The 70,800-nt window shown below is 41.3% G+C and overlaps 5 protein-coding genes across 5 annotated transcripts; 3 read left to right on the top strand and 2 right to left on the bottom strand.

Moving 5' to 3' along the window:
- Nucleotides 1-14,226: 14,226 nt before the first annotated feature.
- kpna6 (karyopherin alpha 6 (importin alpha 7)) lies at nucleotides 14,227-23,770 on the top strand. The gene is made up of 14 exons (XM_073462945.1): nucleotides 14,227-14,345; nucleotides 16,721-16,854; nucleotides 16,974-17,066; nucleotides 17,255-17,354; nucleotides 17,448-17,542; nucleotides 17,892-18,023; nucleotides 18,161-18,249; nucleotides 18,371-18,470; nucleotides 19,697-19,860; nucleotides 19,955-20,033; nucleotides 20,599-20,724; nucleotides 21,822-21,949; nucleotides 22,631-22,815; nucleotides 23,025-23,770. Exons 1-14 carry the CDS (start codon nucleotides 14,342-14,344, stop codon nucleotides 23,210-23,212), a joined length of 1,617 nt encoding a protein of 538 aa, XP_073319046.1. The 5' UTR covers nucleotides 14,227-14,341; the 3' UTR covers nucleotides 23,213-23,770.
- A 5,673-nt stretch (nucleotides 23,771-29,443) lies between these two features.
- On the top strand, nucleotides 29,444-37,407 carry txlna (taxilin alpha). Its single transcript, XM_073463348.1, has 11 exons — nucleotides 29,444-29,516; nucleotides 30,326-30,520; nucleotides 31,134-31,382; nucleotides 31,661-31,752; nucleotides 33,334-33,504; nucleotides 33,826-34,020; nucleotides 34,133-34,252; nucleotides 34,365-34,439; nucleotides 34,539-34,631; nucleotides 34,732-34,827; nucleotides 34,975-37,407. The coding sequence occupies exons 2-11, from the start codon at nucleotides 30,337-30,339 to the stop codon at nucleotides 35,302-35,304; spliced, it is 1,605 nt and encodes a 534-aa protein (XP_073319449.1). The 5' UTR covers nucleotides 29,444-29,516; nucleotides 30,326-30,336; the 3' UTR covers nucleotides 35,305-37,407.
- A 509-nt stretch (nucleotides 37,408-37,916) lies between these two features.
- Nucleotides 37,917-41,656, top strand: eif3i (eukaryotic translation initiation factor 3, subunit I). The gene is made up of 11 exons (XM_073463383.1): nucleotides 37,917-38,027; nucleotides 38,460-38,552; nucleotides 38,670-38,757; nucleotides 38,897-38,962; nucleotides 39,086-39,235; nucleotides 39,683-39,810; nucleotides 40,114-40,224; nucleotides 40,424-40,513; nucleotides 40,658-40,731; nucleotides 40,945-41,037; nucleotides 41,152-41,656. Exons 1-11 carry the CDS (start codon nucleotides 38,025-38,027, stop codon nucleotides 41,231-41,233), a joined length of 978 nt encoding a protein of 325 aa, XP_073319484.1. The 5' UTR covers nucleotides 37,917-38,024; the 3' UTR covers nucleotides 41,234-41,656.
- Nucleotides 41,657-41,969: 313 nt separating this feature from the next.
- LOC140994002 (probable histone deacetylase 1-B) lies at nucleotides 41,970-48,900 on the bottom strand. Its single transcript, XM_073463568.1, has 12 exons — nucleotides 48,799-48,900; nucleotides 47,667-47,779; nucleotides 46,959-47,076; nucleotides 46,792-46,866; nucleotides 46,239-46,377; nucleotides 44,912-45,053; nucleotides 44,726-44,818; nucleotides 44,529-44,637; nucleotides 44,045-44,425; nucleotides 43,777-43,932; nucleotides 43,649-43,694; nucleotides 41,970-42,871 (listed from the first exon to the last, which is right to left on the bottom strand). Exons 1-12 carry the CDS (start codon nucleotides 48,845-48,847, stop codon nucleotides 42,844-42,846), a joined length of 1,449 nt encoding a protein of 482 aa, XP_073319669.1. The 5' UTR covers nucleotides 48,848-48,900; the 3' UTR covers nucleotides 41,970-42,843.
- A 3,004-nt stretch (nucleotides 48,901-51,904) lies between these two features.
- Nucleotides 51,905-54,622, bottom strand: marcksl1b (MARCKS-like 1b). The gene is made up of 2 exons (XM_073463288.1): nucleotides 54,331-54,622; nucleotides 51,905-53,348 (listed from the first exon to the last, which is right to left on the bottom strand). The coding sequence occupies exons 1-2, from the start codon at nucleotides 54,415-54,417 to the stop codon at nucleotides 52,779-52,781; spliced, it is 657 nt and encodes a 218-aa protein (XP_073319389.1). The 5' UTR covers nucleotides 54,418-54,622; the 3' UTR covers nucleotides 51,905-52,778.
- Nucleotides 54,623-70,800: the final 16,178 nt, after the last annotated feature.

Below are 70,800 nucleotides of genomic sequence, written 5' to 3'. Positions count from 1 at the left end.
CCTAATTACGCAACAGCAAAACTCATTAGCTAAATTACTCATTATGTTGCTTATTATACTACACTGTCAAAGGTGCCTTTAAACAACTTTATTCAACGTGTGTAAAATGAGACACCAGCCTATGTTTAATAAATATTCACTGATTATCAACAAGCACCTTCACCGTAGCCCGAGTCTGTGCCTCTCATGTGTCACTACTACATTTAAAGGGGCTCTGTGGAACTAATGTGTTGTGCTGGGAGCCGGTCGTTAGTTTATGTTAGTGGACTAGTAGACTAAGTTATGTTAGCTACTGTTGCTCTCTGTTAGTGGAGGCACTGAGACGAGGCACTCGAGGACGTGCACAAAGTCACATTCTTTGAACCGTCACGGAAAATCTGACCCAAGTCCTTCATAAAGAAATCCACAGTCCAGCAGCATCGAACAACTAAACAAATTATGGACAGGCTTGAAGACGCAACCAAGACAGACGGGGAAGGTCTCATTTTTCACGTCACGATACAATCTGCTCACATATGGCCAATAAAAAAAGTCAATAATACATGTAAATTGCTACAAATTGTTCCATAGTGCCCCTTTATAGAGCCCCACAGGGCCAAATATTGATATACATTAAAAAAAAAAAAAAAAAAAAACACTGTTAGTTTCAAAGGTATTTAACCAATCATCTGACCATCGGGACTAAAAATATGTAGTATGTTGCAAACTTGAAAAACACAACTTTTGGGTTTTTTTAAAAAAAACTACAAACAAAGACGGTAGCAAGAAATAGCCTTACACAATGTGAAGCAAAATCCTGCGAACCAAAATTAAAAGAAATATATATACTATTAGTTGTATTGGAATATATTGATTCGTTTTTTTTTTGTTTTTGTTTTAATTTATATCTTCATACAAAACACATCTTGATATACCTGGATTATGAAATACAGTCACAAAAATACACTTAAAAAAACAAAAGTTGAAATACTTGTTACGCAGAATGGCCCATTTCAGAAATATGAATACATAAATGTATAGTTCATGTTACTGGAATATAATTATTGAGGCATTAACGTGTACATGACTTTACAGTTGGAGCTAGCAAAAAAGGCGCTAGTTCTAATTACTTTGTACACTGCTAGAAAACTTATGAATTTACAATTGGGGTTTAATACTTTTTTTTAAATTAAATTCTATAATATACATCATAACTTACTTGTTGATTACATTTTGTATTATTAATCTGCATTTAATTAATTGTAGTGGAGCAGAAGTATAAAGTGGCAGAAAATGGAAATACTCAAATACAAGTACCGTACACTACAGTATTTGAATAAATGTACTTATGTACTTTGAGTGTGTGCATACATATGTGGACCAGAAACACCGACACGCTGAGCGATTGTATCCATGCACTGACTGAAGCAGCAGCAGTTGTTTTCTGTCGCCTGACTGCTAGACTCTGTCCTGCTGAGACTAACTAGAGGGGAGATTTCTTCCTGCGCTGGTTTATCCAGGTCACAGCTATGCAGTGTGGGCCTGACAGCCTCACTAGTGCTGCCACAGCACCGCCGCGGAACCAGACAGCACAGAGGAACAGACACACGCACGTAAACAAAAGCACTCGCGGTATAAAGTTTATCTCAACTTCCCTTGTTAAGAATTAGGGTGGTTGGGCCTCCCATCACTCTTTCTCTTTTTCTTTCACCTCTTCTCCTCTCTCGGAGGGGATGGCAGCATAGCTCTAAGGCAGATAGTAAATTTAGTTTAACTCTCCGTGGAGCGAGGAGATAGAGTATTTTTCTAATACCTTGCTACCGCTCTGTGAGCTCGGAAAAATACTAAGTCAGCAATTCCATAAATGCACGAGGGCAGGCTTGACGACACTTTCCTGGAATAAGAACAGCATTGAGGGAAAAACACAGTCCTTGAGCATTGAGGAATAAAAGAACATTTTTCCCAGGAAGAAAAAAAGTAATGCAACATCCTGCTCGAGCATTGCTTTAACTTTACCACAAATTACAACATACTTGATTTAAAAATCTGTTCCTAACCTCTAAATCCCCGGGAACCTTTTGTGAGCAGTGCATTACACATGCATATTAAGCTTTGTTCAAACCCACAGAAATGTATTAATCATATTCAGAAATGTGCTGGCCTAATTCTGTGCAAATGTCTAAAAAATGGAGCACAAGACATGAGAAATTTCCTGTCTGAATTTAATGGGGCCACAAAAGAAAAGCCGAATCCATTTCACAGCATGCATGACTTCAATGAAGAGCAGGAACACGCAGCAGACGCAGAAAATACATGGTGCAAAGTGGAGAAAAAAAGTTTTATCTAGCTTTGAAGCTAATGCAGGAAAATTGAAGGGGAACAGTGAGAACATTCGATTTCAGCTGGCTGAAAAAGAAAACACATCGTACCATATGATCTGAAAGATCTAATTCAAACTGATTGGGACAGTTTGTGACTGTCGTATAAATCTTTTACTCAATCACGTCTCCACATTCATTTTGTACTACTCCATGCATCGGATTAGATAACCAACCATGTAAGCAACTACTTTATTACTATGTACAATACACTTACATTAACAGTGGGCGGACTCGGGATGTTTGAGGGGCAGGGGCGGCAAAAAATAAAAAGGGCACCAGCTGTATGCGGTGGGGCACCAGCACGCAGAAGGTCATGTTATAGTGAAGAGAATAAAGTGAAGAGAATTTTACACATCGAGTTCAGTAGTTCCACATTTTGGGAAACACTTATTTTCTTTCCTGCCATAACTTAGATAATAAGATTGACTCTTGTATCTGTTGATGGAATAAGAAGCTGGAGGCAGGGTACAGTTAGCTTAGCTTAGCATAAGAACTGGAACAAGCGCTCAAGCCTGTGAAAACAGGGAAACCAGGGACCAAAAGGCAGGATATCTTGGCTTCTACTGCGTCAGTTTTATCCAAAAAAGTGTTTATTGTAAGTTTGCAACATTAAATTGCTGGAGTACTCCTTTAAATGTCCCGTGTGTAGGATTTAGGGGCAGAAACAGAATATTATTTTCTTATCTGTTATCTTAATTAGTGTCTAATCACCTGAAATCAAGAATCATTTTGTCCCCCGTTAAGATTGATCCTTTTATATCTACAGAGGGAGCGGGTGGGTGCTATTCTACGGAGTCCACCATGTTGCACCACCATGTTTTTACAGTAGCCCACAATGGACAAACAGAGCACTGGCTTTTAAGATCACCTGTCGTGTTTTTACCACTCTAGGGGACAGTGAGGCAAAGGTAAGGCTCTCAATCTCAATCTGCAACCTCACTGCTAGATGCCACTAAATCCTTCCAGAGTAGTTGCAGAGAAAAGAAATGCACATGTAGCCTGAACAAAAATAATACTACTTTGGAACAACAGTAATTGCTATTTGTTACTTCAATCTCCGCTGACAGTGGAACATGTAAACAAGTTTTGTTTATTCCCCCCCAAAAAGATGAAAGGAAATATATCATTATTTTAATCTCATCTCACCAACACTTCATGAAAAATATACAATGTGAAGTCAACGTCTATGGAGAGAGTTGTTTCCTTAGTGTTTTGACAGTGACAAGTATAGACGGGGGAGTTCTTTTCAAAGAAATGTTTGAATGTGATTTCTAAAGGAGGAATATTTTAAATAGGCCTTTGTCATTATTTTCAAGCTTTTCTAATGTTTGTTATAGACATTGTGTCTTTATTTTGACTGCCAGGAACTACTTTCATATTGCTACTATTTACTCTGCAATTTTATTTTGACAAGTCATTTATTTTTATATTGGGTCTTTTTTACCCTGGTATAAATCTGGCATGTGAAACATGGCAGAAATAATTCCACTTATTTCTGATGGATGACAACTTTTTGCTTCTAGTTTGCACTGTGATGACACCCCATACCTCCACTCTCACTAATACAAACATCACATGTGTTCACATATACAGAGATTGTGTGTACTTTGTGTGTGGACTGCAAGTTAGAGGGTAAGTTCCCCCGAAATGAAAATGTATCTACTCAGCCTCATGGAAAGTCAGGTGAAGTTTCATAGTCCTCAAAACATTTATGGACCTATATATATATATATATATATATATATATATATATATATATATATATATAGCTTCACAGCAAAACAGCGTTGCCGCACTCTCATAAAGAAAACTGATGTAAATGGGAACTTGAAAAAACATGAAAAAAACAACCCAAAAAAACAAAAAATGGCCCGGTACAGCTCGTCTGGCATAATCATATACCAGTTGGTCAATATTATCAGCCAATATTGGCCTATCACAGATATATCAGTGTATATGTTGTCCGATATCGGCCGCTATGATGTTTGGGTTTTACAGAAAATAATGCAGAAAAAGACGGTTGGGATGATTTATAATTCTTTAATTTTAGGCAAAGTTTGCTGTTTCAGTGTACCAATTTCATTCTAGACCAAGTTTACTGTTAATCTTTAAAATATCTTGCCTCCATTAAATGTCTTTGTTCAGTGTTTGATAACCATATTTGGGGGATCACAATCATAAAGTGTTTATACAGTATATCGCCCAATTTATCCATATCGGAATATTTTTACTACCTAATATCTGTATCGGCCCCAAAAATCGTCTATCTGTCAGACTCTAGTATGCGCGAATGCTTTTAGCTTAGCGGCTAAAGTGACGATTTCAGCTTCAAAGAAGGTATCAAATAACATTATAATCAACAAGTGTCCATCTACTTTAGCTGTTGAGGAGAATACGGTTTTGCTACAGCCAGAAGCCTGTTCCCAACAAGTAGTACATTATGCAGCCTTGGCACTGTCTCCAGTCATGGTGGCAGCAAAGTAGTGTTTCAGGTGGCAAGGAAAGACGAGGAGAGTCTCTCTGCAGTTTGCTGTTACATCTCTCGACCCAGTATTGGGAAAACAAAGTGAAAAGTTCTGTCGCAAAACTATTTTGTTCAGCATCCTTGCACATTCTTCAGTGTGTATACATCTATCCTAAGGTTTCCTATGCTGTACGGCATATACTTTTATTTCCTGTAAACTACACCACTGGTTTTGGATGTTTCTTGTAGTAGGGCTTTAGCTAAAAAGCTAAAGATAACAGTGAGAGAAAACTGGCAATACAATTTACAGCTTCCACCACAAGTTTTACCTTCTGATTCAATTTTGGAGGAACTTACCAACTAAAGGACCATGTTTCGTTAACAAGTGCATCATTAAAGCAGTTTGAATTTTCTAGTGCTCTGATCAGCTCCTCTCACGGGCTTCTTCTCCATGGTAACGGCAGCTGTTGGGTATTGTAGTATCATTTGAGCCATCCACAGCTGAAATAATTAAAATGATCTCTGCATCTTAGCTGCCCATGCTACCATTTCCCCATCCATCTGTGTGTGCTGATCACCTCCAGCAGTCCATCGGTAACCAGGCAGGTTGTGTTTGATCCAAGTTTCACAGGACTCCAACCATGACTGTCCTTTGCCTCTTCTCTGTCTCTGTCTCTTCAGGATAGTACTTCTACCTCACTTCTAAAGACTTTAGTCCTTGATTGCACACTCTTTGCTTAGAGTCTCTATGGCCCAGACCAACTTTAATACTCACTGACTTCTTCATCTCAAAGGTCACATCAGTTTCAACTTTCTCAATATAATGACTCCACTCATTTCCAGCTAAGTTCATTTTGCAACTATTTGAGGAAACAACCTTGGAGTGAGACCTCATCGCAGACTTTCTGGGTTGAATCTTTACCTAGGGAAGCATGCCATTTGAATTAGTTTTGCATTGTTTGACCTTGCAGACATCGTCAGAGCTTAAGGTTTTATAAACCCACCATGTTGGTCTACGCCTCACCATGCCATATGGCTGCAAATGATCAAAGATCCTATATTTGACTTTGAGATTTCTCCAGAGGAAAGCAGCGCTGCATCGGAGAGGAATTCACATTAAAAAGTCTCCAGCTGAATCTAATTGCTCCCCAGCTCCCCTCATTTCTTTAAGATGGAGCTCCTGCCATGCTGTATGTGTGTGTGTGGGGAGGGGTGGGGTATGTGAGTGTGTGTGTGTGTGTGTGTGTGTGTGTGTGTGTGTGTGTGTGTGTGTGTGTGTGTGTGCGTGTGTGTGTGTGTGTGTGTGCAAAAAAAGGGGATTCGAGGAGGGGCTGAGGAATATTGGTCCTATGGTTTGGTGGATATTACATCCCTTAATAAAAGGCTGATGCCACAGGCACAGAGGGGCTGGTAGGAAAAAAACGGAAAGAGAGGAAACCGATGAGGAGATGGGAAAACGTTCTTCACTTGTAAGATGACTTTGTCTGCTATCATCTGGAAGATAGAGAAAACCTGATGAATAAAATAATGAAATAAAAGCTGACGACGAGATCAGACATCGAAAATGAAGTCTGTGATGGTAAAATGATTAATTAATTGATTACGGAAGAAACCGGTTCATAGATAAGACGGAGAGAAAAGGGATGCTGTTATTTATCCAACCAAGGAGACTCTTAGAGATGATTTTCATCTTCAGAGTTAGACCGACGAGTTGAGATAACTTAATTCAATAATCCTGCAAATGAAATAGTGTTGGCCTCTACTCATTGCAAACTCTGGACCAAGCTGTCTTTTTTTGTGCTTTGACATAACCACTATTTCAAAACAGGGCATAGGAACATAAGAGGCAAAGTGTTTTCATCCGGGAATGACTCATTTAATTTTAGAGGCACACAAAACCACTTCAGTGCGCAGGTAGCTAGTGTTACGGGAGATTGATCAGTCTTTCAAAAGGTTTGCATTTGTGTTTCTCTTTGAACACAAAAGGCTTTTGCAGAGAGCCAGTTTAGCTAGAAAATTACAGGAACGTTGAAAGGAAGTTCCATTTAAGGCATGAACCTGTCTGATCATCTTACGTTGGCAAGTGTGGTTATAACTGTCTTCACACGGAGTACAAACGTCAGTCGGTCAAAATAAATCAGTATTCCTAATGACTCTCATACTGTGTTTACAATCACATTTTCATCCAGCTGGTCTGATCTGTTGTGATGAGAGAAGAGTCATTTAACACCAGGCTGAAAAGCAGTGACCGCACCCAGCATCACTGATGGTGTGATTGGGCGGGTGTAGAGTGGTCAGACTTGGTATTAACAACTGTCCTCAGTGGTCCGATCACAAGTGGACACCTCTAGGCCCGTCAGCTCACAGCTGGAGTTAACATGCATCTCGGGTGACCACTTGTGATCGGATCTCACTTCCCTGCTCTGTGTGCAAATAAAAACATTCATAACTGGGACAAACAGACAAGATGTTTTTTACCCAAAGAAAGAAATATATCCACGTGTAACATTTGCTGAACTGACAAATAGAATTTAGCATAGACAGTGTTTCTTAAAGTTTATAAAGTTTTATCCAAACTCAACAACTCACAACATTGAGCATGGGAGCGAGGGAGTCTGGGGACTTTCTCCACAGACATCAAAGAAGTAGAAGTAAATTGGTTACTGTTTACTGTTTTTGTAAAATTTGCCATGTTTACAGTCAATAAAATGCTGTCTTCTTTTTTAAATTTTGTGTAAATGATGAAATCAGTTGAAACAGTGTGTTCAAACAGCTGCTAAATGTTGCCGGGTAAGACACACTTTAGACACAGGCTGGTACAGCGGTGCCGCACCAAACTGACACTTTCTACAAGGAAATAAACAACTTAATGTATTGCATTTATAATTTACAACAAGGAGGTTTGAATGATTTAGAAGTTTGTGACGTTTCTCTCAAAATCAAGCAGTTTGTAAGGCAGTCTGAGGATATTGCGGCGCCTGATTAAGCTCACCTGTATTTGAGCTGTGCACGTGTGATCGAATCACTCAGGACACATGCTGATACCAGGTTTGAAGAGCCTCTGAGTAGGGTTGTCAGTGTAGCATTATGTAGTCAGAAGTGTCCTCTGTTGAACCCATACTCACTCAGGGTTACCTCCTAGGATCCTGGAGTCCACCTGTGCTTCACCACACCAAGGTGAGCAGTTAAACCACTGGAGTTCAGTAAAGACAAGCTATTTAGGGGGTATTGAGTTACTCTGCAAAGGCTGCTGTAGTAACTTGACAGAGATATATTGGGCATTAGTCATGACTTTTGATCCAGTAGCTGTCTGCATTACTGCTGTAACAGACACATTTTAGCACGGTTTACAACCTGGTAATGTGAATAACAGCAGCATTTTGAATCAGGAATTGAAGTGTAAGCATACATTCAGACCAAATCTGGCGTTGCGGCGAAATGCTGCAGGCTTGCAATTTTCTTTTAGATTCACTTTTAAAGTCTATTTTCTTCTCTTGAATACATGTAAAGGAATTCAAGTGTATGAATTATGCTATATAAATACATTTGACTTTGCTTAAAGGGGCTCTGTGAAACAATTTTTAGCAATTTACATGTATTAATTAAAACGTTAGTATAGCAATGCGAACATAAAACGACCAGCTTCCAGCGCAACACATTAGTTCCACAGAGCCCCTTTAACACGGTGAACATATCTGTTAAAGATCAGGATGTTAATGTTGTCATTGTTAGCATGTTAGCATGCTGTCATTAGCATTTAGCTCAAAGCACGCTGTACCCAAGTACAGTCTCACAGAGCTGCTAGCATGGCTGTAGACTCAAGGCTGCTTGTAACACATTCATTAACTAACAGCGGCTGAACATATTTATAATGAGTCTGTGTAATAAAAAAAATCTTGTCTAGCAATTAATCTGCATTTCCAAATATCTGATATGCATGAGTCAGTTTGAGCTTTTATTATGAAAAGCCCGCTCACGCTTTTCACTGCCCATCCATAGTCATTAGGTGGCCTAATTACATTTTGAGAAAAGATTCTTAACACTAAAACATGTTGCACAAATGTTTTGCTTGCTGTAATCAAATCCTATTGTTAAGAATGTAATGAGGCAGAACCGCAGGTAACAAATGCTCACATTGATGCGCACACAAACAGACGCACACACGGACGCGCCGCAGATAAAAGAAGAAACACACCGATGAGCATCCCGTGTGTCGAGCCTGCCAAGTGCTCACCCGTAATTAGGTGGTGATGTAGTGGCTTTTGTTCTCTCTGATTAATTATCAGCAGCTTTCAAAGTATGTGGAAGCAGCCAATTAACTTTATCCAGGTTCTCATTCAATTACTTAGACGCTACATGCGAAAGGTCGGCAGGGGTTGGGCTGGGTTTGGTCGGAGTCAAAAACAAAGAACAAGAGAGGCACTTTTCAGGCCCGTGAAAGGGCAGGAGGCAATTTGCTAATCCACTTATCATCACGCCGTGCTGTTTTTCCCATTTTCCACTCAATCTGCCTGTAACATCAATAATAGAGTGCTTGAAAAACAAGCAAAGGCGGCGCGGCGTTATGCACACTGCAGGAATACATCCTGTTAAGTGACGCGCTGTCAGGCCTTGTTTTTGAAGTGAACTTAAAAGCCATTTGTCCGCCTCGGACTAAATGGCTTTCTGTGGCCATCAATTCCACACGTCCAACACTTTTGAAAACAACAATTAATACGGCAGAGAAAAAGCAAGAAAAGCCGAGCGAGAAGACTTTTAATTTTATTCAGTTAATTTTGTGTCCTGTCAGAAACTATTAGACTGCAGAGGCGCCTGATTGACTGGAGGAGAGACTCTTCGGTTTCAGCTGCGGAGTTAATTAGATAGATTTACTGGAGGAAGGTGATTGTGGCAGACCGAGATGATCAGACCGCTGTCAGGGTCAGTGGTGGTGTTATTTACGGAGAAATGTGTGTGTGTGTGTGTGCTGTGTGTGGCCGCACAGAGCACAAGGCCCCTCATTACCTCCTCTCTCCAATCACAGGGTGGATTTATGGCCGCCGCGGGGAAGGCTGTGAAAGCGCCGTGCTGAGGTAGTTAGGCGCTCCAACACATCCACAGCCATACACATCACCTTTATGGTCACTCCTGTCCTGTTCTGACATCACAGCCAGCCATAGTGGGGCTCTGAATGCTTGAGAGCAAACATCAAACGGCTTTAATTAAAGCATCCCAGCAGGATTTCGAAGCTGAATAATTTTGAGGACTATTTTTATGGCGATGTTACATTTTCTGCAGAGGAAGCATGACGAGAGGTTGAGTCGAGAGAGCTGGTATTTCAGGGATTATACACGGCAGTAGAGCTGAATGTGCTCTATTGTAAATAGAAGAGGAAGAGCCACGGTGGAATCTCCCTCGATAGTCAAGGACTTTGGAGCACTTTGCCGCCATGTGTTACTAAAAATAAAGACAAACATCCTCCGATAGAGGTGTGCAGGCACATAGCAGGTAAATAAAAGCACTTTGAGTTAACAGACCCTATTGAGCCGCTTCGATTGGGCTGAAATTGGCTTGTGAGGTTTAGTCCAGAGGAAGTCCTCCAGAGCCACGTGTTCATCAATTACAGTGTGTGCACAATAATTGTGCCATATTGATCTCCCTGCCTCATCTACTCTGGTAGCGTCCCTAAGTGTTTTCTGAAGCAAGAATACTCCCCAAGCCCCTCCCCCGCCTCTCCCTCTGCCTGCCTCTGCCTCACTCTTTGGTATCAGACCGGTGAATTACTCAGCCCACGCTGTGACATCGCTGTGCCATTTCACACCGTCGTTTGTCCAGGTTGATGAGCCATGCAGCGACCAGGCACAGCACAAAGACCGGGACACAGAGGAGGACGGGGGTGTAGGTGGAAATTTGTGAGAAATTTCTGAGATGGGGTGTTGGAGTTTAGAAAACTTTGGTTTGGCATGTTCCTAGTTTGTATATCTGCTTTGGGTCCCTAGATTCATCACTATTTCAGCAGGACAGCGCTCAACAGGAGACATTTACATACAGACAGCAGGGAAGAAGTATTCAGATTCTTTACTATGCTCCATTACAACTGAAAGTCATGCATTCCTAATTTGACTGGAACAGCAGTACAGAAGTATTAATCATTTATGACATTTTTAGAAGATGCTTATATGCTTTATATGTAAATACTGGATCTGAAGAGTAACTACTGTCTACTGTATATCTGTAAAATAAATGGTGTGGGGTGAAAAGCACTTTATTTCTGTTTGGATTGCAGTGGAGCAAAATAAAAAAGCATAAAATGGGAATATTTGAGTAAACAAAGAGAAAAGATAAAACAAAGCCCAAAGACACACAGTTACTAATATGAAGCCTGACAAAATAAAAAAGCGTTCAGTTTACTTTTGAATGTGAAGAGAGGAACTGACCTGAAAAGAACCCTCACAAGATGTTTGTCTCATTTCAAACCTTCGCTCAGGTGCACCTCGGGGTTCAGTATGCCTGAGAAGAACCGGTCTGTAGGAAGCATCGTCCGGTCAAAAGGACGAGGGAATGTGTTTATGCCTTTTCCAAACGGCCACTAAAAGGCTTGGCAGAAAGTCTACCACTGAGACATGGTGAGTCGTAAAACTTGTGATATATAAGGGCTCACTTTTGGACAGTCGCTCCTTGGGGAAGTTCAAACCTTGTCTTTGTTTTGTCGTCTCCGCACACCCGGCCAATCCCTCAGTGGAGATTTCAAGATTAATTTAACACACACCAAATGTTTGTCGATCTGAAAAGCACTTTGATTAAAGCATACTGACACCTTTATAAAACCACAATATGGTATCTGAGAAATCTGATTGGCTTGTAATTATAGAAAGATTAGGACACCAGGACACTCCAGTTGAAGAGTCAGTTGTGCGGCGAGATCCCACGCAGCTCTATTCTTCTCGAGTGTAAAGTGGTTGCCATATTTGCTCGGTGACAATGTCATTTTTAGTCTCAGCTTTCAATCCGCCGCCACAGATTTGTCCCTCCTAGTCTTTTTATCCTGCGCGGTGAAAGTTATACATTAGTATTCAAACGGTTCCCACAAATCTCCCTCTTACACGCGAGGAATGATCGAATGATCCGCAAGAATATTCTAAAAATCACCCACTCAGCATCTTACTTATCGGCCCCGCCACCTGGTAGATGTCAGCGAGCCACCAGGAGACAGGAAGAGGGAGAGAGAGGGGACCGGCCGTCAGATAAAAAAGTAAGGAATGGACAGCGCTGAATGGTTTTTCAACACTATATTATGAAGACATATCTCCTCTTCTCCATTCACGTCCCACATGCACTGACACACTGCTCTCTCCACACTATCCTCCCCACGGCGTTATCTCTCTCACCCTTTATTACTCTCACACAAAGCGTTCAGCACAGAGCCCTGCAGATGTTCCCTCTCCCACAGGCGGCCCAGCCACATTCTCACATTTCAGCGAACCAGCCTTATTATCATATTGGGTGTAATTGAATTAACTGAGCAGTTTAAAGGGGGTATATTTCTCGAAATCAAATAAGCACAATCAACACTAAAGTGCTTCCGATGCTTCATATTGAGTTTTTACCCTGCAAACAGGCTCCCTGGTGTGGTCGGCCTCTTTATGTGGTCCATATTATTTTTTTGTGTGGGAAATGGGAAATATGCAAAGTGGATTTTTTTCTTGCTTCGGCGTCCACCTGCAGAGATCTGAGTCCTGCTTGATGTCTTATCAGGGATAGACTGCGAGGAGCATGATGTAAAACAGGGCATATTGTGAAAGCCCTCGGCTGGATAAAGTACAGTGTCCCTGCAAATAAAAAGGGCTCATGTAAACAGTCAAAAATACACTGTAGCTCTTTTAAATGCAGCAAAGTCTGAACAAAAGTTGCAGGAAAATGAGAGAAATGTGATTAACGAGCATTGTACTGTCCTCTCAGAAACAACCAAATACTCATTCTGATGAAATTGCACTTATTCAACATCTAGTTGTTGCTCTCGTCGTGCTCGATGAAAATGCAGCGTGTTTTTTCAATATTGCTGACTCGGCTGGGATGGGCAATGGCCACTAATCAGGTCGGCATTGGGAGGTCTTCCTGTTTGTTAATTTACATCTTTTTTTTCTTTTTAATTTACAGCAGTTTGAATGAGGGTGAAAAGGAGGTATTGATTGTCATGTTTATTATATCTACATTAGCAGCTGATGGTGACTGAGCCCTTTGTGCTTGAGTTTAAAACCCCTTCGGTTATACGCCATGCTCGGCTCTTCTGATTCCATTACAGAGGCAGTCTTTACTCTGTGGCATTGACTAATGGATAGCCTTTGCTGCTCTGCAAAGTGTAGGCTGCTGTATGATGTGCTTCAGCAGGCCCAGAAATGAGAAAGGTAAAGAACTCGCAAAGGAGGGCCGTGTGAAATCTGACTCGACGAGCCCCAGTTACAGCCCTGCAGGCTGGATCTGAGAGCATTTGAATGCTGCCTCTGTGCCACAAATCGGTCCTGTGTTGTTTGTGTTATTTGATACCAAGCGGCGTCTTTTGATTCATCTCCGTGCCAGCACACCTGCTGAAGGCTGTGAATTCTCAGCTCGTGGCTCGGCTGAGTGAAGCTCAATCCGGAGCCTGTGGCTACTCTGCGAGAGCATGGATCTATGAGCGATATTTGTTCTTGTCCACTAAAAAATTGTAATAATAGGAAAGTTACTCAGTGGTGCAACAGTTGACCTGCCCTCTCACACCCATTCTAATAGGGGGAAAGAGGCAGCCTGACAGCAGTGAATACCCTATCACTTCCTCTTTATTTGTACAACATTGCCCCCTAAAGTTTTTCTCTGGTGCGTCTCCCCAGGCCCCCTCAGGGGCTGTGTCAGAGGACAGTGCTGTGTCGCAATATAGTGCAGTAATTTACCACTACATGCTCCCAGCAAATTGACCATGGGTGCAGCTCACCTGTATTACTCTGTCATAGTCACTTTGAGAAAAACACAGGGGAGCCATAGCTACACACACACACACACACACACACAGTGAGAGAGAGAGAGCATTTCAAAACCAAAGGGAGATATGCAGATCCAAGACAGAGGAATGTCTGAACCATGTCAGAGGGTTTGAATAATGGTGAGAGTGAGACACAGCTGATGTAAAATAATTTGTCACCTCCCCCCCACCATACTAATAACTGGTACAGTACTTTACTGATTAATGAATGATTCAGCATTACAGTTTTAGCCAATATATACATCTGATGATTAAATGAATCCAGTCCTAAACCGATTGTTAATTTCTAGGGTTGGGTTGGAGGCTGCACTGTCTCCCTGACTGAAGGAGGCTGCATGTGACAAGTGTTTTGTGAGGCTCGCGCGCCCCCTGGTGGCAGGAAGTCTCCGTTATATTTTGACGTTTCCGTCTCCGGCAGACATATTGCTTACAGGAGCAAATTCTGGAAAGCTAGAAGACAGAAAGGATTTCAAATTGATTTATATCTTCGCGACTTGACACACTCAAACCACATAGGACACAATGGGTAAGCTCTTCGGCAAAACGAGAGTACGGATGTGCGTTCAGGTGGTACATTTTTCGGCGGTGTCATCGGGAATAACGATTATGAAATCCTCACCCTGTCACTGTTGTTCAGCTAGTTGGCTAACTCATTAGCTAGATAGCTAGTTAGCGATGCTACGTAGTAAGGCAAGATGACTTGCTGTTTTACGCCAGTAAACAAACAACCTTGTCTCGGGGCAGTGTTTCTTCTATTATAAGATGTCGTACAACGTGTATTAACATAATTCCAACTCGAACAAACCAGTGGCATTTGTTAGCCAACTTGGGGGAACTTAGCTAATGGCTAACTACGTTAGCACCGCGCTGTACCGTGGTTTGTTAGGTGGGAAGACACACGTATAGTCTAGGTCTAAAGTTAGTATTAGTGTCATATCAATGTTTTTATGACAAGATATTGGCTTGTTTATTGGTAATTGCACATGAACATTCGCCAGTCTTTCCTGCTCCCGTGTTTCTTTAAAATACATATGATGATAATGGTAACGTTAAGCAGCCGTTGGGGTTCAAATACAACGCTAGTGCTGCTTAGTGGAGATTTCAAACGATTGGTTCTGTTTGGTTCTGTTTGTCGTTTGTAACTTTACAAGAGATTTCCGACGACTCTCAAAAGTTCAAGTCATCACCTGTAAAATGACATAGTAAGCCATATATTCAGGCACAGATTTGTGTGTGCGCAGTGGCTAGCGCTAACGTTAGCTTAGCTATGCTAGCTCTGTCAGTCAGTCTTATACTTCAAACCCATCGAACTACACTGTAGTATTGATACAATTTAAATCATCGTTGTTCTTTGGGGGGAAAAAATATGTGAAGATCAATGAGCTAGTAGATTTCACGAGAAATGAACATGTGGATCATGGAACATTTTTGAGCGCTTGCTAACGCCAGTGAGTAATAATTTTGGTATATGTGACGGCACCGTATACATGTGACACCAGGGGGTCCCCATGTTTTCCAGACCCTTCCCGCAGAGTACTATGCTCGCTTTGTTTGTCTTATTATGCGTGTCTCACTTGTCATTTACAGTGTCATTACTGGAGGATACATGTCTAAAAATACTAATGAAAGAGGGGCTTTTGTGTCATGGAAATATTACACTCATAAATCACGCTGGACCAAAGATCTGTGGTCATTAAATTGTATTATTGTAACAGGGGCTACTGTTCCTCCCTCTGTCAGGCTCCATTAGTTGATTTGTCAGGCTGTTGTGCTTCACTTAATCAGACTTAATTAAAGGGTCAGCTTAGTTCACCAGCATTGGCACACACAAGAAATGATACAATAAAGCTGTACTGACAGTTTCAGATTTATTTGCAGAGGCTGTGATGTGTTTGCTGTTGAGATTTCTGCCACCACTCTACAACCGTTACAACAGTTTCCAATCCACGCCTTAATCCAAAACCTTTAACAAATGAACTACATCTATTGACGTGGCTAGATATCACAAAGTGTATGTTGGAATGTGATATAAGTCAACAAACACTGCCCACTGTCTTTCCTTACTGTAGGTAGGCTGTCCTCTGAAATGCCGATGAAGACATGTGCTCTCAGCAGGGCTATTTCTGTGCCATCCTGCCCAAACAGCACAGTCAGTGCGGTTCACATACAGCAGCTAATCTAACTACCACAGTACAGAAATGAGAGCATCCAGCCGCAACCTGTGCTCGTGTGTCATCCACGCCTGTGGCTTTACCATCTGGGCACATTACACACATGCGTAAGCTTTTTATGAGGCACGTTGTGCTAATGGCCCCCAAACCATAACATGACCTCAATTTGCGCCACTTGTTCCGATATTTAACCTCGGAAACCCCCGCTGTTACGACGGGGGGCTTTTGGCACAGAAAGTTGGCACCGTCCTGCGTCGATGGCAGGTTTCAATGATGTCCCACACCTCTCCTTTCTCTCCCCTGTCGCCCCCGGGTGACTCTGGGATCTGCCCAGTGCCCTGTTCTGGTGGCATGACTGCACAAATGCTGAGAATGGGCAGTTTGTCCTGTGTGGGCACCAATTTATGCTAACTCTGCGATTTAACTCCTCTGAATAAATACGTTTGTTCTGCCCGCCAGCTGACTGGTTGATGAAGAGCTTAGCTGTGTTTGTTTGCACGTGTGTGTGTATTTTTAGGTTGTGTTGTCCAGTTTCTATGGGATTGTTTATACTAGGACTTTTATATACCTATATTCATGAAATTTCATCATCATGACCTCTTATTAGAGATGGGAAACAAAAGGAAATATCTTGCGCTCATCAAGTTCAACTTTGATAAAGCAAATGTTGCACAACTTTCTTTCCTGCTGTCTTATGATGTGTTCACCTGCTTTGTCTGTGGCCCATCAGAGCCGTCAGCCAGTCCGGCCAAAGATAACTACAGGATGAACCGCTACAAGAACAAAGCACTGAACCCAGAGGAGATGAGGCGCAGGAGAGAGGAGGAGGGCATCCAACTCAGGAAACAGAAACGAGAACAACAGGTACTACATCAAATCCTTGATCTCCCTGTTTGAGGTGATATCAGCTTGTAGTCTTTATTTAATAAAGATTGTCTGGCTTGACGGTGTATCTGGGCTCTGATATTTTTTTTAAATCACAGCTTTTCAAGAGGAGGAATGTGGATGTCCTCAACGAAGAGGAAGCCATGTTTGAGAGTCCTCTGGTGGACTCGTACCTCAGCTCTCCAGTAACAGTGAGTGTTTATATTCCCTAATCCCACGCACACAACGTTGACAAAGAGGGACTCTGGCAGGACCCACCGGAAAGTTATTATACATTACATTTCTGGTAGCTTAACTGTTGTTGTCCAGTCCTGTTTTCCAGTCTGCCGGCTGTGAATGGAGGAATCTGTGCTAAGTGCCTATGCATGTATTGTTGCAGGAAGGAGTCATCACCCGAGACATGGTTGAGATGCTTTTCTCGGAGGACCCAGAGCTTCAGCTTGCCACAACACAGAAGTTCAGAAAACTACTTTCCAAAGGTATCTCTTGTGTACTGTTAAAGTAACTCTACATAACTGTGGTACAAAACATGATGGCATCACAGTCCAAACAATGAACTCTGTTCATTTCAGAGCCCAACCCGCCAATTGATGAAGTTATAAACACAGCTGGAGTCGTGGAGAGGTTTGTGGAGTTCTTAAAGAAGAGTGTCAACTGCACACTACAGGTCAGTTTGTGAAAACAGTCACTTGCAAATTTCAGAACGCTGCCTTTGCTTGGAACCAGACATGAGGTGTTCATCCCAGTTGACAGATGGCAGTGAAATGTGGTCCTCAGATAATTCAGGAAGTGTCAGACCTTAAAGGTCCAGATTGTCCATTACTCTTCTGCTCTGCACAAATCAATGAAGCGTAAACACATACCTAAATGAAGCACTATTGTAAAATGGACTGAAATTTAAATGATCATGTTGAGGTGACACAAAGTTCCAATGAGGATCCTAAAGTTTCCTTTCATTGAATAAAACATGATGTTTAAAATGACCCTTTTTTCTGTGACGTCTGGTGCCCCTGCAGTTTGAAGCAGCATGGGCACTGACCAACATAGCATCAGGCACATCCCTGCAGACAAAGACAGTCATTGAGGCTGGAGCAGTGCCAATCTTCATAGAACTACTTAACTCTGACTTTGAGGACGTTCAAGAACAGGTAACTCACAGTGTGACTGATGACAAATACATTGTGTCCATCTTGTTGATTGTTGTGCCGGTTTGTCCTCTCTAGTTCCATACATTTGTACCCAGTGTCCACAGGTAACAAAGGTTTTTTTGTTTCATTTTCTACAGGCTGTGTGGGCCTTGGGGAATATTGCAGGGGACAGTGCAGTGTGCAGAGACTACGTGCTGAACTGCAACATCCTTCCACCATTATTAATGTAAGCCCATTTTCTCTGCCTCTGTGAAGGGAATACTTAATCAGGCCTCTGGCTTTCTATAATAACATATTTCCGATGCTATCTTATGTGCTGAGTTTTGCTTTTCTTTATTTCATTTCAGGCTTCTGACCAAATCCACTAGATTGACCATGACTAGGAATGCAGTTTGGGCTCTGTCTAATCTCTGTAGAGGAAAAAACCCACCACCTGCCTTTGAAAAGGTATCACTTTGACTGATGAAGTCAACACCACAAACGCTGTGATAGTTTGAGATCAGGCCAGCTGCATTTTTAAGTTTCAAGTGTGGCTGTCAATACGCTTGCCAAGGTAGTTGGCGTTAACACTGTGTTTGGACATACACCAATTGCATTCTGATATCACTACTTGACCACCATAATTATGTTGGGTTTTTTTTTTATTTTTGCCTGTCGGTGCCAATGTTCATCAAATAAAAAAAAAAGGTTTGACAAGAAGCTCAAATTACAACCAGCTTGTACTGAATGTGAGCATTGTTTTACAGCTCGTCTGGGGCCATCAGCTACAGTTATTGGGTCCAGTGTGGGAGATGTTTGATAGACCTGGCAACTCAAACTTGATAGTGAACCAACCTTCTAAGCATTTGTTCTGGGGAAGATTAATAGATCTAACGTTAACGATAGAAGTAAGCGCTCGACACACATTGAGCATCATCAGTAGATAACTTTTCTTGTTAAATATCCAGTGTAAATGGCAAAACTGGTGTTGTCACAAGTTTATTGGCTGGTGAGAAAATGTCCTCACTGTGGCATACCTAGCTGTCACAGCATGTATAATGATTAATACTGCTTGGACACACAATCAGGTGCAGGATAAAGTCTGTATTTGTCACTGTCATTGGCATTCATGCAAAACCTGGGTCTGCAACTGAAGTTGTATAGTTCTCATTGCTTAACCATAGAAGATATAGATACATTTGTAAAACTCGGTTATCGACTTTCAGCTCAGCTGAGCGGTTACGACATTATTTACTCTGGAGATCGAGTGTTGCAGTGCAGCAAAAGTGTTGTAACTTTATAGCATTTCTTTTCTTAACCAGGACACCTTATGAAAAAGTAATTTAATGACTTACACACAGCAGTCAGGTTAAACACTCCCTGAGGTTAAGAAGAGGTTCCCACAGCACAGTTTTGTTACCTGTATTTATCTAAATTACCTATAAAGGTCACAATTACGTTTATTTGAATACGCCTTCTCTACAGTCTCATCACCCGCACTGTTAAATTTCTAAACAGTGAGCACATGCTTGAGACTTGTGAATTCTTTCAGTTGGCATAATGAATAGTAATGTACCAGGCTTCTTCTTCAACCAACTGCTGAAAACTTTGACTCTATTTCTGTGTGTTTCTTGAGGTGTTGTTGAATTCCTACTGTTTCTCATACACATACGCATTATGTCTGTGTTGTCTAGGTGTCACCCTGTCTGCCAGTGCTGTCCCGGCTTTTATTTAGCAGTGACCCAGACTTGCTGGCAGACGCCTGCTGGGCGCTGTCCTACCTCTCAGACGGCCCCAATGACAAGATCCAGGCTGTCATCGACTCCGGCGTCTGCAGGCGCCTCGTAGAACTACTCATGTAAGTCCAGCTGTAGTCTCTGTTGTCTCTGTCACACTAAGTATGGCCTGTAAGTACCTACAATTCTCTCTCTATTAAACCTCCCTTTCTGCAGGCACACTGACTATAAGGTGGCCTCCCCTGCCTTGAGAGCTGTCGGAAACATTGTCACTGGAGATGACATCCAGACACAGGTGAGAGTGCATCAAACTTAAGTTAGTTTCATAGTTCTGACTGTCGCAGAGAACAGGTTTAAAACTGGTGAGACAAAAACACATGAAAGGAAAGGATGCCGTTTGTGCTGCTGTAGAATTGTATTGCCTTATACAGAGAGGTGAGGTTTCTGTTATTTTGCCCACCCCCATTGAACTAATGGGATGAACAAAATAATCGAAACGCCTGTCAGTATAAAACAATACAATCCAGCAGCACCATAGCCAACAGCCTCCAACTTGATCATGAGGTTGAATCCACACCTCCTATAAAAAATGAAACCTTCATAAAAGTAGGATTCATTGTAGGTCTGTTGTATTAGGCAGCATTAGTTTAAGTTGGGTGTTCCTAATAAACAGGCAACTGAGTGTATTTTATATAAATTCACATGGTGAGTGTAGTTTTTATGCACTTTTCCACTGTCGTCCAAATACATCAAAGTTTTTGGAGGACAGAGGGTAAGTGTAGCTATATTTGGCTGTAAGGATGAATCCGTTGTTATTTTTTAGTTTAAACGGTTTGTACCCACCCTCTCACTGTTTGTAGGTGGTGTTGAACTGTTCAGCCCTCCCCTGTCTGCTGCACCTTCTCAGCAGTGCTAAAGAGTCCATTCGCAAAGAGGCCTGCTGGACCATCTCGAACATCACAGCAGGAAACAGAGCACAGATACAGGTGACGCAAACACACAAAGCTCATAACTACAGTGACCTGCAGAATACCCAGTTCACTCATGAGAAATGAATAAATTAGGTTGGGTCCATTGACAAAAAGTTAAAACAACTCGTACTTTTCTTAATTGTGTCCTACATAAAACAGCTGCTTCTTTCTGGCTCAACATGTCCTACCACAGTTACTGTAATTGTACAGAGACATAGTTCAGTGTTGTTCAGTGAGGGGTTATTACAGACACTACACTTTTATTTCTACTTGTGCATAAACAGACGATAACATAGCCTGTTAACATAGTGACATTTTGCTAACATCAAATTGTAGTCTACGATGATTTATTATATCCGCAGTATAATAAATATTTGTTGCATTTTCAGGCCCTTTGCCCATTTTCATATGTTCATATCTACAAAATATCAGATATATTACTGCAGTAATGGAGAGTGTGCACTGTCAGTAATAAGCTCATTAATTATTCATAGTACCCCACTATCTGACATTTTCCTCCAGTAATCCCCCCCAGCCATGGCAGCACAACTCTTTACTTGGGTACTATATTGTTTTGTAATAACGATATAAATCTCAAAGTTAACGGTATTTTTTAAATAATTTTCTATTTAAGAAGAACATAAATGATGGTTTGATCTCATCTTTAATCATCTAATCTGGGTCAATCAATGCCACAGGCTCCTATCTAAAGGAATTTTGTCACAATAACACAAGCACCGCCTGCTCTAACTTCCAAGGTGATTAACAGACCTTGAAATGCAAGAGTTAAAACTAACAACAGCTCTGTTTAAATTATTCATTTTGTCTGACAGATCCGTAATTAAACATTAATCTAAATACAGGCCACGTAGAGTTTGATTTGAGATCAGTTTCTGAAATAGACACAGAGACTGATGGGTTCATTTATAAATTCGTCACAGTCCTCACAGGCTCATGATACCGTAGCTGAGAGAACAACGGCTTTACCCTTTCTTTTCCCTCTGATCCCCAGGGTTTGGTTTTGTTAAAGTGGCAATGGTAAAAAGTCAAAACTATGCTGTAGCTGCTTTAAAGGACATGCCCCTGATGTTGTATGTTATCCTGCCCCACAGACGGTAATTGATGCCAACATCTTCCCAGTACTCATCGAAATTCTACAGAAAGCCGAGTTCAGGACCAGGAAAGAGGCAGCCTGGGCCATCACTAACGCCACGTCTGGAGGAACACCAGAACAGATCAGGTCAGATTAAGAAAAAAGAAACTACAGTGCACTGCAGTATCCCCTCAACTCTGATTTATTATCTCTTGTTTCAGCTAAATGGGCTGTCAGTTTAATGTTTTGATAGTCTAGCTTTAAGTGATGACTTAAGTTAAGCTGTGTAGTAAAATAAAATCTAATGTCAGTGTGTGAAAAGCCCTTCCTACTATCTGTTAATCTTTGAAACAGGTTGATGGGACATTACAAGCCTTTTAGTTCTGTCAAAAATCAGTATGCAAGCAGCAAGTTTACAGTAATATGTTGCCATGGAGGCAGTTGCTTATCTGTTGGCTAAAATTTTAGCTCCATTTCTTGCGTATATTTGTTTATGTTTTGGCAAACGGGCGCCATTAACAGTCTGCCGAATTAGCCATTAGCAGTTAATATTTTCAGTAAACATATCCTTGCACAGACAACTATTTCTAGATTTTTGGGATATTAAAGAAAACGTTAAAATTTGATGGGTCTCAAAGTTCTGGAGTTAAAAGGTCCGTCCTTTTTCTATGATTTCTAAATGAAATAAAGGACATTTGTTTGCAGCGAACATCAGAAATGTGGAGTAAGAACACTGTATATTTAATTAAATGTATGTTTATTTCATTTAGAATACAAACCAAGGGCCGAATCTGAAAATGTGATGTTTTTATGTCTGTTTGCTAATAGATATCTGGTGAACCTGGGCTGCATTAAGCCCCTGTGCGATCTGCTGACAGTGATGGACTCTAAGATCGTTCAGGTGGCTCTCAACGGGCTGGAGAACATCCTGAGGCTGGGCGAGCAGGAGGCCAAGCAGGAGAACAACGGCAGTGGAGTCAATCCTTACTGCAGCCTCATCGAAGAAGCCTATGGTACTGTACACAAAGTCATCACAAACACAGGCATACTGAAAGTCCGTATTATGTGGGTTTATATACTGTACTGTGTATCACACAACACTGTAAACTAAAGCTGATAATGGTGTTAAAGATATTGGATCTACAAAATTGCTTCAATTTAGGCATAGACCATAGTAGGTCTGGGGAAAAATACATTGGTCTAATGTTACTTGTTGTTTTAGGCCTTGACAAGATAGAGTTCCTCCAGAGCCACGACAACCAGGAGATCTACCAGAAAGCCTTTGACCTGATTGAGCACTACTTCGGAGTGGAGGACGAGGACAACAGTCTCGCCCCTCAGGTGGACCAGGCCAACCAGCAGTTCCTTTTCCCCCAGCAGGAGGCCCCCATGGAGGGCTTCCAGCTATAAGTCGGCACCACTCTCCTCTAAAACACACCACACCCCCTCCATACCTCCCATATCATGGAGGGCCCCAACATGCCTGAGTTATACCTTTTACGCCCTCTCCCCTTATCTGCCACTACCATCAGCACACAAATGCCCCACCCTTTTTGGAGGGAAGCTAAAACTGTCCCGCTCTCCAGCCTAAAAATGCCCGCCCTTCTCCTCAGCCGGTGGACTGACTTGTTGCAGGGCAGACTCGCGTGTTATCTGGCCAAGGGGAGCGCGCCACACAAACTCCATTACACTTAGAAGTGTGAGTCTGCCCTGGCTTAAAACGCACACACAGACATCTTCCTGCCATGCGATAGCCCTTTGATTCTCTCATTGGCAGTAACGGCGGTTTGTTGGTTAATATCTTTATATACACATTAATTTCTTTTCCAATGGGACATTCCTATTTTCAGGATTACCCACGCATCCCCACGCAAAATCCACAGAGTGGGGGTGCTCGAGGTGAAATATGCCTAGTTCTTGATGTCAGTTTGACTGAGTGCAATTCAAAGAAAAAACCTTGTAACATGACCCCTTTTAGTTTTATAATTATTTTCCCCCCAATCCTTATTTATCTGCTCCTTTTTTATTAGTGCTTGTGATTTTTCTCTTCTTTTTGATTGGCTTAGGGATGATCTGCTCATGGAAAAAATAATCTGAGTCTGATGCCCAAGCTAAATCGTGTGATTTATTATTATTTTTTTCCCTTTATCGAGACTTTTTCTTTTAAGCAAGACTCATTTCTGGGGGGAGGGTTTTACAAGAAGTGTAAAAAATATAGAAAACTACCTGAACTAAGGAAAGGCTCTGAATGAGATATTGGAAAAGGGATGGGGTTTTAGAGGAAATGTTTAAGGATCTATGTAAGAAAAAAAAAAATAATCGAGGTTTTGAGGGTGGTATAGTTAGAGATCCAATGTTCGTCGTGTGCTGTGTTATTAATAACAATACATTTGAATTATGAAGTGATCTAACTATTAAACCAGGCCTAGCTTGGGGTTTAGGGGGAGACGAGCCAGCAGCAGCAGCAAACCTAACTTATTTTTATATTGAAATTAATTGAAGGAATATCAGATGTTTAAAGTTGTGTGAAATAGAGACATGTCATGGGACATTTTCTAGTTTGAATTTTCTGATTTCATGGAAGCTGGTTGCTGCTGGTTAGCTTGGCCCTGTGCTCCCCTGTCCCCAGATGTACGTGGTAGGGGTTTTGCATGGTGTTCTATTACCCTGCCTACAGTCACTGAGTATCCCTGGCCAAACACACACACACACACACACGGATAGAGAAGATAAAACTGTGTGACTCAACAGCAGGAAGTGGGCCACAAGTAATTGGTTTGGTGGTGTTAACAGTGGTAGTGTAGTGGCGGTGGTGGTGTTACGTATAGTGGTAGAGTTGATATTTAACCTATGGCATTCTGTATCGCAATTTCTAAGGAATGGGAATAACACCTGTTGATGGTTTTGCATGGGTCCGTTGTGATATGTTTAGGTATTGATGTAAATAGCCGATCCTCTGCCTGGCTAGGAAAGTCTGCGCCGCTTCTTCGTGGATCTGATAACAAGCAGAGTTTGGCTAGGGATACACGTCAAACGAGTGACGAGCCTAACTGCAACAAAAAATTCAAGTATAAATATATATTTGGATTTTGATGTATTTGCATTATATATGATATATATATATATATTTGCGCACACTTCATGCACACTTGCATACAACACCAGCAGACACTGTACACACACCTCACACAGATGAGTGGCTAGAAGCAAGTAAAATAGTTTCCATAGTCTTTGGAGTGAAATTTTATTTTGAAGTTTATCTTTCCTCTAAGTGTGAAAACTGCCACTTTGGCTGTTTTTGTTTTGTTTTAGAGCACTTGGTATATTTTCTTTATTAATGAAAATGTTTCCCTCGGTTCAGTTTTAATCAAGATTGTTTTCTGTTTAATTGAGACAATGAAAAAAGATGTTTCTGGAATTCAGAAGTGATTCAGAGCACATGTAGGTCCTATGGAAACTTTTTTTTGTTGTTCCTAGCCACATGACTTATGATGGTTTAAATTAGCCCTGTAAATCCTGACCTCAGATCAGCTCTGGCTGCGACAGGAGCTGATCCGGGATCAGGGTTTTTAGGCTCTGTGGATGGAGCAGAACTGTGGTCGTGTGATGTTTGACTGACAGGCACTGTGTGAGGAAGAGTTTGATAGACTCTAAGACTATGTCCCCATCAGAGACTGGGAGCGCCTGTTCTGTGGATTACTGAAGCCGCCTGAGCATCCAATCATGGAACTGTCGATAGAAACATGTTACAATAATACAGAAATATTGCAGATCAGTCTGGTGAATATTTTGTATATTTGGAAATACAATTACATATGGACAGGATGGACAGACTCAGAGTTTTCCATTTGGTTTGTTTTAAAGATCCTATGTATTATTCGGTTTCAGATTAATTTATTTTCGGTGGCTACGAGAAAATCTTAATTATCCATTACTGCAGCACCTATATTCACCCTCTGTGTGAACAATCTGTCTTAGTTTGTATCTCTTTAAGAAACGTCCACTCTGCTCTGATTGGCCAGCTCTCACAAGACAGAGCAGACACCACCCACCATGTGTCTGCATCAGCTCTGGTGTTTGGGGGTGTGGCCAAGGGTGGTGACCGTATAGTTGTGACATCACAGCCTTACGTAAGTCCTGACGGCTCATTTAGAGGCACAGTGTCTGAATACAGGCTGTGTGTATTTCTATTTATATAGCACGTAGACCTGCTTTGTCATTAGAAGAAGAAAAGAATCATGAAATCTCACTCTCTACAATTTAATATCACATTTTTACGTTCACCTCTAATTTCCTTCGTCAGTACAGAATATTCTATAACGGGCCAGGCTTTAAGCTGGAATAGACCGAAGAACAAATGTTAGTGAGGCTCTCTATTTTCGAGTTTGTTAGGTTATCCACAGAACACGTGCGCTCCCAGAAGACATAAGAGTTGAAACCATGAATAATTGAGCAACGAGAACTTAACCTCTACATGACCGATGTGTAGAGCAGCATTTATAACTGAAGTCTTCGATTTCATGGCCAATTCTGTGCTTGGCCTACAAATAATGCCAGAATTGCAACGTTTGAAGAAAAAAGAAAAAAAGAATCCGTGCATCAACCAGGAAAAATATTTATATTTCTGACAAATAAAAATGCACTCCTATTCACAAAAGTGCCAATCCGACCAACAAAGACTGGAGGTTTCTTATGTATCTGTCTTTGACTTACAGGTGATTTTTCTTTATATCTTTTATTTACTTGAATGTGCACACATTTTGTGCAGAACATTGCTGCTCTATTTTCCTTATCTTTAAAGTTACATTATTTGCCATTGTTTCTCTGGAAAAGTGGCATTCTTTACTGTGGGCACCTAAATAGGGAAATGAGTTAAGGCAGTGTAATTGTCTGGGGAGGGGGTGGGGGGGTTACTTGATTAATTGCATAAAACTGGGCTTTTCCAGCTACCTGTTGTCCATTGGTGTGATGGTCCCCACTATTGCAGTCTTCTAATGGTTTTCACTGTGCAAAGCTGAGCTGCAAATGTTTTGGAATCGAAGAATTGATTTCAGTAGAGAACAATATTTAGCATATTGTAGAGGAGGCTGCCTGTCGGAAGTCCCTCTGCGAATAGAAACTCTGCTGCACTGAGAGAAATACTGATATGTGGCACATGATGCAAATTGAGGAAACATAAGCGACTATCATAGCAGACAACTGCAGGTACTAACCTTATTGTCATAGTTTACCAAAGTTTAGTCATCCTGAAGGCTGGTAAAAAAGTTTTTACTGGATGTTTTGTTTTCAGTAGTTGATGTAATTGGCTTGTGTTGACCCAGTCAGTCTGACTGAGAGCGCGCGCCAGGCCATTTAAAACTTGCTTCTTTTCATTAGAAGCTGCAATAGCTCAGTCCCTCTCTTCTCAGTTTTGTTTTTTTCCTCAAGTTCAAGTACTGTTTAGGGAGTTAGAAAATCTGCAAAATAATCAAGGAGACTGCAATAACTATTGTCCAAAATCAGGCACCCCGGAGGCAAAGATCCACCTACAAACTGCTCTCACAGGTGACACTCCTTCCACTGGGTGGAGCTAACAGAGGCAACTACTTGACATTTTTTTCTAAGATAAAAATCTGGGATTCAGAAATTGCGCAGTGATTTACATTAAAAAGTATTATAAGTTAAACTATATGTATGTTCTGATACATTGACAGGGATTCAGATGCAATTCTAATCACTTCTGAGAAGTGGAGAAAAAGCCTCACTAGAACACGTCACAGGAGGAAACAAAGACAATAAAATAGGAGATGAGGATACAAGCCTTTTCTGCTTTTCTTGATCTTTTTCCTGATCAGGATATTCTGGGCTATATTTTTGGATAATTGTGTTTAGAGTAAAAGTTTGTCCTAGTCAGGCTGCATGATCAGGAACCTTGTTGTCTAACGGGGAATGAACAGACGTCACTAAATATCTCAAATCTGACTTGTCTTCCGTCCTAGAAGCTGTTCATGTCTATATCAAAATCGAAAGCCATCCTCGGCTTGGTCAAGTAACGTTGTCTACGCTACAAATGTTTACAATGCTACATGTTTGTAAAATACTTTTCATATGCCATCACTGACCAGTCCTGATGTATTCTCTGCTCTGGTCCTCTCTCATTTCTTTTACATGTATTTATTTTCTCTATTCTTGTTTATGATTTTTCATTTGCTCAAAATTACCCATCTTAAACTGTGACTTGACTTGACTTTACCGACGGTATGAATGAGTGACGAGAAACTAAATACACTTCAACTGAACATGACACACAAACATGAACATGAAAAAAAATACATACAGGAAACAGCAACGATATTAAAAATGTAAAGAAAATATATTGAATTTAAAATTGTTCAGTGGAAAAACTGTACAAAACAAATAAAGTTATGTTGCAACCCTTTAATGCAAGTGTGTCTTCTTTCATCACTGTCAAACAAACGGCTTTGAACTAAGTGTGTTTTACATTCGGCTTGAAAACAAATAAGCCAAATATCCACTGTCTAAACCAGCGCTGCCCAAAGTGGGGCCCTTGGACCAAAGTTGGTCCATCATAAGGTTTGACTTGCCCGCCAGATGTTTACAGTGTCAAAGCAAAGAGCAAATAATGTTGGGGATATGTTTAGAGCTTTGCAGTGAGCTATTAATTATAAAGAATACGTAATGTTGCAAGTTTGAGGAGGATTTTGAGGCACAATGTAGAAAATGTTTCCATTTAATAAGCAATTCCTCTTTTTTTTTATGCAACTTTATGTAAAAACTACTACTACTACTCTCTGTGTTCCGTTACTTTCTGGAGGCATTTCTTCATCAGAAATCATACGACGTAGATTCTGCTTTAAAATAAACAATTTCTTAATAAATTGTTTGTGAAGCCTTTTATAGTTTGTTGTTGACAGCGAAATAACTATTAACTAAAGTTTGATTAACTATAACCCATTTCCTAATGAAGGTTATATTAAAGTGTCAGCATGGTTTGTTACTACAGAGCAGCTCTACTGTAATGACAGGAAAACAAACAGCTGCAAACAAATCACTGAAAAAAGCAAACATTTAAATTTAAATATATGAAATAAAAAAATATTAAATATAATGTCTCACTCACGTACATCACCAGTTGTCATGGAAACAGAATGATGGTCTGTATATAAAGGGCTGCAGACCTGTATTCTTCCCCTTTTACACTTGGACTTTGGCACAAGTTGACCTGCTGCAAACCCAAACTGTGGAAGGATTACTCTCTTGAGAACTGAAACACTTGAAATAAATCTGCCGGATAACTGCTGGATCATTGGATTTAACCGCGGATCAACAAGGGACTCCTGCTGTTGGGAGGCGAAGATCTTTCACTTCTAATGAAACATTCTTCCCCAAAACTACATTGAACACCTTTAACTACTTTAATTTATCCAATCTGAGACAGTGGCTTTTTGTAGATTAGTTTTGTGTTCAAATTGAATCATGAATTTTTCATTTATTTTACCGAGTTTGGATTTTCAGTTTCTGAAAAACACAGGTAGTAATTTATGAATCCTGTAGATGGCGGCAAAGCCTCAACCTGGGAAGTAAACCACCGATTAATAAATAATGAAGAAGAAGAATCCAAAGTTATGACCGGAAGTCGTTTTTTTCTGCTTCACGCTGTTGAGGAAACCTGCAGTTCTCAGTCACATCAGCTATTTCCTCATTGAGTCTGAAGGTAAACAACTCCCTAATATGTGATAAGGCGGGATAGCATTTAGAAACGAGTACGTGGGTAGTCTGTCAAGGTTTTTAGATGTTTGTGTCCTTTATACACGAGGTAAAATGGGCTAACTGTTAGTCGTGCGAGCTAATTTAGCTGCCTCTGGCTGCTAGCAGGTGTTAGCATGTGCTAGCAAACGTAATGTAAATGCTCGATAGCAAGTGGTGAAACGAAAGCTAGTGGGGACAGGGCACACTTGATAGAAAATGGTGCTAAAATTTGCTGTGGTTTTTGTCAGTCGACGTGCAACACATCATCTGGTATCATTAACATGTAGGTTAGTGCTTTTGTAACAAGTAGCTGCTGGTTAACTAACTTACAGGAGGGTGTCACAGTTTCTCCTGTCAGTTAGCTGCTCTTCTGGCGGTTAAAAGTTTCCATACGCATTATAAAAAACACGTAGTTATGACCAGAAGTAATATATATTTTGCATATATATAACTTTCAGCTTTCACCAAACGTAAAAAGCAGCATTAGCTCTAACTGTAGCGTTTCATCAGCCTTTCAAAACTGGCTCGTCATAAGCTAATGCGACTTTATGCGACGTCACTCAGCTAGAAACATACATTTAAGATTTTCTTTTTAAGAGTCGGTTAAAGGTCTTATTTAGGATTATGTTGCTGTTTTAGGTGAGAGTCTGTCTCCTTACAGTTGAGTCTCCGTTGGGCTCAGACCATTAAAAAAAAACATGCTCATGATCTTTAATGGTACCCGTGTGTCATTGCCAGTGAGCCAAGTCTTACAGGTTCTTCTCCCCTTTTAAGAGATACCAGAGATGAAAAAACAAGACACAGAAGAGTCCCCGACCCAGGTCAGTGAGGATGCTCCACCTACAGCAGGAGGGACGGAGTCACCTGCAGCTGCTAAAGACAGCTTGGACAGCAACAGCCCCAAAGAGTCTGAACCACAGACGCCACAGACAGACACACCTCCACAGAGCGATGAGGCAGGAAGCGAAGGTAGAGTTTTAATTATTTACAAGGTTAATAATATGTTGATGACATGACTGTCTCAGTGTCTTTGAAACACGAGAACCATTTTATAACAAGGTCAGGATGGAGCAGACTTTGTTGTCCGCCTGTCACTGTTGTTGCAATAATCTGAAGGAATATACTGATTTGTAATTCTGTGAGATGTTTTGTAGTAGATCACTATGTAACAACAGCAATGACGTATGTATATGTCTTTAGTGTCTTGCAATGTTATATATTGAAAACTGTACACCAAATCCCACTTAAATACCTGCCATTTTAGTATGACAGTTATTAGCAACCACTGGCTCTACAAAGACACTGGTACATAATGCCTGTGCTTCTGCTTTCGAACAGTTTGCCACAGTTGGGTTCTTAAATTATTTAATAGCTTACTGTGTCTTAATCATTTCAAGATTGTTACAGAAATGTTAATAAATTATTTCACTACTGTTTAAGGGTTAGGGTTTACTTGTTTGTTTGGAGAAAAAAAAACTCCACTACTAACCTAACTTGTAGGTTATGTTTCTAGAGTTCAACAAGTCACAAAAAATGATTGCCCTCTTCTTAATTTTGTTTTTTTTCCCGCTGTTGTGTTTAGTTGCAGAGGCAGCGCGGTCTCAGTGTGACATGGCTGAGGAGCTGAGCCGACAGCTGGAGGACATCCTCAGCACCTACTGCCGGGAGAGCATTTCAGACGATGCCAGCACCCTGCCCAACGGCCAGTCACACAGCCTAGAGCTTAATGGTCTGACCAGGGAGGATGACAAGCCAGAGGAGGGCAAAGTAAGCGACGGAGTGGCGAAGGAGCAGAAGAAGACTCAGGATAAGAAGAAAGTGAAGGGTCTGGGTGAGGAGTGATTTACTCTTTTTTGTAAGAATCTCTGGAGAGTTGTTGTTTCCAGGTGCTGACAAGAACTCAGAAGAACAATACGCTTCACATTACACACTGCTCACCTGAGAGACTACCTGTACTTTTATAGATTGGTGACACTTTATACAGATGCCAAAAGAATGGCATCTTTTACATATTAAAGTTTAGTTTGCTAAAGAAACTAATCAGCAGTGTGATAGTGTTTTCTAACAGCCTCTCTGATCATCTGCTGTCTGTTTTCATTGTTTATGCAGGCAAAGAGATCACTCTTCTCATGCAGACTCTGAACACATTGAGCACCCCAGAGGAAAAGCTTGCAGGCCTCTGTAAGAAGTATGCTGAATTGGTGAGTGTTTCCCACAGAATTGGATTCTATTGTAAAGTCTGGCGTGTGGACTACACATGATCCTGACCTATTTTAATTTAACTATAAAAAACATTAAGGAAAAGGGCTGGGCAGTAAATCCATATTATATTATTTATATCATTGGGATATGAGACTATATTATGTCTTAGATTTTGAATATCGTGATATCGTTATATGACATAGCTGTTGTCTTTTCCTGGTTTTAAAGGCTGCATTACAGTAAAGTGATGTCTGTTCTGCTTGTTCTAATACTTGCCTTTACCCACTTTCATTATATTCACATTCCTGATGATTATTTGTTAAAAAAATGAATTGTGTTGATATTTTGTTAAAGTAGAAATAGTCATCCCGACAATATTGTCATAATAAAATATTGTACTATATGAGTTTTTTCACTCAGACCTAGCATTTGTGAAGTGCTTTTAACACGATTTCAAAACATTGAAATATATATAGTCTTTTGCAATATAGTCTAAATGATTGATCATGATTTTATCTTAAGGTCATATCGCCCAGCCCTATGTCATTCCCCTCGGATCTATTTTGTTTATTAAGGAAAATTTTTCTCTGTGGAGTAATCTTTACAAAATAACAGATCTTATGTATACTCACAGACATTACTGTGGAAGAATGACCACATGGTGAGGGACTAAGCTCATCAGACTTGACAAGTGAAATATGGTGGTTTCCGCAAAGGGTTGAATTAAACCAGGAAAACAGCCCAGGGAACATGCAGTCTATGATGCCATATGTTTTACAGGTGTATGAATAACCCTTGAAATTACCAAGGCACCATTTTGTTTATTGACATACATTCTGTAAATATTCTCATATATTCTAAAATGGGTGCCCTGAAGACACAGAGTGTCTCGGGTACGTGGATGGATGTGCCTGGTTTGTTTACTGGCTTAATTTCTGGGCCAAAAAGGATTCATGTTTTTCTAGATGTGACACCAGAAGCAAACATTGAGTGTTCGTCAAGGTGATGCAGCGATCGTTGTCAAACAGACACAGACTGGTGCAATGCAGAGCTCTGTCCTATGACCTCAATACAAGCCAGGGTATTTTGTTGCATTTTACAGCACTAATGATGGACTTGGATGACCTACTGGGACTGTGTACGTTATAGGAAGTTTCTATGTGCACTGTGTGAGCTGGAGAGAGCTGGTGTGCGTCATTTGGCAGCGTGTCAGAACTGATAGAGGAAGATTGTTCTGCAGTGTTGTTATTGACTGAAGGAAGAAGCAAAGTCTCTGAAATATCATGGCAGCTGAAAGAAGTTATTACAGTGTCATATCTGCGTGAGCTCTTGTCACATTGCACTACAATTACAATTTTTAACAGATTAACAAAGCAGTTTATTACATACAATATTAATATTGTTTTATAATTAAATAATAGCCTGGATTGACAGTTATTTCTGACCCCCAAAAGATCAGTAAACTTCAACCTTAACACACGCATGTAATCAACAGATCAGTTATCGGCTGCTGCGGTAAGTCTGATCCATCTCACTTTGACAGCAGAACCCCTCAAACAATATGTGTGTGTTTGTGACAGCTGGAGGAGCACCGTAACACCCAGAAGCAGATGCGAGTGCTGCAGAAAAAGCAGAACCAGCTGGTCCAGGAGAAAGACAACCTGAGGAACGAACACAGCAAGGCCATCCTGGCTCGCAGCAAGCTGGAGAGTCTCTGCAGGGAGCTGCAGAGGCACAACCGCACACTCAAGGTACAAAACACGCTCCAATGTCATCAATATAAACACCTAACTTCTGCATTGATTTGATAAATGCCGTCCTGTAACCATAGCTTCTCTGAGGTCCAGCTTCTTCATATTTCTGATTTTATTTAATGTGGTCTTGACTCTCTGACTAGCTGCCCTTATCTCTTCTTTAGAGAGCACTGTGATTTTTGTCAGGATCAATTATAATACAATATGCACAGAGCATTTGCTGTGAATTACTGGCCAGATTGTGGAAGCAAGCAACATCAATAAGAACGCTCCTTTGGTACACGTTACATTATTATGTTCCTTTCTTTCCCTCTGCAGGAAGAAGGGATGCAAAGAACACGTCTGGAGGAGGAGAAAAGGAAGGAAGTGACATCCCATTTCCAGGTGACACTGAACGACATCCAGGCTCAGATGGAGCAGCACAACGAGAGGAATGCCAGTCTGCGACAAGAGAACACAGAGCTGGCTGAGAAACTGAAGAAGCTCTATGAACAGTACAAACTACGTGAAGAGGTATGAGGGCAGTTTTTTCTTTCCATAAGTCACAATCATGTCAATTTACCAGATTTTTTACAGGATGTCTAACAGGTGTTTTATTTCTCTATCCTCTGTGAACCCCCACCAGCACATAGACAAAGTGGTAAAGCACAAAGACCTGCAGCAGCAGCTGGTGGACGCCAAGCTTCACCAGGCTCAGGAGCTGCTGAAGGAGTCAGAGGAGCGCCACGACAGAGAGAAAGAATTTGTAATTATACACTGAAGAGGCACTTGTACATGTACGGAATACAAGCATTGTGTTCGGTTCTGTTGTTCTGCATAAATGTTTAGTTATTTTTCCTTTTCCTTCATCTCCTCAGCTGCTGAAAGAAGCAGTGGAGTCTCAGAGGATGTGTGAGCTGATGAAGCAGCAGGAAGTTCACCTCAAACAGCAGGTCTCCCATCACTCTTTACTCTTCATCTTTTATAACGCAGCTGTGAAAATGTTGTTGCAACAAACACCTTTATATGATCAAACTTGTGTTGTTTTCCAGCTGTCACTGTACACAGAGAAGTTTGAAGAGTTTCAGACTACTTTGTCCAAGAGCAACGAGGTCTTCACCACATTCAAGCAGGAGATGGAGAAGGTGAAGTGTCTGTAACTGTGAGGCTGTAAGATAAAGAGAAGGGGAAGGAATAGATTTACCTTGTGATGGATGTGACAGTCTTGTGTTCTTTGTGTTACAGATGACTAAAAAGATCAAAAAGCTTGAGAAGGAGACGGCCATGTATCGGTCCAGGTGGGAGAGCAGCAACAAGGCGCTTCTGGAGATGGCAGAGGAGGTGAAGCAGATTTATGTTTTTATTGTGGACTGTCCTTACTAACATTAAATTATCTCTGATGGCTAAAGACCAATCAAAAAATTCAAAAACCACTTAAATGTAACACAGAACTAACATTTGTATCATGTGTGTGTGTTTTGTCTCCAGAAATCTGTGCGTGACCGTGACTTTGAGGCACTTCAGGGTAAAGTTCAGCGGCTCGAGAAGCTGCGGCGGGCACTTAAAGTCGAACGCAACGAGCTCAACAAGAAGGTTCAGAACCTCAGTGATCCCCACAGTGGCACCACAGGAGCCCCCACCTCTGACCCAGGGACTGACTCCCCCTCTCCACCACCTACAGACTCTGTGCTGGAGCCCAGCAGCCACCCTGTCCCAGACCCCATCCCCTGCTCCCAGTCCTGCCACTGTGACCCTGAACTGGACACAGACCCCCTACTAGAAGGGGCACCGGCTCAGCCCATCGCTGCACAGGAATGAAGCAATGCTGCTCACCGCCTCCTCTCTCCCCTCCAGTATCAAGCCACCAAACAATAAGCCACCAGCCTGCAAGCCACTACTCCTCTGCTGGATGAAGCTGATGTTAAACACTGGTCCAGATAGCAAGTTCACTCGTGTCCTCCCAGCAAGCTCTTTAAAAGGAAGATTGTGCCCCGCCTGTCAGTACATTTACTAGCACACAATAACTCAGTTACTGTGAATAACCTGATTGAGCGAATAGTTTAATTAAATGGTTTGTTATAACCTAATTTCCCCAGTAATCACATTTTCACGATTCATCTATTAGCCTGGGTAATTTCCACAGGCAGCCTGCAAAAAACATCTGTCGGCATCACTTAGTAGAGAAGGACAATTATGAGTTTCTGTAGGGATGTTAAATTTCCAAGTTTATATATAATTGCATGTATAATTCTTAGTCAATAGTCAATTAGTCAATTTGTGGTGACACTCCAGGAATCATGCTACACATGCTGCTTTCAGTCCACAATCTCACCGGCATGTGCCCTGATTTAAAATCCAGCTGTTACGCTTGCTTTAACTTAATGGTGACGACCTTTAATAATGTCGTCATGTGTGCGTGTAAATGTGCAGACTGCCTCTGTGTTGTTTTACTACACATCCAACACAACTGCACGGCAGGATAAATAACAGTGCTGCTTGGGACGACACAAGACAAACAGGTGTATGGCAAGAGGAGTCATCAGAGATTGAATGAAAGTGTGTGTGTGTGTGTGTGTGTGTGTGTGTGTGTGTGTGTGTGTGTGTGTGTGTGTGTGTGTGTGTGTGTGCGCGCGTGTCTCCACTCAGTCCGTCTAACGTGCGTCTTCGATTCATAGCTCGCAGTATCCAGAAGGCCACTTCCAGTAATTTAATGTTTTTCTTTCAGGTGAAGTCTTTACAGAAATATCAAACATATTTTTTTTAGCTCTTAATAACATAAAAATAATATAGAATTCTGCATAATTATTGAAGGAAATGTTACGATTTGACTTTTTTGTTCCGAACACTTTCCAATATTTGTTTGACCAGTTTTCAGTTCTTCTTGTAGACCAAATGTTTCTGTTTTCTTGTTTCATTTGTGCAGTGTTTGGTTTTTGTGGTCTGTATTTATTGTTTGAAGCATATTCTCTGACAATGAAATGTATGTATCTTACATAGCACCACTATAAAAGTAAATCAGATTATTTTTTATTCATTTAGAAAATGTATAAAGGTGTAACATTTATGACCAACGTTTCATTCCTAATCTTTCTGAGTTGAGTTACTCTATTTTTGTTTTATGTTTTCCAGTCTGCTTATATTTTTTTAATGATCACCACTTTACACTTGTTTAACTCCATCTTCGTGCATTGGTGTGTGTGTGTATGTGTGTGTGTGTGTATGTGTGTGATGCTTACATGGCTATGATTGTCTCCTCCCAGCCCTGGTAATTGCAGTAGCTTGTAATCAGGTTTTAACTAGAGAATGTTCAAGGACCTCTATGCAACGCTTGCCTCTTGGTTTTATTCTGTGGCAGTCTGAACTGACAAGCACTTAGCTGAGAATGTATATTCATTATATCCACTGTCCCGCATGGAAGTATTGTATTAACAGACAACATATCTCACAGCAGAACTCTATTTTTGCCTAGGTTTCGATCCTGTTAATTGCCTCACAACTGTTGTTTGACATTGAACGTAATATTGTGCATCTCCCTGATGCTTTTTAAAGGTGCAGTGACTGAGCCGAGTGGGAATAAGGAGGGAAAAATAGAGAAAATGTTAATGGACTTCTGAATTGTAGTTTCACTCCCAAACATGTCATTTCCCCCTTCAGACATCCTAACGTACTACTTGATATGTAGCATTGGTAACAATGTGTCAACTTACAGAATCAGTCATTTTCAACTTAAATAGAAATGGCAAACCTAATTTCTTCCATTGTCTCACAGGACAGACTCTTTGTACCTCCGGTCCAGTGGTGGATGTGGAGGTTCATTGACCATGAGAAGGAACCAAAGATGTTTCCTTTTATGTCTTTTGCAGTACTTTTATCTGGCCCTGTATATTTTGTTTCTTGTTAAATAAAAGATGTAACAGTGTATCTTTGAGTTGATTGTTCATTGAACTTGTTTTATTTAGAAAGAACTAAAGATGTAAAAGCATGTTATGGTATAAAAAGATGAATGCAGCATCATTTATTCTACTCAAGTTAAAACATTTGTTATTTTTTTCACATTTGAAAGAAACCAAAGAATTTAATTATTGTTGGTATATTTTCATGTCAGTGTACAAGTGTTACTGTTTTGTTGACGTTTTGCAGTGCTTATGTATTTATTTGTGTACTTGACAGGGACAGTTCACAGCATCTTTGCGTGTCAGAGTTAGCCAGCTATAAGCTAATGTACGTCTAAAATTTCTTTTTGCAAATAATTACAATTAAATTAATTAAAACTCCTTAATTACATCATTATAAATTTGAAAATATATGGTACTTTAATAAGAAGTTATGGGGTGGATTATCATTATCACGACACTCACTTCGTGCTACAGTGGGGCATTACCGTCAGAGGGCGCCATCTTGCCGTTTGACACCGGAAGTAAGCCACCTTCCTCTTCCGCCGCGGCTCCGGCGCCTCAAACACGAGTGTTCATCTTTTCTGTCTTTACGGGAGACGCACTGAGTATACTGGACCGAGTGGCGACACTTAACTGAGAAAAATGGTTCGTATATTCCTCAGTGACAGTCTGCTGCGAGTTATATATTATTCAGAACAATGCTCCTCCTCTTGCCGAGACTGTGAGCTCCAGTTTAGCTAGCATATTTAGCTATAAAGCTAACGTTAGCTTAGCTTCCCAATTAGCCAACGTTAGGCTACTGTTAGCTGCTTTATGTGGGTGATGCAAGATACCGGTACCTGACAGCTGGTAGAGCTGGGTTGCTGTACCTTCATTCAATGATAAATAAGTAAACCTCACATTAACAGCGTGTTTGTCATCACAGACCTCTGCACCAATATGTTTCCTTATTTAAAAAAAACGCCATAACACCCAAGTGAGTGGCCTGCTCAATAGAAAGGATATCTGATGTCACGTCTAGTTGACCAGATCGGTAAGACCGTCCAGATGTTGATGTGCACTGCCTCCTCTCCACAGAAACCTATCCTGCTCCAGGGCCATGAGAGGTCCATCACCCAAATCAAGTACAACAGAGAGGGAGACCTGCTCTTCTCTGTGGCTAAAGACACGGTCAGTTTATAGTTCATAAGATATGTATTGACGCCATTATCATATTTTTTATTCCACATTTAGGATCGTTTGGTGTTAACTAATTAGACCTGTATGTTGTAATTTCTCCCACTGTAGGTAGCCAATGTGTGGTACTCTGTCAATGGCGAGAGGCTCGGCACCTACAATGGACACACAGGAGCCGTGTGGTGTGTCGACTGTGACTGTATCCTTTTTCAAGAAATGCTCGTGTTTATGTTGTTTTATCTTAGACAAATAAAATGGCTGAGCTTGTGTTCAGTTGCCTGTGCTGTGTTTTTTGCTGGTGTCATACATGTTGGACTCCTTAATGTATGCTCTCTCAGGGGACACTAAAAACGTATTGACAGGATCAGCAGACAACAGCTGTCGACTGTGGGACTGTGAGACAGGTAGGTAAAAAACAGATGAACCGAGTGTGTTGAGACTTCTAGTGTCAATTCTCTAACTGAAGTAGTAGGTTGGGGTTGATCCTACATCTACTTACCTGTGCCTCTGTCCCTCTGTGCCCACAGGTAAACAGCTGGCCCTGCTCCACACCAACTCTGCTGTCAGAACGTGCGGCTTCGACTTCAGCGGCAACATCATCATGTTCTCCACAGACAAACAGATGGGTTACCAGTGTTTCCTGAACTTCTTTGACCTGAGGGACCCACAGCAGATTGGTACATACCACACAGACTACTTTAGTCAGCTGCCACTTTCATTAGTTGAACAGGAAGTTGTTGATCAGACTGAAGAAACATGCCAGCCACATCCGGCTTTTAGCAGCATTTGCCTGGAGTTAATTGTTTGTTTGTTTAACTTGTCAGATCACGTGCTATAAAAAAACTTCGATTTCTTTGATTTCTCCTAGTTGCAGTTAAGTAGTAACTTATTTGTGGCTATGTTTTGGAACAAGAAATACTTATTTACTGATCCAAATTCATACAAGGTGATAAAAATCATACTTTTTCAAATGTGAAATGAATCTTATTGAATGCAATATTTCAGTTTGCACAAAACTTAGCCGAATGTATTTACCTTTGCACAGTTCAGCTGTCTGAGAATATATTGATCAGCAGTCTTCTCTCAGTGGTGTAATAAGTGAGTTTCTCCGTTTCCCTCTACAGAGGACAACCAGCCCTACCTGTCGATACCCTGCAGCGACCACAAGATTACCAGTGCTGTGTGGGGACCTCTGGGAGAGTTTGTCATCGCCGGCCACGAGAACGGAGAGATCAACCAGTTCAGCGCCAAGGTTGGACACACACTGTCTGTCTGGGAACATATGGGGATGGAATTAACTGAGTTAACTGGCTGCAGGGCTTAATACTAGTAAACACATCTGATATTGATTATGAAGTCCAAAACATTACATCAACTAAAATGAGAAACATTATTAGTTTTGTAGCAAATATGAATCAATATATTAGAGTGACTGAATATATTAAAGCATTCAAATGTGAGCTTTCAGACAAAGATATTTATTAGCCTGGCTTCAAGAGGAGACTTTTTTTTTTTCTTCAAAGCTGAATGTTGTGCATGTGTGTTTTCTGGACAGTCTGGAGAAATCATGAAGAAGATCAAGGAGCACACCAAGCAGATCAATGACATCCAGACATCAGTGGATCTCACTATGTTCATCACTGCCTCCAAGGACAACAGTGCCAAGGTAAGACCCGTCTACTCTGCTGGCCCTTTGGCACAGTCAGAACCTGACAGCTTGTCAGTAGATTGCTGTATTTGTTGTATAAAACAATAGTAATAATTTGGCATGTATTTATAATCCATGTATTATATAATCAGATTTGTATTGTGATTTACTCTGTTTTAATATCCTACTGTGTTGTGTGTCTTCTTTTTCCCCTCAGCTGTTTGACTCTGCTTCTCTGGATCACATCAAGAGTTTCAAGACAGAGAGACCTGTCAACTCAGCTGCCATCTCCCCCATTATGGATCATGTAAGTGAAGACTTGCAAAGTAATGCCAAATAAAACCAGTTAGTGCTAAGCAGCTTTACCATGTACACATTTATTTGCAGCTAAATGTTTCACAAAGGCAAATTGCATCTCCTCACTAACTTGTGAACACTTTGTGTGATTCAGGTGGTGATGGGAGGCGGTCAGGAGGCCATGGAGGTCACAACCACGTCCACCAGGATTGGAAAGTTTGAGGCCAGGTGAGGAAAAGTGTGTCTTAGGGTGATTAGAAGTCAAGAAAGAACCTCCTTCCCACATAAACTTCATGCCTTGATGCAATTATTTTGCGTTATTTTCCATTATGCTTTGCACAGGTTAGATTTAAATGTATACTATGTACACAATTCTTTACGTTAAGAGTCAACATTTTTTAGGTTTTAAAGTGGTAACCTGACTTTCTTCTCTATGCTCAGGTTCTTCCACGCTGCCTATGAAGAGGAGTTTGGAAGAGTCAAAGGTCATTTCGGCCCCATCAACTGTGTGGCATTCCACCCCGATGGCAAGAGGTAAGAGATGAGCATACTTGGAAATACACTGACCTAAAATGTAAGTAGTCTCATCAAAAAAATGACTTATTGTACATCACTGTCAACGTTTTGTTCTGTGGTTATTGTTTACAGTTACAGCAGTGGAGGAGAGGACGGATACACTAGGATTCATTACTTTGACCCACAGTACTTTGACTTTGAACTGGAGGCGTAAACAGTCAGGCTCCTCAACCCCACAGCTTCAGCTAACATCACACTCAGCCCAGTCAGGAAGAAGGAATAACGGACTAAAGTGTTTTTCCAGTCTACTGACCCTTCATCCGATCTGATCTAAAGTCAGCATACAGGTCAAAATTAAAGATTTCTGCTGCCAGTGATTAAATTTGCCCTGTATACTTGTCAAACATTTCTTTAAATAAAGGAAAAGTGGTCAGAAGAGGTGACTACATCTCAGTAACAAGTGTGTTGTTTTTAAGTCATTTTTCTAAACACTTGAAAACTGTCGGTGGGATCAGAAGCAGTTTTTGTACCCTGGATCTTTAAAGTTTATTTAATCTAATTCTACAAATCAGTAGAGTTTGACCTGATATATTGTAAGCCATTCCACCACAAGTTACAATAAAATTACTTAATACAAGTCGTGTCTGTGTGATCTATGCTACTCTCATTCAACAATTGATAATTCAGTGTGAAAACAAACACCTGCTAGAAAAAAATTATAGCACACGCATAAAATCCTATGTTATTGACGGTAAGATTGTTACACTTAGCCATAGTTTGTCGTGGTGGAAATTGTTTGATACTTTGCTCAGTTTATATAGAAGAGTACGCTGTTTGAAACACTTGGGTGCAAGTGGATACCAAACATCCCAAACTATCACTCTGAAAATACAATTTCAGAGAAGTACAGTTGTATAACAATATTGTATAAATGACCTCAGGAGAAAAAATGTGGATCAGTTTTTTATTTTTTATATCAAAGTTATGATAATGCACATTTCACAAGGAAAGAACTTCAAACAACCACATACAGAGGGCCATTTAACCAGCTCACTCCATCTTTATGTATAATGGTACAAAATATCTAAAACAAGTCATTCACTTCCCAACAGAAGCTCACACCATTCATTCATACTTCATACAAACAATGCAGGAAGAAAACACTGACCAGATATCCATAGGAGGGGCGGGTTAAAGGGACAGACTGTTCATGATTTAAAATAACTTACTGAGCTGATATCAGGGACTGGAATATGTACATGCTAAAGGCGAGATCGTTCTAAACATGCATTCACTGATAAATAAACACAGCGAGCTGAACAGCAGTTTGCTGGTTATTCTAACAGTATCATAAATAGAAAAGCCTTTTTTACATGTGAGCACTAGACTTTAGAAGTCATCTACGTCTCTGCAGGTTTTGTAACACGTGCCCCACAAACTTGTTTAAATGTGAAACGCCATGATAGGAACAGTAACAACTTGGGTGGTTTTCTTCACATTGAAGCAGACCTGGTTCACACAGCAGCTGAGGAGGAGTCATGGCATTTGTTTTTAATACTACATGAAGCTCCAGTTTGGTGGAGTTTACTCTCAGCACACAGAACAGAAACAGGATTAGATCTGCGTCCGCAACAACCACTCAACTGGTGCTTCACTGAGCTTGGAAGCAAATGCAAATAATACAGTGTAAGCCAGGTTTGCTGATAAGTACACATAATAAAACAGGAATACAAAAAAGGTCCCATCGTCACAGCAGGACAGTTAGAGGAATCAGTGGGGCTCGAGGACAACAGTACAACCATCCATTTCTCCATGTGCAAGACTTCAAGTTGTCTTCACCTCTTCTTTTGGTCTGAAACACAAACAGTTAAGGTCAATCTTCAACAGCTTTGACCATGAGGGTTTTACAGGACCCACACTGATGCTTTGACCAATCCTCGTGTACAAATATATCAATGTTAACCATCCTATCATTGTTCTTCATTTATAAAAGAGTTAAGAGCACTTTTCACATCAGGGGTGGCTGTAGCTCAGTGGGTAGAGCAGGTGACCAGTGACCAGAAGGTCGCTGGTTCGAACCCCGGCTCCCCTGGGTGGAACTGAGCTACATGCCGAAGTATCGGCAGTGACCAGAAGGTCGCTGGTTCGAACCCCGGCTCCCCTGGGTGGAACTGAGCTACATGCCGAAGTATCGGCAGTGACCGGAAGGTCGCTGATTCAAACCCCGGCTCCCCTGTGCGGAACTGAGCTATGTGCCAAAGTATCCTTGAGCAAGATACTGAACCCCGAAATTGCTCCTGGTGCAGTTGGCACCTTGTGTGGCAGCCTCTGCAATGAGCTGGCGACTGGTCCGGGGATATACCCTGGCCTATGAAAACTGGATTTGTTCAGTTGGCCCCCTGGGGGGCCAACACTTTTCCCATCTTTTTTTTTTCTTTATAGACTAAATTACATCTTTTTTTTTTCTTTATAGACTAAATTATTCGATTAATCATGAGAATAATCAGCAGATTAATTGATAATAAAGTAATAATAAATAGCTGTAAGAATAATAATAATAAATAAGTAGCTATTTAGCTACACCACACAGATAAGAACAGATGCAGATTACTGAATGCAATTCTCTTACCCTGATGTGTCCATCTTCTCTTCCTCCTTCTCCTCCTCTTTCACTTCTAGTAAGCAAAAACAACAGGAGCGATTATGAAGATGTTTGTTCTTATACAAATAATAACTCCACTTGTGAACAAGTCTTGCCTTTCTTTTCCTCTCCTTCCTTCTCATCCTCCTTCTTCACTCGTTTTGCCTTCTTGTGGTTGGCTGCGTTCCTGCGGCCTCCTCCCTGCCCCTCCGCCTCATCCTCAGAGTCAGAGAACTCCTCCTCACAGGCTATCCTCTTGTCGTGGGCCCGGACTGAAACACACAACACGCATCGTTAACAAAAAGGCATAGTTCATTAACATCCCTGGTCTCTTAGCGTGACCATTTTCTTTTGATTCAGTCTAAATCTGTACAAGTCTCTTACTTGAAACGCGTTTGTCGGGGTCCTCCTCATCCTCGTCTCCGCTGTCAGGGTGGGGAGCGTCCTCTGGGATCGCCTGCATCTGGACACCAGGGGCGTGAGGCAGCATACGGAGGTTTTCAAAGAGACGCTGCTTGATCTTCTCCAGGTATTCGTTGGTGTTCTGGTTGGTCATGTTGGACGGGCTGATGTGAAGCTTGAAGTCGGGTCCAAAGTACTCAAAGTAATCGTTGTAGGGCAGCTCGTTGGGGATGGAGCAGTCCAAGGCTACTGCAGTTTCGTAGGTCCAGCAGCGTGCCACGTTGCGGATGGTGTAGCCTCCACCGCCCAGCATCAGCAGGGGCAGGTTGAAACTTTTGATGTACTCGACACATTTGGCGTGACCTTGAAGAACACACACACACACACACACACACACACACATTAAATTCTCTAAAGAAGAAAAGCACTTTGAGGATTGTCTTGGGAGAGTGAAATGTGTTTTTACCTTTGATGGTGAGGTTGAAGCAGCCCAGTCTGTCTCCAGAAAGAGAATCAGCTCCACACTGGAGCACAACAGCACTCGGCTGGTACATCTCCATGACTTTAGCCATGATCTAACACACACAAACACACACATTAACAACGCTGCTCAGAAAGAGTCTTATTGTGATGATTAGACAGTTCTTAAATAAAAGCACTTACAGGTTTGAAGATGGCTTCATAGGACTCGTCATCAATACCGTCTCTCAGTGGGTAGTTTACTGCATAGTATTTGCCCTTTCCAGCTCCGATATCCTACACACATCCCAGAGATCAATGAATAACAGCCCAAACACACACAAGATACTCCAATGATCTTTAAAGGAAAAAGAGAACAAACTAACGAACCCTCAGATCTCCAGTGCCAGGGAAGTACTCCCCATACTTGTGGAAAGAGACAGTCATGACTCTGTCTGTGGTGTAGAAGGCCTCCTCCACTCCATCACCATGGTGGATGTCAATGTCTATGTATAACACCCTCTGGTGGTACCTAAGAGGAGAGAGATTCAGTTAATGCTAACTTAATATTGATTACATTAATGTGACAGGAAAATAACACAGACACAAATCTATATATAATCTATACTATATAATCTTTATATTAAAGATGCACCGATTGTGAAATTCTGGACTGATGCTGATGTTTAATTATTATATTTGGCAAATGCAGATACTGATGTCCTTCTGTTGTTGTTCATTTTGTTTTTATTGTGATTTATTCCACCTTTTGTGTCAGGGAAACAAAGATCTTCATAAAAAAAAAAAAGAAATTGTTTAAAATTCATTCAGAACTTGATTACATGACCTTTCAAAGTTTACAAATTTGTTTATACAAATTCATGAAACAACCTTTAATTTCACCTTTCAGACGAAGAAGATTTTATTTTACACTAACTGATTCAAAAGCCTATTTAGTCGGCTGTATAACCACCCACTCAATGGGGTTTCAGTACCTACATTTGCATGAATGTCAGGAGCCAATAGTTCATGAATGTGCCAGCGCAAAATTGATTTGACCCATCAGACAGACATCGGAAACTGTTTTTGGTGAATGTCATCTTAATTGCCAGTAGGCTCATAGCAGGTAATAAGGCGAATATTGGCTGATACTGACATTCAGCAGATAGATCGGTGCATCCCTACCAGATATCTATCAGGGTAGGAAACAGTCAGCTGCCACAAGACGATATGGCTTTAAGGTTAATTAGCTGAAGTAAGCACTTTCACAAAGCAATTCAGTCTGTTTTTTTTCTTCATGCATTAAAATGGATAAGACAATTAATTCCTGGTATACAAGAATCTCTAATGCATTTAATATCTACTTATCCAAACAACAGAAAAATGAAAATGTGTCCATCTAAAACCAAATCAATGTCCATGCAAAACAAATGGGCCAAAAGCTCAAACATCAACCGACCATTTTGTTTTGCTAAGATATAATTGATTGATAAAAGGTGAGCATAACAAGGCTCTAATTAGCATCTTCAAAAGACATCAACACAGCAAGAATATGAAAAAGGCGGCAATATAGAATATGGCGTGATTTAAATAGAATCCCATTAATCCATATGTTAAACGTATGTGTTAAATTTCTCTTGGCGGCCCAAAAGAACTAAAACCCAACAGATGGGTAAAAGGCAGGATGGTTGAATACAAAAAGAAGTCAGCAGCTTACTTGAGCAGCTCGAGGATGGCCAGGACGATGTCATTGACGTAGCAGAAACCAGAGGCCTCAGACTTCTTGGCGTGGTGGAGTCCGCCGGCCCAGTTGATGGCGATGTCTGTCTGCTGCTTGTTCAGCTTCAGTGCACCAGCTAGAGGACGGAATGAGCAGAGTACAATTACAATGGATTTTGATACAACTGTAGTTATTTACTATTAATTAATGTGTAGTGGAGATAACTTGTTCATTTGTATGCTTTTAAACATTATGTTATTATAATGGGCTTCTTGTAATCCAATACAGATTTTCTGAGCATCTTCTGACATATTCTCCGCAGTGAGGACCATCACAGGGCAGGAAATTATTCTAGTTTGACTACCATGAGTCCATAATCAAAAACAAACTCATCCAAATTTAAGACACGTTTCAAAACCACTATTTAGGCTTAAATTGAGGCTTATACTAAGGATTTGTTTCCAGTTCCCTGCCTTGTATCATAAATGTCACTGCTGTATGAAAGTGGTGCAGCTGGAGCATTATGGGAGGCGTGGCTGGAATAACATACCTACTGATCCACCTGTTGAGAGCTGGCAAAACTCAAACAGACCATCAAACACTGGACAGTCCTCTCCGACGTTAACTGTGAGCATAAGAACAAGAGGAGAAGATGTAATATATGTGGACAGTGAGAATACTTCAGTGTACATTAAAAGAAAACCAGACGACACTCACATCTCTGCATCTGTTTGCTGTACTCAGACATGTTGTCTGGTCGAATGGACCTCAGGAACTTAATGTAGTCATCACTGTGGTATTTTGTCATCTCTTCACCACTGGCTTTGTGTGGTCTCTGGAAATGGAGGGAAAGATAATTAGGGAGAAAGTGACAGCTGACGCTTCACTACTTATCAGTGATCACTATTTGAAAGCAACTAATTTAAAAGTCTGTCTTATTAGTCAGGTCTAAGACAGCCAAACAAGTATGAATAACTCCTATGTGACAGTCAGCAGCTAACAAACTGTCAGCACTTTCTGGTTGGAAATCACACTTCTATATTTCTGTTCCGCACGTGCCGCATACAAAATGTAGACTATATTTAAACTGCGCTTCTAATAAGACTTGTACTTCGTAGACCTCTGGGCTGCATCAAACTCAAATACGCTGCATACAGACCTCGACAGCCTGTACCAAATGGGTCATGATGAAAATGTGTAACATTACATACCTAATCACTATAAATAAAATGCTGCACAATTCTTACATACCACCCGTTCCATTGCATTTGTCAATCAGGCAACTTTTTAGGTGATCCCAGACCAGAAAAATGGTTTGAGTCGAAGCTCTGATGATTATGGTGTAATTTTCCTCTTGTGGCAGCATAATGACACATACAATGTCTGTATAGATCTGAGTGTTGGGGGTTTGTGTGCAGAACTCACATAGATCTCCATTTTCCTGTAAAGTCCATAGTTGAGAAGGAGGTTGTGTGTCATGCGGATCCTGTGGGGTTTCATGGGATGACCCTGGCCGTAGTAGTAGTTCCCCACATCCCCTAGGAAATAAAAGATTACCCAGACAACATTACATTTGCTCAAAAAACCTTCAGCCATGATGCATTTTGGCTCCCGTGTGCGAAGACAACTTCATACCAAACTCCATTCAATTTTCACAATTTTCTGAAAGTCTTCAATTTGCCCTACATCTGATCCACCTAGCAGTTCACACAATCTCCAACGGTACATTACACAGTGACACTAACATGGCCTGACATTAAAAAAGTGAAAAACACAAGAGAGATGTAGAGATGAGATGTAGCTTTAACTACTCATAAGACACCTGAGCCACATATTCAACAGCGTACAGTTTGACATACAGGAGTCAATGAGCAGACGTCTCATTGGATTTAGTTACTTTTTACACTCAATGACAGAAATAAAGTAAATACATTAGAAAGCCTGACAATAACCACGTTTAAAAAGAGCGTTTACGCAAATAATTTGATCATTTAATTTGTCATTTCTACACTTACATATGTAGCATTTTATTTAAAGTGCTTGTGCACAACAAAAAGGGGAAAAGCATTATAATCTAATATTTTTACTCATTTGCACGAAGACATCGCTCAATAATCAGCCTGTCAAACGATGCAGCGGTCCCCACTTCTCGGAAGTTGATATGAAGTTGGGGGGACAGTGATGTGATTAGCACCGGTTAGCTTCATGGCTCCTCAGTACCCAGAATGACCGAATTACCTCGTGTGCACAAATCATAATATGTTTTAATGAAAAACGGACCGGTTTTTGCATACACTGAAACTGAGATGAACGCCGGGCGATGTAACACTACGTGCAGGTCCAACCTGACATCTGGTTAGCTAAGCACCGTGTAGCTAAAACAGGCTAGTTAGCCGATCGAGCAAGCTAACGTTAGCACGCTAACACCGGCTAGCTAGCTAGCTTGGTCGCACGGCACACTTATAGAAAAAATACATGTCAATTTTCTCAAACATATTCACGCACTCGAGACTACATCTATCACTGATAAAACGAGCAGCACATGTTGGATATTTACCGTCATAGTAATAGCAAACTTTTTTCTTTGTTCCTTGAGACAGCGCCATTTTACACCAATTACCCCACTGCTCCGTGCCCACCGGTTCCTCTTTTGCACCACCAAGGAGCTCGCGTTGAGCTCTTCTCAGCCAATCACAGATGCTCTCCCCGCCCGACTGGGATGTGCCGGTGTTACAAACCAGCGACCGCCGAGGCTGCAGCTCCAACCAGACAGTGTCTAGACTGGTACAGCTGCACGAGTGTGCTGTGTTTCATTCAGTGATGTAGAGGCGAGGTGAATAGGTTTAGGTCATTTGTAATGTCCACAACTGAAAATTAGTTTATTAGAGAACCAGTTGATGACATTTTAACAACTTCTTCTGTGCTGCCCTCCTCTGCAGGGAGGTCATGAGTCAATAGAGTTCAGTGTCAAGTCCATTTGATTGTGATCAAGGATGACACTCACACATGTTGTATAAAAGCAAAGTTATTCAGAAGAGAAGACTCCACTTCTACAGGTTGTGGAACAGGTAGCTTCATCCTGCAACCACACCTCACCAGTAACACCATTATCTGTTGTGTCTGTTTTCTGTTTTTATTTTATTTTTTTTAAGGGGCACTATCTAGTTTTGGAGAAGATATTCAAACTCAGAACTTTAATATTAACAATGAGGTAATAATACAAACTCAGAAATACATATTGTTTCCATAATCGAATAAACAAGCTGCTCTCAGAGGAAAATAAGGTCCCAGAACACTGTTTGAAGCTAGAAAGGTGGCAGGGTCCGCCACATATAAACAAAGTAAAACAGTATGAAACTGTGTTGTCCTTTAGGGTCAGTTTGTTTATTTAGTTTGTTTAGGCATTAAAAAAACAGCCAGTGAAGATATTTCTCTTCTGATTCAAATTAATCAGGAGAGGTTTGGTATTTCCCAAAACTACATAGTGCACCTTTAAAATTTATTTTATTATTGATTTGCTGATTACTTAAAATCTCTAGCCTGCCTCAGTTTGATGCTGCCTGCCATGCCTTAAATGTATAATTTGTCACAAGTCAGCCCTAAAAGGTTAATGTAACGGGTTTAGATGGATATAATGACATTAACAAGCAGATGTATCTAATATAGGTACAAAAAAAAAAAAGTTAAGACATTAACATGTACAAATGCATTTTCTAGCCTTCCTGCACATTTAAAAACACACTTGAAAACATCATTTGAATGATGCATGAGATGTAAAACTGGGTCAAGTCAGTGCTCATTGTCCTGTTTGACACTGTTGTATACAATGAGACTGATTATGCATATTGATGCAGCAGGCTTAGCAATCACCCCAGCCTCTTCAAAATGACTGGAGCAGATTGAAACCAAACAAAAGGTGATGAGCCTTGTGTCATTCCACATGATGGCCACCAGGTGTCAGTGTACGCTCACTGGTGTCTGGCTGTAACTTCCAAATCTCTGCAGACCCTGTTGCTGCTGAATGAGAAGTGCTGCACCCCTGAGCGGATCACTCACAGGATCTCATGTATAGTATGTCGTGCAAACAAAACAATGGTAAATATAGTAAATATTCTCTGGAAAGGTTAACTCCTTGTGGTGCAGACATGAATAATTCACAGCTCACTGTGCCTGCTGCTGCCAGCGTACAGTGTAAAGATGTGGAGGATTTACACCGTTCAGGCTTCTTATGATTTTGCTTGTTATTTAAAGACACTTGTTATAAAATAAATCTGTTTGAGGTTTAATATTCATCTTGCTGGAGAGGAGAGAGCTGTATCAATGTGGAGCTACAGCTTTCTTTCAATAATTCATAATTGTTTGAAGGCTGGGTCCAAATGTAGCTCAGATCTCAACTCATCAAATCACCATGTGAACTAGGTCAGTTCACCCAGAGAAGGACCGCTCCTCTAAATGGAGGGAATACTGTGGATGTGAAGGCTGAGAGATTGGTGGTGGTGGTGGAGGAGGAGGAGGAGGGCGGAGGTAATGGTGCTGATCTCAGACTAATAGAGGGCCAGGGGTCACTGGAGCTAACACGTAGTGTTGGTGTGTTCAATTACCTCCAAGCCAATCAGCTAGAAACATGTGGCAGTTTATTGTCACAGAGTGACCCAAGTGACGTGTGGAGGGAGCGTCACCGGATCTCATATGGATTGAAATTCTGGTCTTACGCTTTCATTTGTGGCGTTTCATTAGTGTCCTTTCATTTGTTCGTTTGCAGCTCAGCCAGTGTGAGTGGCAGTCCAATAATGGCTAATAATTACATGAATGAGTGGAATAAAACTTTATTGATGTCAAAGTGTGGCCTATTTAGATTTTCCTGGTTGCAACTGATGCAAATACAGCACTAATAAAACATATTACCCCCACTGTAGTGTGCAGGTGTCTTACTATTTACTGTAACCACGTGAAAGTCAAAAACTTCTTTATTACACATGTTGAATAAGGATGATTCCTTTTGATTATGATGTCATATTAAAGCACAACTATGTGATTTGTGCTGAATGACAGCAACTGTAACCACAGGAGACCATTGTCTCATGATTGTAGTGTTAAGTGGAAAACTGAGTTAAGAAATTAGTTATATGGCAAAATCTAGCTAAAGTTTGCTAACGTTAGCACAGCTCATACCACACTAAGCAGCAGCTGTAGCAGTAAAACCCCAGTGTGTGTTGAACTGACAAAGGCTGCACTTTATTGCTTATGAATTAAACCATTCAGTTGTAAAACTAATGTATTATTACTTCTTTCAAAAGTTCATTGTGAGGCTTTAAGTTGTATTTTCAGGTCAAATATAGAAGGATATGCCGTAGCTGCTTCAATTTATATTCTTTCTTCATGGTTTCATTTGTTTAATAAGTGCAGACTTTAAAAGGATGTAAAATGTCAGGGTCAATGGAGCATCAGCCTTTAAAGTGTCTCTTCAGTTTCTATTATTACAATAATTAGATGAATATAAACTGTGTATCTCTAATGTAATATAACTCTGCTGCTCCTGGACCGCTGCCAACGGGTGTTAGTTGACACTACAGTGCTATAAACACTTGGAAACAGGCTCATTACAGTACACTATGTAACACAATGTAATGCATGATGTGAATAACCATAAAGACACATAAACGGGCAGGTAACCAACATTTATTTACCATTATCAACTTTACAATAAAACCAGTAACATCTGTCAACATTAGCAAAATAAAGAACAGAAATCAGTCCAATGTATTTACAGAGACAAAGCAGATTCAGGCTCACACACGACAGATAAACAACTCTGCTTCATATCAAACCGCAACAGTGAACATAGCAAGCTTAAGTGTTCTTTTTTTCATAGTAAGGTAAAAATCAAAGTCGTCTATTTTTTTTTTCTTTAAACAAACAAGTAATAGCTTCTCTGAATCTTTAAGATGGTTCTCTATAATACACCACAAAATACTTCAAATTTGGGTTAAAATATAGGAATGTAAAAAGTTGGCGAGTCTCTTTAATTTTCTGATTTCATTTTTTTTTTCTTTTTTTCTATTCAACAGTCATTTCAAGTGGTGGTGGTGTCCTAGTATCTCATCTAGCTTCATTCCTTCAGCAAGGAGGCATCTTGATCTGCAGATTTTTAGGGAAAAGATGCTTTGACTCCCTCCTTCTCCATCCATCCTTCATCTGTCTATACTTCATGGTGTCATTAGCTCGCACTCTAGCCATTAAAAATCCATTTTCCACATGGCGACCAGCCCACAGCCTAAAACTCAGTCCAGGTCCAGATGTCGAGCAGTAACCAGGGAAGTGATCTAGTGAATCTAGTCTGTCGTCTTGTTATCATGACGAAAAGTGGCACGTCAAAGGAGTCTCTCACATACATGTGTATATATTTACATATACATATATCCATATACATATGTATACATATACACATATATATATAAATATATATATATACTCTTAAATTTTCTCTCTCTCTCTTGAAAAACAGTTCACCCAGTTCATTGTGAGCTAAAGGTACAATCACTCTTTCTTTTCAGAGGGAGCGGGGGTCGAGCTGCTCTCCTCTGTTGGTTTCGTGGCCTCAGGGGCCGGAGCAGCTGCCTCCTTGGCCTCCTCTTTGGGGGCCTCCTCTTTAGCTGGCGCCTCCTCTACCTTTGGGGCCTCGGCTGCAGCAGCAGCGGCAGCAGCGGGAGCCTCCTCCTTCACCTCCTCCTTTTTCTCCTCCTCTGCAGGAGCAGCAGCTCCGTTCTCGGCAGGCTTCTCCTCGGCGGGGGTGGCGGCGGCGGCGGGGGTGGTGGCAGCCGCTTCCTCCTTGACAGCCTCGCTCTTCTTGCTCTTCTTCAGATTCAGTTTGAAGTTGAAGGACTTCTTCAGGGAGAACTTCTTCTTCTTCTTCTTGGGGGTCTCCTTAGCGGCAGCTTCGCCCTCAGGTTTGGCCGCCTCTCCATCTGCAGCAGGCGCCGGCTCGATAGCGTCGCCTCCTGCGCCCGCTTCAGGCTCCTTGGCTGCCTCAGCTGAGCCATTGGTGGCAGCAGCGTCCCCATCAGGCTTTGTGGAGACATCACCATTGGTTTTCACATGTCCATTCTCCTGGAAAAAAACAGGTTTTCACAGAATGAGACACGGGTTTGTAAAGCTTCACTTTCTCACACAGAAAATCAAGTTTACAGTCAAAAACCTCTCTGCACATGCATGAACTACACAGAGGACCGGTTTTAGATGTGTATTACTCGTTTCTTCGCAGAGCATCGTCGTGCTCATCAATTAACCACCGTGTCGCCCGGCTCGGAGGCGACGCCTTGCAGTACCCTAATCAGGCGATAGGCGGCGGTAGCGCCTCACGGACCGCCTAAGGTACCAGACAGACATCGGCTCAACAAAGACGAGACTGGAGCCCATCGATGGAAGAATGAAAACACTTGCAATTGACGGTTTTCACTCAAATAAGCAGCCTTAAAATTTTTAATACCACAATTTATACGAAAGTGAAGCCTATTTTCTGTCACTTGATGTGTGTAATTAACACATTATATCAATTTACATTTATAATGACACATTAATGGACTAAAGTACCAAATATATGAGTAAGTGTGACTCATCCCATCAAATGTGTTATCTGTAAAGTAGGTGACAGTCGGCAGGCTCGGGTTTTAAACAGGGAGGAGTAGACTGGGTGCCTACGTGCGCTCCAGCAGCCCCCCTCCCCCTTTAAGCCTGCCGCTGTCAAACACGTTGTGCGGATTTTGGGTGAGACCTCAGTCACAAAAACACACTCTTGCTTTTTAAACTTGAACTCAACTCGTCAACCGAGATAAATAACAACATGCTAGCTCATTTTAGTAGTTTTTTTTAAGGGGGGGGGGGCTTGTTCAGTGAGCAGCGGGAGGCAGCGATGCTAAGAGCCCCACCTGACCTGCCCCAAAACGTCCTCACATTCAAGTTTCATCGATTCAGCGTCGACTGAATTTAGTTTAAACAAATGTTTTCGTGTGAGAAATTAAACTTCCATCATTTTAAACTCGTCCCCTTTCGTTTGTGAAAGAGTAAAAGAGACGTTGCTGGGTGTAATTACCTGTCCGTTGGTTTTCACAGCTGCAGCATCAGCGGCAGCAGCGTTTCCCTCCGCGGCCACATCTCCCTTGGATGCCTGGGATCCCATTGTCTTCGGTGAGTTTACGTGTCTTCTAAAGCAAATTAAAAAGAAAAACTAAAAAAGAGTGGTTTCAAGTTAATCCAACCCCAGGTCGAGTTAGTATCCAGCGGTGAAGCGACGAAAAGTGTGGCTTTTTTTCTTCTAACGGCTGCTACGTCCCCTCGGTGGCTCCTGTGCTCGGACTTGTCACCCCGGTAGAGAGAGACCCTCTAAACTCAACACTGGTTGAACGCAACCCTTCAACATACAGCAGGTTCAAGGCGCCACCCGTGGGCGGGACCTGTAGAATTCTGACCAATCAGCGCGCAGTCTAAGGGCAAGTCTAGCCAGCTCTGGCCAATCACCCCTGACTCCCTAATTGTCCCCGCCCCTCCAGAGGACCCCCAGCAATGAAACCAATTTAGCTCCATTGAATTCACTGTTTTACAGGCATGTGAGTAAAAAACAACACTGACATGGCATCAGGATAAAAAGTGAACATGTTTTACATCAGATTATATTCTCTCCTATATTCTTCTTCTTCTATCTCCTTGTATCAGTCTGCATGTGTCCATTTCATTCTGTTTTGTGTTCAGTCAAAGACGAGGAAACATCTTGCTGTCAATAAGGAAAGAAAGAGGACTAATAAATAGTTAATTATTACAGTATCTGCATGGGTGGTTATGTAAGTGTGTGTAGACAAGGACCTGGGTTTCCCCACTACACTCTATATGAGTAATATTATTAATCATAGAAGTTGGTGTAAACATCTAAATCTGTAAAAGGAATTAATGAATCAGTTTTAAAGCTTGGTCTATTTACTCTAACAACTCTATTCACTGTAGCAATTACTGAGACAGCATCCAGAGTGACTGATACCTTGTGAAAAATGACATGAGTTTCCACTATATGGTTGCAACTAACGGTTATTATCACTATCAGTTCATCCGTAGATTGTTTTTTCCATTGATTGATCGGTTGTTTCATCTGAAAAATGTCAGAAAATTGTGAAAATGCACGTTGAGGATTTATTTAGAGCCCTACCAAAAGTCCCAAACTCTCAAAAATATTCAGGAAAACCCTCAAACAGCAAGCTTTTATCTTCTCTTTTCTTTCTTCCTGTGTTTAAAAACTCCCTGGAACTGAAGGTAAAATATGAGAAAAGGCTACCAATTTCCTGTTGATTGACTAATCGATTAGTCAGCTGATCGTTTCGGTTCTAGTTCCCTGTTACTGTCTCAGTTCACTGCATGAAGTAATGCCCTCCATTGCAACAGTTTCACTTTTGGGTATTTTTTAAAGCAAGCATGGACATTTCAGAGCGAGACTCTTTTGGTTTCAGTATCACGTAGATGCCAACAGATGCACATTTTAAATCACAGTCTGATTCAGCACTTGCTCAGAGCTTCAGTAAAATCTATTGCAACAGCCATGACTCATCCTCATATGACAATGTGTCGTCAATGACATTAACAACCGGTAACATGTATGTGACCTTTTCAGATAAAATGTTGAATTTTTTATGCTCTACCATGCTGGTTTATCAGTGGTAGCTTGCCAGTTACCATGGCAATAATTCCTAATAGTAAATTATGATGATAAGCAATTTCTTGCATCTACAAGCAAATCTTCCCCTCACTGTCCATCCGTCCCCGCCAGTAGGAGCAGCTGAACAGTAAAATGGACCTTCTTTTGTCACACAATGGTGAATGATGGTTTAAATCTATTGTTCAATGTTGTGCTCTTGTTGTGGACGCGGGGACAAATTTTTGTGGTGGTCCGACTGGAGAACAGGAGCAGCGTTGGGACTAATAGTGTGTCACGCTGTCTCCTCATGGCCTCCATGACTAGATCTGTTGTTCACTTCCGCTTGTCAACAACATACCAGGAGCAAAATATGTCAATGTGATGAGCATGCACATTCCACCTGATCATCTTCTCCCACACACATTCCTCGCAACAGCTGTTTACGCTACGCAAAATCAGTTATGGAAGGAAAAGACTTCAGTGTTCAATGCCACAAATGATCTTTACTGCGACCAATCAGCAGTAATTGATTTTGCGAGACTTGGGAACATTGGAATGCGTGTCAGCAGCCCATCTTGATGTTAAATCCATCAGCTCTCCGCATGTAAGTTAATCAAGTTCATCTAAATCAGTGCAGCTGAACAGAAGTCACTCTTACATTGGAGCCACATTATATAATCATAAGAAATGTGTTTATAATGCAGTTACAACTTTAATACAAGTATTACACAACCCATGTGAAAGTTTTCTTTCTATATGGTAAAGACTATACAGTAAATACTACTTTATATAAAACTGTGAATGCCTTATTCATGTGGCTTATTAATGGGATTATGTACAAAATAAGTATAAGCACACTATAAGCACAAAATAAGTATTTCACTGTAACATAGACAGTAGGACATTACACCCATGTGTTGTTGTTGAACATCTCATACCAAAAACATTCATATTAAAGGAACGATCTGCTGGAGTTTGAAGTTTTTGCTTATCCACTTTCTTAGATGAGAAGATAGACTTGTCTTGTCTTGCGTCTGTGCGCTAAATTTGAAGCTACAGCCAGCAGCTGTTGGTTACCTTAGCTTAGCATAAGGACTGGAAGCAGGAGGAGACAGCCAGTCTGGCTCAGTTAATACAAAGATCTACCCACCTGAACCTTTTACTTATTTACACATCATGTTTCTTTTGTTAACGACAAGTTATGGTTTATGGGGGATTTCGTAAGGGACTATTTTCTGGCCGGGGGTGGTGACTTTTGGTATTCTCAGCTGGTTGCTAAGCAGCGTCACAGCGATGTAGGAGTCACTACTCACTGCTGGAAGGCAGATTTAGTTGTCTTCGACAGAGCTAGACTAGCTCTTGTTTTATGCTAACCTAAGCTAATCTTGTCTTGGCTGTAGCTTTATATGTAACACACTGATCTGAGAGTGGTATCTGTCTTCTCATCTAACTCTTGGCCACGAGTTACTAAAGAAACTAAGTGCTAAGTAAAAATATCAAACCATTAATATATTGCAATAACGGCGTCCACTCTTCTGAGAAGTCAACCTTTAAGAATCATTTTGTCATGGATGTTGCTTTGAGGAGCATTGTCAGGGTCGAGGGCCAGACAACACAAATTATTCATATATTATTCACAAAATTCTGTTATTCTTACACATCTCCTACAATATAACTAAGTAGCAGCTCGTCACTGATGCAAACAGGATTATTATGGTAGGTTAGAAGTGATTTTATTGCTGTTTTTCCGGACTGAATTGTTTTAATATGCATCCAAATGCGATTAACATCAGTGCAGTGTGTTTAAACGTGTTGTTCAGTTTTGAATGTATTTCAGTGCATCACAGTCTGTTTTTTAGTTCCCTTCACCGTTTGTTACTTTGTGGTTTGCCCTGGCTGTGCTCGATTCATAGCAGTCACACTGGGAGGACAACCTTTTCTCACACACGTATCACGCTGTATCTATCTAGCTGGCCTTGTAAATGTCATAATAATGTGTCCACTGTGTACTGTGGAATGCCTGGCACGCAGGCCCTCCCGTCTCCTCAAGCCATCTTCCACTGTGAATGGGCTTCTTCAGCCTGCCTGAGGTAACTCAGCCCCGGGGGGAGAGGCGGTGAGAGAGACGCCATCATGGTTAACTTTTACAGATGGTGCTACATCAAGTGCTCCTTTCTCCTTCTTCCGTTAATCCCAGACCCTGTGCGATGGTACTGACGACAGCGTTTGAGGGCAATGACGAGGCGCAGGGCTCATCATCTCCTCATCACTGCACTTGACACTTTGCTCTGTGTGATGTGTGTCTGTGTGTGTTTGCACATGTGCATCTGTGTGATATGTGCATATAAGGGAAGCATTGTCATGGGACCAGTGAGCGTCAGGGGGTGAAAGGCACAGAGAAGCGATCCTTCATACATAGACACACATTATGCACCCTCAGACACACACACAAAGCAAGGAGGGCATCAGCTGTGACAGAGTTCATATAGATGCGCCGAGGGTTGGAATGCAGAGAGGAGGAGAAGAGAAGAGGAGGGGGGTTACAGATCTGTATGATACAGCCGAGGCCTTAGATGGAGAGAAAAGGACGGTGGGGGAGAAAGAAGACAGGCAGAGGAAGAGGCTGTGACAGACAACGGAATGACGTGCTGATAGCTGAGTGATAGCATTAGGTGTGGCTAGGTGATGTGATAAGATGTCATCAAACAACTGTTAAACCCCCCAACGACAAATACAAAGCTCCACCAGAGAGGTGGAGAACACATGGTGCAAAACGATGCAGTGACGAGAACTGGGAAAGGAAGAGTCATATTTAAGGATGGAGGGACTACTAGCTCGACTCACACTAGTGATTTACCAAAGCAGGTTGCAATGTTAGAACTTAAAGGGGCTCACCAACAAAAAAAACTAAGTTAAAGGGGCCCTATGTAAAAAATCATAGCAATTAACATACATTCATCAATAATTTATTGGCCATATGTGAGCTGATTGTAACATGACGTAAAAAATGAGGACTTCCCTGTCTTTTTGTCATTGTTTAAAGGTCCTATTTCTAAGAAAAGTAGATTTTTTTGTCTCATTCCCAACTCGTCAAATACTGGCGCATTCGGATTGGCAGCTGACCCATCCTACAATCCCAAAGCGTCAGTATTTGACGAGTTGGAAATGAGACTCAAAAATCAAATTTTCTTAATGCTGCTAGACTGTGGATTTTTTTTTTTGTTAAGGATCCAGGTCGGATTTTCCGCAACAGTCCAAAGGATGCGACTTTATGCAAGTTCTCAAGTGCCTCGTCCCAGTGCCTCTTTCTGCTCCGCTAACAGAGAGCAACAGCAGCTAACGTTAGTTTAGAAATGGAGTCAGCGAAAATAATCAAACGACTGGCTTCCAAGCACAAAACAAAAGTTCAGCAGAGCCCCTTTAAGGCATGTTTTTTGCCAGTAATGTGTACATTTTGTCCTAAGACACGTTTGAAGCGCTGTCCAATCAAAAGTATTCATTCATATTAACAGGAAGTTACTGTATGAGCCTAGCAACTGCTAGCTTAATTCTTTATAAATGTAGGTGTTTCATTTATTTAAGGAACATGTGCTTTTAAGAGTTCGTAGTATTCATCTAGGTCAGCATGACAGGGAAATACCTGATTATGCTAACGTAACTGACACTAGCCTGTTTAATCATTCAGTCGACCTTTATCAGCATAACATGTTATCATCTGAGGTATTTTTTATTATGATTTGTTTTATTGTGTCATTAAACAGCATGTACATCATAGTCCAAAGGGGTAATATATTAGCAAGCTAACATTAGCTTCTTCAGTTGTGTTCATTTTAATCTCCAATATGTGCAATATCAGTGTAATATGCAAGGTATAGTGCAAAAAGAAACAAGATATCATCAGACATAGTTACCCATCATATTGTTGTTATTATGAATTCATCATTGTATGATTTATGATATGACTGTTGAGGACTACTGCATGAATCATAAACACATTTGTCAGTGGCACGCTGTAAACAATCGATGACATTTAACTTGCCTCTGAGGAAGTCACCTAACTCTCTCGTGGCTGTGTGTTTTTTTCACTGAGTCAGGGTGTGCTGGTGCTTTCCCAATCAGGTAGTGGTGTCATGGTGATCACGAAGGTGGGGAAACTTGAAAGTATGAAGTCATATTCACTGAACCGGTATGTATTTATGGGTGTGACACTGCATAGTATGATCTGTAATTGATGGTCCAGGCTTAAATGATGAGCAGATTGTTCGCCTGAGTGCTCGTGCTTTGCAAAACTAAACACATTAACTCCATTAAAGCTTCAAAGAGCAGATATCAGATTAGTTTCTCAGCCTGAGCCAGTCATTCAACACCACCTCAAACTGCCGGAAAGGCATTATTAGGAACTTGTTACCTCTTGAGCCAAGTCTAATTGAGCCAATCATAGCCTTTAACTGTCTCCATTGCTTGCTGTCACACCATGTTAAACTGTTCAGCCTCAGGGGGACATCCAAGTTGTCTCCACCCTTTGACCCGACCTACTACTACTCTTTGATCGCATGACTAGAGGTCGTCACCCGAGGTTCGTCGTACAGCTTTGGCCTGATCGGCGAAGGAATGCTGACTTCGTCTCTGGGGCAATGCTACCTGTCCTGTGTCTTTTATCCCGTGGCAATTCATTTTCATGTCAGCCCACCACACAGCTACTCCTTTTAAGCTATGTATGATCCCAGACCCCACCCCCTCACTCTCTTTTTGTCTGGCTGCAGTCAATGAAGCTTTGTGTATGTATTCCTGGATGTTGGGCTGTGGGTGAGCTTGATCTCCCAAAGGCTCCATTGTTTTGCGCTTCATCACCCTATGGATGAGCAACTGGAGGGGGAGAGAAGACGTAGCAAAGGGTTTATGGGTAATAAATCAAGAGAAACTGAGCTGATCACTGAAGAGAGAGTGCTGAAAGTACTATTTCTGGGTGCTGTCGTCATAAACAAAACATTTAAAGGGGCAATATGTAAGAATTTAAATTGAATTGAAAACATTGAGTGAAGAGCAGTTGTGACATTAAGATGTCTATGTATCGTGTTGCAGAAATATCTACTAAGGCTGGCATGCTAACCAGCTAGTCCAAAGCTTCTGTGCTAGCAGTGTAAACAACTCTCCTGGTCGGAACCGCTAGCTGCACGGCTAACTGAGCTAACTAACTAAGGGCAGCTACAGTCCACAGCAGTTAGCAGTTACACTGGTGATATACTGCCCCCTATTTGTTTTGAGTATGATTTTGACAAGTCAATTCTTACATATTGCACCTTTAAAGTACAACACAATTGCATTCTGTTTTACTTTGTTTATATGTGGCGGACCCTGCCACCTTTCTAGCTCCAAACAGTGTTCTAAAGACCTTATTTTCTTCTGAGAACAGCTTGTTTATTCACTTATGGAAAAAATAAATATGTCTGAGTTTGTGTTATTACGTCATTAATATTGTAAATATTACAATTCTGTGTTTGAATTTCTTCTAGTGCAGCTTTAAGTACATTTTTCTGAGAAGCATACAGTCCCTGCCCTGGATTCTAATCAGCCATTTTAATCAAAGTCAGCCTCGCTGTGGTCAATATCTCTTAAGTGCTCGCTCAGTCGTATAAGCACTGATTGCCAGACCTCGTGGAGGGACAATAGATAGCATATGGCTTAGCGTTTGAGCTGACAGCTGTCCACGCTGGACAAATACAGAGCCGAAACAAAATAATCATGACTTTAGCTTTGAGCTGACCGAGCGGCCCTGGGGGTCAAGGGGGGTCAGAGTCGGGGGGCATACAACAATGGCGCAAGGAAATGGGAAGGTGGGGTGTTGTGGTACACCAGTGCTGTTAAATATCAGCTAAGTAGGTCACATGTTGAATGGAGTGATAAAGAAGAAGCCTGACTTTACTGAGAAGGACTTTGGTTTACTGAGTGGTAATCTGAAACCAAAAAGTTAATAAGCAGTTCCAGGGAAGTGTTAGGGACTTTCCATTTACAACCAAATACTATCACTGACCCATTTAGACCAATGGATCACGCTTCCAAGCATAGACACAACATTTTACTTTCACTTTCTGTCCACTTCTTCTTTCTCCATCTCTCATTGATTTATGGTCAGAGAGGGGGAATCCCTGTGGGGAATTCCCTAGAGAAGGTGTGTATGTATCACAGTGTAAATGCTGTAATAGAGAGGAGGCGTGCTTGGCTTTGCTTGAATGATGTTAAAGGTATTTTTTTTTAAGCCATATGAAAATTTCCAGTATTTTCCAGAGTATTGCTATAATGTTAGATTTTAAAATATGCCCACGTTTTCAGGAAATAAAGCATAGTTTGTCTCAAATGTGGAATTTCACCCATGCGAGGAAATTACCAGACTCAACCTCCCAGTCTGTCTTTGTGTAACGTACTGTATACACACACACGCGCGCAGGCATACATACACACACACACGCCTGGCACATGCAGCACTGGAAATGGTGTCAGCCCAGTATAAATCTCTTTTGACATATGAGCATGCCAGTGACCTTATTACCATGACAACAGTTTCTACAGGATAATAACGTTGTGGCAATGCTGACACAATATGACACAACAGCACGGACACTTATTGTGCGATGTGTTGCTGAGAGGTGAACTATTCGCTTTTTATTTGCCTTTTTCTTCCTTTTCCTCCCGCCTCTTGAGGTTCATGTGTTTTTTTCTTTATTTGCCCTGATTTTGGTGTGTGTGTGTGTGTGTGTGTGTGTGTGTGTGTGTGTGTGTGTCAGTGTGTGTGTGTGTTGGGTAACGTGTAATGGATTTGGAGAATTCAGGTATATGGAAAAGTCTTTGAGCTTGAGAGGAAAGCATCCTTCAAGCAGCTTTCAAAAACAAGATTGATATAAAGGTAGGTCAGGCCTATCTCTGGGCTTGTGAGCTCTCACTTCCCCAGTGTGTGTGTGTGTGTGTGCGTGTGTGCGTGTGTGTGCTTCAAATTTGTGTACACCCACGCGAGAGTCCTAAAATAAATGCTTCTTCTTTCATACATGTGAGCACATTCAGCAGAACTGAACAACACATCCACCCCCTCCCTTTTCCTCTCCCGCCTCCTCCTCTCTCCTTCGCTTTCCTCCATCCATCCTGAGAGAGACATGAGAGAATGTCAGGGGAAAGTAGGGGAATGGGAAGACCAGGAATGTGAGAGAAAAAATTGGGGTTGTGCATTCTCCTTTGACCAAAAATATGAGAGTCTTAGGCTCGGTTTGTTGTGTTTTCTCTTGTGTTTATCTCATGAATGCATGGCGGGCGGGCAGGCAGCTTCGAGGAAATGAAGGAGAAAACAGGAGTAAGAAGGAGACACTGCACTTGTGAACATTTGTAAAGAATGTAGAACATGAGCTAATGCAATGTGGGAGGTTAGCTCAGTTCATTTTATATATATATATATATATATATATATATATATATATATATATATATATATATATATATATATACATATATATATATATATATATACATATATATATTAAAGCGGCACTCCATCCATTTCACTCATGAAGTTCAGTTTGTTCATCATAAGTAGTACTACTACTATCATAATATTAAAAGACAGTATTTAGTTGCATTATGGGAATTGTAGGATCCTGTGGTTTTGGGCTTCACCCATACAATGGACTAAAATTAAGGATATCTTGGTCTCTGCTGCTTTGATTTTGACCATCCTTGCTTAAAACTTGTTTTTCATGGGTCAACTCACATTGTGAAATATGTATTAAAGTCTGTTTGCTAAATAAAACAAACTCTCTTTGTTTTCATGACTGAATAAACTGAATAGACAGACCTTCAAGGACGACTAAATTTCATACTGTTTTTCTTTGTTTATATGTGGCGGACCATGCCACCTTTCTAGCCCCTTTAAAGAGCACCCCACCACTTTAGCCATGTAATTCTGCATTGTGTGAATTATACTGGAAAGTTATTTTATTATATAAAAATCAAAATCGAGGCAGCACAGCCAGAGATATTGTCATTTTTATTCCAAGTGTTCTTGGAACACAATACGACTCACCCACTGACAGTTCTGTCAGAGATTCAGCCATGTTATCCCACTAGGAGCTAATAGTAGCCTCAAGCTGCTAGCCTGATGCAGAGATGAGGAACAAGCTTCAGGTCCGGTAAGTTCACTGACTCTGACTCAAGTGACATCACTTGAGGCAGTTTACCAGAGTTCACGCAGCTCCCTCTGTAGCCACAAGAAGAAGCACAAGATCTGAGAGCAGACGATGTGTAAAAATTGTTGGAGTTCCCCTTTAAGAGGATGATATTGGTAGCCGACACCATAAAACAGTTTCAGCCTACTACTTTCCTATCGACTACCTACTTTCACTTTATTTGGTTGAATTACATAACAAGTTTCCTGCGCCTACACTTCAATTGACCTTATTGATTTTCAAGAGAGAGTCTCAGCAAATATTGAAAACATGTTGAATGCTGCATGTTGAAACACTGTTGACATGCTGTAGCATCAGAATGATGGTTTAGATGACCTCCTTTGTCCTCTTGAGCTGCTACGTGCATCTCTCCAGGAAGTCAGACCCCTTACATCTATATTTACATGATAGTTACAAAGTGTTCAATGCTGGTTTGACACGAGCTTCAAAAATCAAAAATTTAAGATCTTTTTAGATGCTGAGCTTTGCCGCCACTTGCGTATTTCCATCTGTCAAATCCTTGCTGGGGATCCATTAACACTCACGCTGATTGCATGCATGCACCTCGTTAGCTGACTTCATTTACACACCTCATTTGGTGTCGTCAATCTGAGGGAATTCATTCAGAACAAAGAAATAATCTGCGCGTGGAAACCGTGAACTTCATTGAGCAGGAGAAGGGAGTGAGAGGTAGGTAGCGGGGGATGGATGGATGGGTGGGTGGATGGGTGGGCGGTGAGTCAGAGGGGAGATGGAGGCAGAGAGAGGAGAGGGAGAAGTGCTGATGAACGGGTTGATGGCACACTGACCCACTAATGTTGCAGCTGCATTGCCAGTGGCTCCGCCTGGCCTGGTAAAACACACACACACACACACACATACTCGCAGTGATACATGCACATTCACATGCACATTAATAAGCCTTTCTGACTGGACTTTTCCCTTACACCACACCGAGGGCTTCTTTTGGACAAAGGATAGAAGCCGGGGTTACTTGTGTGTCATGTGCACGTCCATTGTTATACTCCTGCGAATTGAGAAGGGAAATGGCACACTGGCACACTTCTGCTAATATCTCCGCCTGTCTGTTGGTAAAGGTCATGAAATGGAGGAAGTAGTACAGAGCCCGCACAGGAAACATACACGTTTCACAGCTTTTGTCCCCCACTGGGTTTCTAAATCTGTCAAATGTTTTTTTTGGGTTAGAACACTTAATGAGTTTCAGAGTGCAGCCTTTTGTGTCAATAGTGTGGGCAAAAGGGACTACAGTTCAAGTGTTAAACACGTCTGCTCAGGATAATCCTAATGTGATGTATGTAAAGTAAAATGACTCTTGTGATGTGGCCTTGTGGAGCAAAAAATGTGAAGAACTCTTGAAATTAAAGGTCCAATTTGTAAGAAAGTTGATTTTTTTGATCTCATTCCAAACTAGTCAAATACTGATGCTTTGGGATTGCAGGTCTGGTTGGCCGCCATCCCAAAGCCTCAGCATTTGACAAATTTGGAAACCAAAACCTTCAGTATTTGACGAGTTTGGAAACCAAAAGGGTCAGTATCCGACAAGTTTGGAATGAGACTCAGTAATCTACTTTCTTACAAATCGGACCTTTAAAGTTGGCCAGTTAGATTCACTAACTTCAAAGGTTGAACTGCAAAGCTGCTATAGAAGCCGGTATTTCTTTCATTCATCTCTCTTTCTTCTTCCACTTCTTCCTTTTCCTCTCAGACTCACTGTTCCTGTGTTTCCTCTCCAGCTCCATTTGGACAGGCTCAGGCTCCAGGTGTTTTCTCTTCCTTTTATGTCCAAGCACAACAGCGTGAGTGTCCTTGACTTCACCCTTTGATTTACTACTGGAGCTGAGGACTCCCTGCCTTCCCCTTTATCTTTGTCCAGTGTGGGAACTTCCACAGGTCCCACTCTGTAGAGAATCAGAAGCACCTGGCTGCATTGTGTTCCAGCAGTGTGTAGAGCTAGAGAGGCTCATTTTCTGATGGTGAAGGCAGCATCTCCAAAGAGCTGAAGACCACTTCAAGGTGCTTTGAAACTTTGTCTTCTTAAAGGTCCAGTGTGAAGGATCTAGGAGGGCAAAAATGGAATATAATATTTATAATAATGTTATTATTGGTGTATAATCACCTGAAACTAAGAATCATTGTGTTTTCATTACCTTAAAATGAGCCCTTTATATGGGAGGGAGAGGGCCCTTATTCACAGAGGCCACCATGTGTCTACAGTAGCCCAGAAGGGAAAAACCAAACACTGGTCACTGAGTCTTTTGCGTTTGTCACATCTTTAGCATCCAGCGTATGGGAGGGAAGGATGAGGGATATTTAGTTGGTTGCAATGTGTACCCTCGCCTCTAGGTACCACTAAAACCCACACACTGGACCTTTAAGATCATGATTCAACAGTTTGGGGAAAATTATTATTTGCGTGAGACGAGAAGAACAATACCACTTTCAGTTCTGTACAGTAAGAATGTATCACAGCCAAGAAATGGGTAGCTTAGCATGAAGACTTGAAACAGGCAAAACAGCTAGCCTGTTTCAGTGTTTCTAGTCTGAAGGTTAAAAAAATCCAACAGTCAGCACTTCTAAAGCTCACTCATTAGTATTCATAACTTGTTTGTTTAATCCGTTCCAAAACCAAAATGTTGACTCAGGGACGTTACTGCGCCTGGCCAGGAAATAGTCCAGCATACAACTCATCAGAAAACCACAGCTTGTCTCACTATTGCATTTTTTTGTACAGATTTAACAAACGAGATGTAATGTATCAATTAAAAGTGCTGGTTACTTAGACAGAGGCTGTTTCCCCCTCTTTTAGTCTTTATGCTGAGCTAAAATACACGTCTTATGGCTCTAGCTTAATAGTTATCATACAGACGCAAGAGTGGTATCAATCTTCTCATATAACTCTCTGCAAGAAAGCAGACAAGCCTATGGTGATACTTCACACAAAGAAACTGGCGAGTGGCTAACTTGTAGCGACTTGCTTCCTCCAAGAAAGGGCGGGACGGTAGGGGCTGAGACAGGAGATACGTGATTTGATGGACACTTCTGACATACACTGGAGATAGTTTTTCCATACATGACGTAATAAAAAGTATTTTCATTGGTCACTTGGATGCCCAGTGTTGATAGCACACGGACATTTCATTAAAAACTCAAAAACATAAAAAATGGAGTAATGGTGGTTTTCATTGGACAGCGATGATATTTTCAAAAATGTCCTTCAAGTCTCCCGAGCTTCAATTTTAATGAGACAAGGGAAGAACTGTAAACAAATCAGGATAAAACAAAGAGAAGAAAGGACAGAATCTTTGTAGACTTAAACTGTCAAACATTCGCAAAATACCCTCAACCGCTGCTGCTCCAGTGGAAGAAAACAAATCAAAACCATTTATTCGTACATGCTTTTAACACCAATAGTAATAGCACCGACACTTTGGACCAGATTTTCAGTCTTTATATCTAAATGTCCTGAACTCCAAACTTCAAAAAGCCTCTGAGCACTGTTTGAGCCTTTTTGATTTAAAAAAAAAAAAGTAAAGTGCCAAGGGGCCATACTTTTACATTCCCTTTGTTTGACCTGTAATGCACTTTTTATGTTTTTTGTTTTATGTTTTGCACTTTGTGTTCCACAATTGAAAAAGAAATATTAAATATGCAAAAGCGCAGGAAGAGAAATGTGCCTTTGTAGTCTTAGAAGTAGGTTGTCAGTTTGATTCTCTGCTTAAACAGCCTGGGTTTAAACTTCTTAATGAAATGAGAGTATGTTTGTACTTAACAACAGACACAGCTAATGAATGGGCTGCTGACAAAATGATCAAAAGGCTTGAATGAATGAGCTGAATAGGTCTGATTTAGGCCATTTCGTAAGCGTACGTTTTACACCCATCTCCATAATATCTGCATTTACCTTATTATTGCTATAAAGCAATCAAACAAGCCATCTTTCACAGCAGTGAGTTTTCTCTTACTGCAGAGAAAGCCTCTGTATAGTTTACTAATCAAGTCAATCTGAGCGGCTGTATGTTAAGGAGATAAAGATCTAATTAAAAGCTCAACACCTTCCAAGGACTTCAGCGCTGCCAGTGATGGATGCCTCTCTGAAATTATGTTTTATACACAAACATACACCAAAGAAAAAAAAACATGATGACACATATCCCCAGGGAGAGGAATCACACACACACACACACACACATACACACACACACACACACACACACAGAGAGACAGAGACAGTGCTCAGTATTAGGATGTGAGGTGACTAAAAGCTAGTGACAGGTCGCTGCGAGAAGGCTGGCTGGATGTGCACTCTTTCAGGGTGGCTAGACATCACCCCTTTAATATCACCATTAGAGACCTTCCAAAACACACACCACTGAGATGCCATCTCCTGTCTGAAAAACATAAAATAGGCCAGACAGAGTGTTGAGAATGCAGGGTCTTTGTTTGTATTTGGAGTTGTTAGCGCCATGAAACGTTTCATCATCTCATTTGGTGCGAATAAACAGAAGAGGAATATGAATGTGTATGCCTGCGTAAGATAAGGCAGTCAGCTGGTTTGGGGGGAATAAAGGTCCACTATGTAAGCCCAAGACACCAAACCACAACCGTCCCCAGACTAACCCAACTCGGGGCTGCGGAGACCGCCGGCAGGTCACGTCGTCTCCAAAGAATTTGAAGAATCTGTATCATTCTCAGTATGAGGTGAATTTGTTGAGCATGTGGTCTGCATGACAGTGAGGTAATGAGGTCAAGTATGGGTGATGGAGGAAGGCAGTGTTGGAGGGAAAATGTCGACCTGTAAGAAAAGGGCAGTGCCACTGACATACTGGCAGCATGAAACGCTACAGTAGCAAGGCTGCCCTTGGCATCAACACACACACGCACACACACACACACACACACACACACACACACACACACACACACACACACACACACACGACTTTGCCCTCCCAGCACACCCTCAGGGTTGGCACATGGAGCGGTGGGGGGAGGGAGGCTGCATGCCCGAGGATGAGACTGAAACGAGAGAGCGATCCGGGGATGGCAAGATGGCTGCGCGGCTCAGCCTGCCTCTCGCACTCCCGTTAAATTAGAGAACGTGCACGAGCCGGTCTGTTAAACTAGACGCACAGCGTGGAATAATTCATCTGCTGAGATCTGAACATCTGCAGCTTCGCCATCAGCAACCACAGACTGTGCGTTTGAAAAATCCATATCAAAGACACACACATCGCATATTGGGCAAATCCCAAAATGATTCCTGGTGGAATAATTTTTTACTGGAAATGCTTTCAAGTCTGAGTGTAGATTGTGCACCTTTGAAATGGCGCCCAAAAGGCTTCTTCACCATAGGCACAATATGGGCACGGTATAGGATTTTTAGAGGCGGGGGGTTCTATAAATTACAGTAATGAGAATTGATAACCAGGAAGCTAGACGAGGCAAACGAGTTGGTAATCAGCAAAGACAGAGAAAGAGAGAAGGAGGGGTGTTGTGCAGAAGTGTTGACCTAATTCTGTGCAAATGGCTGCTCGTGTGATAGACAGAATTGTTGGTGCTACATACTGTAACGCATCAGACTGGAGTTGAGCCAGGCTTGTGTGTATGTGTGTGTTTAGGTTGTGCACACATACATAATCCATGCATGTGTTCAAATATGATAGGGTATATATATTATTTTGCCATACTGCTTGGAGGGACAGCGTTGCAAAAAAGAGACAAAATCATGCATTTTGTTCCTCCGTCTTGAGGATTTTGGGTTTAGTTTTTGAATTTCAGGAAGATAATAAATGTTTGAGAAAAGCTAGAACAAATGCCCGAAACAAATTGAGCTCAATTGGAGAAGTCAGGAAATAACAGAAAACATTACAAATTGGATATTTTGCATAAATGTGGCAGACTATTTCTAATGATTGTCTGTGGGGGAAACCTTTTCTTCATTAGCAAAACAGGAGGGAATCCAATTTTCAATCACAGTGGAAGAGAAAATGTGAAAAGAAAATTGAAAATTTTGTATTTTTCCACTGAAACCATCACAGACGCCCCTTGAAATAAATACCTGGCTGTCTTTCCTCTCTCTTTGTCTTTGTCTGTCCGATGTTACCTGCAGTCCGAGCTGACAGACTCATACGTGGCGCCAATTACCCCGGTCTCAGGCTGTCAACTGGATGAGAGCAAAGCCAGGGGAAGTCAAAATGACAACAGAGCGCCTCCTTACCCTCCGCTGTGGGGTTAGAGGCTCTCGCAGCAGCAGGGATACACATCTCTGATCTGAGGTGTCAATCAGGAGTCCCACAACACTGCCTCAGCGAGGACTCGCCAGCTTTGCTTTTTCACACTGAACCAAACAATGACGGTATAATGCTGCCTCAGTATGTGACTTTAGATAACATGCCAGGGTTTCATAAGCAAAAGAGGTGTGTCGGGCGCAGGGCTGGATTTAATGGATAGATTACACTGGGCACCCAACCCCCCTACATGCACAGTTTGATATGTGGTAATGACTCACATCACTATTATTATTACTATGATTATGGTCATTTATTTAGCTAGGTATATATTTTAGCTTATATATCTGTTTTTGCTTTCTCCTGATTTAAGATACTTTTAATTTTGTGTTTGTATGAAAAAAAAATCAATGAATAAATAAATATAT

This window comes from Pagrus major, chromosome 3 (genome assembly GCF_040436345.1).
Source record: "Pagrus major chromosome 3, Pma_NU_1.0".
Lineage (NCBI taxonomy): Eukaryota > Metazoa > Chordata > Actinopteri > Spariformes > Sparidae > Pagrus > Pagrus major.
The sequence above is the reverse complement of the archived record's forward strand: the minus strand, read 5'-3'. Positions and strand labels throughout refer to the sequence as shown.

What these genes read in the sequence shown, in the direction of transcription:
- txlna (XM_073463348.1), top strand. Translation starts at nt 30,337, where the DNA reads ATGAAAAAACAAGACACAGAAGAGTCCCCGACCCAGGTCAGTGAGGAT. An exon ending in GGCACAACCGCACACTCAAG is followed by an intron (nt 33,505 to 33,825) that starts GTACAAAACACG and finishes TTCCCTCTGCAG; the next exon opens with GAAGAAGGGATGCAAAGAAC. An exon ending in TCAAGCAGGAGATGGAGAAG is followed by an intron (nt 34,632 to 34,731) that starts GTGAAGTGTCTG and finishes TTTGTGTTACAG; the next exon opens with ATGACTAAAAAGATCAAAAA.
- eif3i (XM_073463383.1), top strand. An exon ending in ATTGGAAAGTTTGAGGCCAG is followed by an intron (nt 40,732 to 40,944) that starts GTGAGGAAAAGT and finishes CTCTATGCTCAG; the next exon opens with GTTCTTCCACGCTGCCTATG. An exon ending in TTCCACCCCGATGGCAAGAG is followed by an intron (nt 41,038 to 41,151) that starts GTAAGAGATGAG and finishes TATTGTTTACAG; the next exon opens with TTACAGCAGTGGAGGAGAGG.
- kpna6 (XM_073462945.1), top strand. An exon ending in AACAGAAACGAGAACAACAG is followed by an intron (nt 16,855 to 16,973) that starts GTACTACATCAA and finishes TTTAAATCACAG; the next exon opens with CTTTTCAAGAGGAGGAATGT. An exon ending in GAGATGACATCCAGACACAG is followed by an intron (nt 20,034 to 20,598) that starts GTGAGAGTGCAT and finishes CACTGTTTGTAG; the next exon opens with GTGGTGTTGAACTGTTCAGC.
- LOC140994002 (XM_073463568.1), bottom strand. Translation starts at nt 48,847, where the DNA reads ATGGCGCTGTCTCAAGGAACAAAGAAAAAAGTTTGCTATTACTATGAC. An exon ending in CAGCAAACAGATGCAGAGAT is followed by an intron (nt 46,867 to 46,958) that starts GTGAGTGTCGTC and finishes TTATGCTCACAG; the next exon opens with TTAACGTCGGAGAGGACTGT. An exon ending in GCCATCCTCGAGCTGCTCAA is followed by an intron (nt 45,054 to 46,238) that starts GTAAGCTGCTGA and finishes CTCTCCTCTTAG; the next exon opens with GTACCACCAGAGGGTGTTAT.
- marcksl1b (XM_073463288.1), bottom strand. Translation starts at nt 54,417, where the DNA reads ATGGGATCCCAGGCATCCAAGGGAGATGTGGCCGCGGAGGGAAACGCT. An exon ending in CTGTGAAAACCAACGGACAG is followed by an intron (nt 53,349 to 54,330) that starts GTAATTACACCC and finishes GTTTTTTTCCAG; the next exon opens with GAGAATGGACATGTGAAAAC.